We start from the raw sequence: 72089 nt of genomic DNA, 5'->3' as shown, positions 1-72089 counted from the left end.
CAAATTAGTGCATTCCAAAAGGTATCAGGACATACTTAGGGCTCTATTCACCATGTGTACTCATTTGTATAAAAAGGAAGAGAAAATATGCATGATGATGCATCAATAACATCAGTACATAAATTATAAATCATTAAAAACAATGAAAATCAAATTCCAGCAATCTCTTTTCTCCTTGTAAAACTTTCTTTGCCAAATGCACTTTTTCTTCTTATGTCTTTACTACTTTAACCACCTTAGTCCAAAGCATTTCCAAGTTAAGTAAACTGTTCTACCTGCTTTACAAGAGGGTATCGTAAATTTTTTATCATTAGTGAAAAATATTGCAAGATAGAAATTTTATTTTTATTTTTCATTCCTAAGACTTCTCTACAAAATCACCATCCATAGTTATGCATTTCTTCCAGAATTGGTGACCTCTTGAAGGCCATTATAATAGAACTCAGCGGATTGTGTCTAAAACAATTGTTTCACCTTTTAAATGACATCATTTGTGTTAAACTTATTATGGCTATAGAAGTTTTAATTTTATTTTGTTAATCATTTGTGTGGTCAAACCTCCAACCTCGCAATGGTATTTTGAATTCTGAGAATTAGAAAAAGTCATTAGGAGTGACATCAAGAGAATAGGGCAGATGTGGAATAATTTCAAAGCCATATTGCAGGAGGGAGTTGATGGCAGGGACGTTTAGTAAGGATGTTAAGAAAAGACTCGTAAAAACTTTGATATGGAGCGTAGCTATGTACAGCGTGGAAACGTGGTCATTGAAGCAGGAGGATAGACGTAGACTGGAGGCTTTTGAAATGTGGGTTTGGAGAAGAATGGAGAAGGTGAAATGGACAGAGAAGAAAACAAATGAGGAAGTACTTGGTATGGTGGGCAAAGAAAGGGGTTTGTTGGGAGAAATCCTATGCAAGCAGGAAAAGTTGATGAAGGGGGTTTTGACTGGCAGCGGGATGTTGAAGACTGTAATTGAGGGGAGAATGTTAGGCAAACAAGGAAAGGGAAGGAACAGGATAGGGATGTTGGACGGGATGAAGGAAGGAAGAAAGTACTCGGAGATGAAGAGGGACCTGATGTAAAATAGGATGCTGGATTTTGTATTTTGTGTTTTGTTAGGAGTCACAAAATGTTTTATTAAGTAGTTGTTTGTCCATCCAAAAACCTACCTTAACCGGTAGATTACCTAATAATAATAATAATAATTGCTTTCATTCCTCAACTGCACTTCAAGATGAGTGAGCAGGTACATTGTCTTCAAGAAGACAGATGCCTTTGGTGATCATTTCATGTTGTTCATTTTTAAGAGCATCAAACAATTTATTCAACAGTGTGCACAAATAGGCACCGGTGATGATCTGGTCCTTCTCCAGATAGTATGTTAAGATGATTCCGTGACAGTCCCAAAAAACAGTCAGAATGACATTCTGTGCAGACTTCTGCACTTTTGCCTTCTTATGGAGAGGTGAATTGCTGTGCCTCCACTCTTTCCTCATCTCATAGGTCTCTGCATTATGCTGATAGATCCAAAATTTATCCATTGTTATCAAGCAACCAAACTAATCTAATTTGTCGTACTCCAAAAGGTTTAATATCTCCTTGATAGGTCGTGTCGTGCTTGCTTCTGAAAAGGAGTCTGTAGTCGTGGAACCAAGTGTGTTGAAAACTTTGCCACATGCAGTTCTTTATGAATTATTTTCCACACACTGTCATGGGTAAGATCAGCATTCATGACCATTTAGATGGTGTCTCTTCAGTCTAATAGGATTAAGTCCTCCACTTTCTTCATTGTGGCTGTATTGTCTGCGATTGATAGTCTCCCACTTCTTGCATCATCTGTGATGGGTATGTGGCTGGCTTGAGTATTCCTTTTTCAGTTCACAACTATGTTCTATTACATGCTAGTACCATTTCCATAAGCATTCATCATTTCATTGTTAATTTTCCAGGCAATATAATCCTTCATATGAAGGAACTTAATCATACATGGCTCTATCTTCTTCGTATTGTAAATTACTTCAATATCTGGCTTCCTGAAACGATAAAATCAATAGCTGTAATTTACAGCATTATTTACATAAGGATCAATCAATCTGCAGTCTAAAATTTATCCATTCATCTCAGCTATTTTTCAGTAAAAATGAAACATCTATTATAACCCCTCATAGTTTTTGCTTTCCAATTTTCATTGTTCATATCAGATAGATCTGTTGACTCTAACCTCATTGTATAGCATTATTTAAAAGCTAACACATTTGAAAATGATGTCCAGGTTGATGCTATGTGTACTGATTTGGATACACACATGATTTACTTCCAATTAATATCAAAATATTCTGCCATTGGTTTTCATGAAAATTTGAAATCCAAGATTACTGACTGCATGAGTATTCCTGTGCTGTTAGTATGTTTTCATAATTTTTATCAAAACTATTTACTTCTGTCAGTGGTGTAACCCAGGGCTCCTATCTGGGGCTACTCTTTAGACTTGTACATGAATGATATTATCTTAATATTTAAAGAATATCCAGGGCAAGTATAAATATTTGCTAATGATCTCAAAATGATTCATAAGATAAGCAATTTAACTGATTGCAAAATGCCTCAAAACCTCTTCAAAAGTTAAATCAATAGTACCAAATGAATGCCTCAATTTTTTCCATTCTTTCTTTCCCTAATGCAGTAATGAGGTAGTTTAACCTTACTCTTGAAATAATGTTGTATTATCTTAAGCCAAATTAGTTGTTAGTCATCAAACCCTCTATCCTCAAATCATAAAAATTAATGATAAAGACATTAAGTAACCTAAAGAAGAGAACACTGGTATCAGAATTAAAATGTATGGACATCATGGGCTATTCTCTTGGAAGGTACTCGTGTCACAGTGAATTTAAAAATGGAGGCACTCCCATCTATGTTAAACATGGTATTAATTTCAAATCTTTTAATTTTTGAAACATTGATATAATGGAAAAAGATTTTGAATTTTCAATCGCTTAAATACCAAAGCATAAATTGACTTGTCTATCTACAGTGATCTCCTGTTGGAAATTTTGATACTTTTACGGATAATTTAACGATTTTGATGGAGTATATTTATTTCATTACTTGTTGCATGATGTTATGTCAAGAGTACAAAGTAAATTTCTTAAATTTATGCAGTGAAAAAGTCAGAAAAATTCAGTCCATTATGGACTCTGTTAATTTTCATGCAATATCAGCAGCAGAAACTAGGGTAACAATTACTAACAGAAAATTAATAGATCAGGCAATGACAAACTTAGATAATTATTATTTAATACCATGGACTCTGGCCTCTCAGACCACAGAGGGATTTTGCTTGAGGTTAGAGTTGACAAATATTAAAACTGTAACTCATATTATGTTTATTAGAGAACTTTTCTTGAGGATCAACTGCAGCTTCTAAGTTTTGATTCCAAAAATGAATCTTGGGATGAGGTTTAGGCTAAAAATAATTTTGATGACAATATGGATACATTTATTTATGAATTCTAATTATACTTTGAAACAAATTTTCCAGTTAAAAAATGCAATGTCACAAATATATGTATCAAAAAGGATATCTGGCTAACAAGTGAAATAATAAACCTTAGCAAGAAAAATAAGGATTTATATCAGCTTGCCAAAACAACTGAAAGCAAAATTCTTAAACAAGAATATAAACAATGCAGTAAATGCTTTAAGGAAATTGTGGAAAAAGCAAAATGGTCTTATAATGATTTGATCAATAATTGTTGTGATCTTCTTGCAGCGTGGTGACGAAACAGGATTTAGGATCTTTAGCAATTATTGAGACGACATGTTCAACTTAACGTGGGGCCGGAAGTGACGTTTAAAAAAAACGACTTCCTACTTTTATTCTACAAAAACAAAAGCAAACACATACAAACATCGCTCAAGCCAGCCCAAAAGAGACAATGTTACCAACCTTGTACAAAACAACAGCAACTTGATTACACATATACAACACCCTCACTTAATCTAGTTGCCCCAGACATTCACATCCTTCATGCAGTTAAAATGTTTTTTCTTAGATAAACTTTTAGTTAGCATATCTGCAGGCATCTCATGTGTTGACTTAAATTTCACAAACACTTTTCCATCTGTCACAGCTGTTTTTACAAAATGGAACCTTACATCTATATGCTTAGATCTTTCCTTTACATCAACACAATTGGCATTCTTAACTGCTGACTGATTGTCATTATACATGCACACAGATTCTGTGCCAAATATTTTTCTGCAATCCTGTTTCAAAATTTCCCTCAGGATTCGACACAATATAATAGCTTTCTTGGTACAAGCAGTTAGGCTGACATACTCTGCTTCCGTTGTGGATAAAGCCACACAGGATTGTTTTTTACTTTCCCATGCTACAGCCCCTTTAGCAAATTTAAAAACATACCCTGTACGAGATAGTCTATCAATCTTATCACTGGCAAAATCTGCATCAGCATAGCCCTCAAGGAACCCACCAGATTTTGAGTAGGCAAGGCGATACGTTGATGTGCCCTTTAAATATCTCAAAACCCTTTTTGCCAACTTCCAATGTTCCATATTAAAGCTATTATTAAACTTACTTAATTTTGAAACAGCAAAAGCAATGTCAGGCCTAGTACAGGTCATTGCGTACATTAAACAACCAATTAATCCTTGCTAAGGTACATCAGGACATTTATCTGGATCTCCAGGAGCTACATCCAACCCAACTTCCATGGGTGTAGAGGCTGCACAAGCATCAGACATGTTAAACTTAACCAGCATGCTTTTGATGTACTCTTCCTGATCCAGTTCAATTCCCTCACTGGTTCTAGTTAACCTCATCCCTAGAATACTTTTGGCCTCTCCAAGATTTTTCAGCTCAAAATGTTTTTTTAATGATGAAACTAACTTGTTCACAGTGTCACCATTCTTACAAAACACCAAAAAATCATCCACATATACAGCTATTACACAAATATCAAGTCCAATACCCTTTACATAAATACATGATTCTGTTGTCAAATTCTTGAAACCAAGACCTTTAAAAATACTCCGACATTTGTCATACCATGCCTTGGATGCTTGTTTTAAACCATATATTGCCTTATGCAGCAAATACACCTTACTCTCCGCCCCTTCAATTACAAAACCTTCAGGCTGCTCAATGTAAATTGACTCTTTAAGATCACCATTCAAGAAGGCTGCAGTCACATCTAGATGAGTGATATTTAAATCTAGCTCCACAGACAATGCAATCAACAATCTCAAGGCAGAATAACTTACTACAGGAGAGAATGTTTCATGGTAATCAATACCATACTCCTGGGAATAACCCTTTGCTACCAGCCTTGCCTTGAAACGCTCTATTTCCCCAGCTGCATTCACCTTTCGCTTGAAAACCCATTTACATTTTACAACTTTTTTGTTTTCAGGCAAATCAGCTAAAGAAAGGACGCCCTTCCTTGCTAAAGCTTCCCATTCTTCCTGCATGGCCTTCCTCCATTCATCCCCATTTGAAGACAAAGCTTCTTGAACAGTCTGAGGATCACAGTACAAAGACATTGGTTGATTACAGGCTGAATTAATTGATGCCAAAAATAAAACATGATCTGGAAATTCCTTTGGTATTCTATTCCTAACAGGATACCTACTTTCTCCCGGATCAATACTCTCCTCCCTCTGGCTATCATCACCTGAGCTTGAATTTTGCCCACAATAGACACGACCACTTCCTTCAGTCTCAATGTTTGAGGTATCATTATTACCCTCACTACTTGTGCTAGTGTTTTCATTAGTTTCAGCCTGATCATTTATGCTGACCTCTGTCTGGGGCTGGGAGGTGAAACACACGCCCCCCCTAAAAGTTCAGGCAGAATAATTGTATTCCTCAATGTTTTCCCAGTTAAATGCTCTTCCCTGAAACTGTCCTCAAAAAACACTACATCCCTCGCTTTTGTTACTCGTCCAATGTTTTCAGGATTCGCCAGGAGATAACCTTTGGATTCCTCACAATATCCGACAAAGTAATACCGTTTGGATGTGGCATCTAGCTTTTTTCTCATGGCCTTGGCCACATGAGCATAGGCAATACAACCAAACACCCTCAAATGACTAAGGTCAACCTTATGACCTGTCCATCTCTCCTCAGGTAATTCATTCCCAATTCCCTTAGCTGGTACTCTATTCTTTAAATACACAGCTGTTTTACATGCTTCAACCCAATAGCTCTTAGGTAACTTGCACTCGGATAACATGCATCTAGCCCTCTCTATAATGACGCGATTTGCCCTTTCAGCTAGCCCATTCTGCTCAGGATTATATGGTATCGTTGTCTCATGTTTTATTCCCTTTGCTCTAAGCTCTTCTTGCAGAGCCCGCCCCATGTACTCACTACCATTATCCGTCCGCAAACACTTAATCCTGTTCCCCGTTTCATTTTCTACCCTAGCCTTAAAGGTTACGAAACATTCTAGGATAACATGTGTTTCCTTGCCTTTAATGAAGAAGGCAAAAATTTTTCTAGTGCAATCATCAATAAATGTGAGCATGTACAGTTCTCCCCTATTGCCAGGAGGGTCCATTGGACCACACAGGTCTGAGTGCACCAAACTCAGCTTTTCACTCACCCTTTCCGTTCTCGGTCCCACAGTGAAAGGTTTTTTAACAAGCTTTCCTTCTACACATGCCACACACGGTTGAAGAGGCTTATTACATGGATAATCCAGACCACTGGCACGCCCCCTTAATGTCTGCATATTTTTATGCCCCAAGTGCGCTAACCTTCTGTGCCATAATAGCTGAGAATGATTCCCTTCAGTAGTTGCAGCTAATCCCACTGCACCCTCCCTGACAACATTGTCACCTGAGGTACACTGTTTTAAATCTAGACTGTACAACCCATTCTCCTCTGTTCCCGAGGCTTGAATGACTCCCTTTACATGTAAAGTTTCAGCATCAAATAGTTTGCACCCAGATGAATCAAATAAAACAGCAGTACCCTTTTGCACTAACCTATTTACAGACAACAAATTAGTTGAAAGATCTGGCACATAATTAACATTTGATATGGTGGCAGTTCTTCCCTGAATCAAATCCATTGATGCACTACCAATACCTGACACTTTGATTTTGTCATGGTTAGCAACTGTTACTTCGTCACTTGCATCTGGTCGAAAATCTGAAAAGTACTCCGTAGTTCTTGCCATATGGGAATTCGCCCCAGAATCAATGTACCATTTATGACTCCCCACTTCACAACGAAGGGCTGTCAACCAGGCAACTGGATTCCCTTTCTTGGCACCCCCACTTGATTTGCTGTTCCCGCACGACACCTTTGCCCCTTCCTCGGGACAATCGCTCTTGATGTGCCCGATCACTCCGCACTTAAAGCACCTGGCCTTTCTCGGATCGAAGGTGGACTTCTTGTTCTGCTTACCTCTGGCCCCGGACGTACTCGAACTCTGCTCCGAGGACGATGAGCACTCTCCCTGATGCCTCTGGTTCCGCTTGGCATAGAATACAACCTGCTGCTCCTTGGAATCTGTGGCCCGTTTGTACCCTTCCTGCAGTAGCCTCTGCTTCACTAGGTCAGACTTGATGACCCCTGTGACTGTATTCTCTAGAGCCATTCGAAACGGTCTGTACTCAACCGTCAGGCCCCGCAGCATCAAAACCGCGAGCAGCTCGTCGTCAATCTTCTTGCCAATGCTTTTTAGTTTCGCATCGACTGTTGTGAAACGTTGAACATAGTCCTCCATATTTGTGCACGTTCCCAAATTGATGTCGAACAGCTGGTCTATAAGGGCGACATGCCTGTTCACACCCTTATCTTCATAGGTGTGCTGCAGCTTGTCCCACATACCTTTGGCCGTCTTGCACTCCATGACTTCCATTTTCGGTCCTTGTTCTAGTAGCAAATATATTTTCGCCCTTGCTCGCTGTGACTGCTTTCGTTCATGAGCTGACGCGTCCATTGCTACTTCACTCTCCACGTAGTCCCAAAGGTCTTCGTGAAGCAAGTACATTTCCACGTCCATTTTCCACTGCTCGTAATTCACCGATCCTCGCAATTTATCAATTTGAGGCAATGAACCTCCGTACGTGATGTTGTTGATGACATTTGATTCCATTGTACTTGTCATCCAAACACGAGGCAACAATTTACGAGTACAGCTCGGTTGACTACAAGGCCGGAATCAGTTTAATTGAACCTAATTATCTCATGCAAACTGATCTCACACTCCTATTTCCACATTCTGGGCCCATAACCTGTTGTGATCTTCTTGCAGCGTGGTGACGAAACAGGATTTAGGATCTTTAGCAATTATTGAGACGACATGTTCAACTTAACGTGGGGCCGGAAGTGACGTTTAAAAAAAACGACTTCCTACTTTTATTCTACAAAAACAAAAGCAAACACATACAAACATCGCTCAAGCCAGCCCAAAAGAGACAATGTTACCAACCTTGTACAAAACAACAGCAACTTGATTACACATATACAACAATAATTCCAAAAAATAAACCAAAACTTCTTGGCAAATCATGCATGTGGAAACAAATGAAATCAGTCCTCTCAGAAACTTTGAACTCATGACAGCTGGTGATATGAAATCAGATCTTACTTTCATTATAAATACTTTCAATGATTTTGTACTGAGATTTCAGGAAACAATTGCTACCAATTTCATGAATCAAACTTCTATTTCTAAATCTGACACCCATCTGCTAACAGATCCACACTCCATATTTTAAATCCTCTGACCAGAGATGAAATTGTTAGCATAGGGAAAACTCTTAGCGAAAAGCTTTGTTCAGGGAGAGATGATATACCTGACAAAGTAATTAAGTTTTCTATCCCTCAAAATGTTAAGCCTCTTGTGCATCTCTGCAACCTGTCTCTGTCAGAAGGCATTTTCCCATCATACCTGAAGTTGAACAAAATTATACCAATTCACAAAAAGACTGGTGTGAACAATATAAGAAACTTCAGATCAATAAGTTTGATCTCTGTTTTTCTAAATTTTTTATAAGGTTATACTAAAGCACATTGTAAACTTTCTAGAAAAACAATCTGTTTTTTTTAATCCAACAACATGGTTTTAGGAAAGATAAATCAACATCTATAGCACTCCATGAATTCATTACAAATGTACTATATGCTATGGACAATAAGTATCTATCTACAGAATTATGCCTTGATCTTACTAATGCTATTGACTCTGTAAATCATGAGGTTTCTTTAAGGAAATATAAAAATATTTTTTTTGGGAATATCAAATAAATGGTTAAGATCATATTTCCGGGGAAGACATCAAGTAATTGAAATATCCCATCTTAATGAATCTTCTAATCACAAAGTAAGCTACCAATCAGTTGGAAAAGAGGTTAAAACAGGTGTTCCTTAAGTCTCTATTCTGGATCCTTTGCTATTTATACTCTGAATAAATGGTTTGCCAAATTGTATCTTTAATCCTAAATCCATTCTTTTTGTGATGATACTATCAATTTAATAAATCCCAAAAGCACTCCTGAGCTACAACAAAAAGTACCCTCCAGAGCAATAAGCTTTCAAAATTGGTTTCAAAACAGCTTTTTGTTCATTAATTTACAAAAACCAGCATGCCTACGTTTTAGCAAAAATCCAGCAATGGCGGTTAAACTATGTGATAAGGACCTAAATTTTGCTGACAGTGTGAATTTCTTGGGTGTTCAGATTGAATCACCCCTAAAATGGTCCTTATATATTGACAACTTAAAATCTAAATCTTATAAAATATAATATATATATATATATATATATATATATATATATATATATATATCAGATATTGACATCTTAAAATCTAATAAAACTCTCTTTAGCTGAGATTTTGTTTTTTTATCAGTAGAGTAAATATCATAAGATATCATTCTAATTTTGGACCTTGATTATCATATAGCAATATATTCTGGGGTGGCACTATCTTGCACTATAAGAACTTTCTTAAACTTACCTTTCAGACACCCCTGCAGGCCTTATTTTCATGAGCTGCAAATTAAGCCACCGGCTGCTGCTGTATACAATCTAATTTCATTTCTTAAGAAAAACATGTATATATAAGAAAAAACCTAAATACCCATTATCAAGACACAGGGGCTAAACTTGATGTACAAATTGAGGCAATATTTTCAAATTTGAATGGCGAGGGTCCTTAACAGCTAAGGGTCAATTTTTTACAAGCTTTCTCCATATTTGAAAGCATCTCCTTTAAATAGTTTTAAGCCTAATCTTAAAGCATACTTGTTTATTAAATCTTTGTACTCTGTGGATGAATTTTATGCATTATTTAAAGAAAAGCCTAAAATATTGTTTGTTAAATATCCCTATGCAATATAAATAACCTTTTTTCATGTGATGTATGATCAATTTTGTATTAATTGATGTACATTTTTTTGCTTTATGTTGAAACCATACTGAACCAGTCTATGGTGAATAAAGCAATAATTAAATAAAAACCTAAATTTGTCACTCATTTTTCTCATCAATTAGCTCATGGCATGGGTGCTTTTTATTATTTGTATCTCTCTGCCAATCATTGGCTCTGTTTTTTTCTCCAGTTTGGTCTTCATATAAAATACCGTATTTTTCCATTAATAATGTGCACCTTATGTATAACGCGCACTCAGAACTTTGCAGTTATCATGAATTGTATGGATACCGCACGCCCAGGGCTTCATAGTTATCTTGAACGTGCATAGATGCCGTGCATCTGTACATATATACATACATATATATACATATACATACAAAAAAAACCATATATACAGTAATCAACCTAAAGGTCAGTTTGGTAGGTGATGCCCGAGTTCACCCAGTATTAAGCCCTATACGGCGTGTGAGAATTCACACATCAGGGTAGGGGGGCCAGTTCCTTTCCCTGTGCCGGTTATGGTTTCCCAGGAAGATATGGTACGTGAAAAATCACGTAACTTGGGTGGAGCTGCAAGTGCCCAGACTTGCCTGGGAACCAAACCCGGGACCCTTTTTAATCATCTTATCCGTTATCCATGGTTTCCTAGTCCTTTTTGTGTTAACGGTACCAATAGTGTTTTTTATGGCTTTCGATAACCCTTTCTTGATACATTCCTATTTTTCTTCGATAGTACTCAGCTCTTTACCATCCTCCATGATTTTCTCTACAGCCTGCTGGTACTCCTTTCTTGTCAATCCATAAAATGCTTCTACATTCCATTTTCTAACCCCTACCCCTATGGCTCTCTTATCTTTTTGAAACGGAGGCCACATTTTATAACAACTAAATTGTGGTCAGATTCCACATCGGCTCCAGGAAAGCTGTGCAAATATATCACACTGTTCCCAAATCTCTGCCTAACCAGAATATAGTCTAGCTGATACCTTTCTAAGTTACCAGGCGTTTTCCATGAACAAAGGTTTCATTGTAGGAATTTAGGGTTCTCCATCTAAAATAATGGCTGAGTAGCAGCAGCAAAAGTAATGGGAACCCTTGGAGGTTATTCCCTAACAGAGGTTCCCGGAGCTATTTGCTCGAGGTTACTAATATGGCATCAAGATAAACAACAAACGATTAATAATGATGAAGCTATGTTTATGAAAGGAATTTATTTCATAAACAGGCAACTTCTACTTTCAACAAAGTCATATGAATAACTTATTGTACATTAAATTGATAAAGTTTAGTAAATTTCCAGCTCACACACATAAATTTTTGTTTGTCTGCAAAATGGTTCCATTGGAATGTCTATTATATGAAAATAATGACTGGTTAGTTATATATTTGGATGGCTTAGTTATAAGATTCTAAAGGTATTCTACCTTATAACACTAACCTTTTCATTCTTTCTGGACTATTTTTTTTTGTGTACGGATATAGTCTTCATCTAAATTGGTTAGACGTTTGTATATACTTCCCTCCTCATCTCCTGAGGATTAGTGTCTCAGATTTCTTCCATCACTAATTACTTTTTAAAGGCTAACCATGCTTTATTTCAAGAAGTACTATCCACAATCTTAACATCCCTAATTTATATGCTTTCAAATTAATATTCTTCTGTAATTCAAACAATCAAGATTTTGGATAAGAATTTGAATAGTCCCAAGTGAGCCAGAACCTGGTAGTCCGGTGGGTAGCACACTGGGCCGGAGTTCGATTCCTAAGGACTCCTCTGAGTATCCTGAGCTTCATCCAAGCTGTATGATTTTTTGAGTACTAGTTATTTCGAAGAAACTATGGGTGGTACAGGGAAAGGTGATGATACCCGTACCCTCATGTGTGAATTTTACTTGCTATTAATCTTAGTATTGGGTGAGCCCTTCCATACCAAAATGACCTTTGGGCTTGTAACTGTGGTATTTTTGGAAGTGAGGCAGCTGAGGAATCTGAAATAACTATCTTGTGCTTTCATCAAAGGTTTCCTTACATGTAACCCAGAGTAGATTTTCGTCAAATCAAAACAACTTTTGTCCATTACTTTTAGCAATTTCAATCATAATCAGCATGAGATAAAAGATGAAAATATGCAAACTACTTTTATGGACACACCTGATGCTGATTACACCATCAGTGGAGTATTGGCATGGTTTTGACCACAAATACTGAATTTTCCTGTTGCAATCATATGGTGAAAACTCTTTCTCTGAATAAATGTTTATTTAAACTTTTGACTAAGTAAGATTTTCTCATTTCCTCTGTATATTTAATTTTCAAGAAATAATAAATGCACAGGAGGTTACTATGGTAATCTTTCTCAGAGAGCTGATTTTTAGGCACCATCTTTAACATATATAAATAGGTAAATTACTTAAAAGTAATGTTAACTGCTAATGTATAAGGGATGAATATTAACACAACTATTTAGACTATAGTCTAAATATACATGTTGATCATTAACTAGAATCTCTCTGATTGTACATTATATCACCTAATGTATGCTAGAAGTTAATGCAAAATTAAAATGGTAAGATTGATGGCTATCAAAGACAAAACATATTGACTGTTTGAATTTAAAAATGAAGAGGGAGCCAGTCTTTCATTTTAATGGAAGTTAATCTCATTTTTTCAAAACTTTTCTTAGGGTTACTCTCAATAAAAGACAATGGAATAGTTTTTTATAGGAAGAAGATAAAGAGCTGACTTCAACAACAATGTTGTAGAATTACCTTACTCCATAAAGTCTTTTGAGTGTGATGGGTGGAGTGGGTAATAAAGGAATAATCACTAACTTGTGCATAGCCAATTCTTCCTCTTGTTGGTTTAGTATGAAGGGGTGACACTGTTCCTTAAGGAATATGATGTGTAAATGTTGCTCTATACTACAGTATACTGCTGAATAATTAGTTTAATTATTGGTCTCCATTTTATATATTGAAAAAAATACCATCACTAAATTTAAGTTTTTCTGATGGACAGTAATATAATTGTATTCTTTCATTTTGCCGAATTTTCCAACTTTTATCAAAATTCTCTGTGTAAAAAAATTAAAAAAGTATCATTCCAGAACCCTTGATTATCATGAATTAAATAAGGCTAAATATTGAAAACGTATGAACACTGATTTAGTGTGAGCTTACAACTCTGGTGGCAATATGTGGTAAGCTGTAAAATTATGGAGTCGTCCGCTAATATGCATTTCAATGCAACAATTCCAGAGTTTAAAAATCATTCGCCTTGACCGGGATTCGAACCTGAATCCCTCAATGTCCAGTGGAGTTCTTTACCCAGTTAAGCTATCGAGGAATCTTCTTAAACTCTTTTAAAAAAAATTGTTAAAAAATTCAAAATTTTCAAAAAAGAATTTCAGAGTTTAAGAGGACGCCTGAATAGCTTAACTGGCTAAAGCACTTGACCAGACATCGAGGGATCCTGGTTGAATCCCGGTCGAGGCAAATGATTTTTACTATCTGAAATTGTTGCATCCCAGATTTAGTTGAGTCTTGAGCGTTGAAAGACATCACTTGTATTTGTGTTTGGGATTCACATATATTACCATTATCTGAATCTATATATTTAAACCAGCTAGGTTTTAATGCATAACTATACCATATAGTATGTAACTATATAAAATATACTATATAACTATGATATACATTTAAAATAGCTGAGTCTCAAACATGCTAATTATCCACTTAATTTTATATTCATCGTGCTATTTCTGTTCAGATTAAAAGTCAAGGTAGCTTGTACTGAATTGTAAAAAAGTATTAGTTAATTAGAAACTTTCAAGGAAGGACTTTTTAAGACAAATATAAGCCTATAAATGCTTCAGTTCTTTTTCGAATGAACCCCATATCTAATTTATCAATAGAGCACTGCATCTGTAAGGCACAAAAAACATAAATGCTTGAAATTCATTTCCTCTATGAGTGGCTATGGTCACCACCTGCTGACAATGACAAGAACAACTGAATGGTGATTGTGAGTGAACTTTTGTAACATGCTTAATTGACCCTTTTTTTGGAACAATGCCATTTGTGGGAGTGAACCGCTACATCAACAAATGAACCGCCACACCATTACTGGTGACGAAACATGGGTATTTCAGTGCAACCATGAGATGAAAGCTCCAAATGGTACACTTTGAATGCCTCTTAACCCAAGAAGGCAAGAATGAGCATGTCAAAAGTGATAACTATGGTAACTGTTTTTTGTGATGCCAGGATATATGCATGCAGCATACATTCCTCCTGAATATTAGAGAATATAAAGTGAGAGATGGAAAGATATAAAGAAATATAGACATTTTAGGTCTTTGCGAAGTGTGATGGAAGGATTGATTTTGTCCCCTTCAAAGTACTCTCCATTCATTGCTATGTACTGATTCCATCTTCTTTTCCACTGTTTATAGCACCTTTAGAAGTCCTCAGCAGTTCAGCTTTTTAGTTTTCTCGTTGTTTCTTGCTTTACTGTGTCCAGATCTTCACAGTGTTATCCCCTCATCACATTTTTGCATTTTGGGAATAGAAAAAAGATGCAGGGGGCAAGATCTGGTGAATAAGGAGGATGATCAAGAATGGTGACTGAATTTTTTGCTAGAAACAGGCGAACAATCAATGCTGAATGTGCAGGTGCATTGTAATGATGACGGATCCATCCATAATGTTCGGTTAAAATAATGTGACTGTTTACTTTCAGTTCATCAGCTATCATTCGGACAGTTTTCGGACGAGCGGTAAGGACAAGGGACCGCACAGGTGATTGAAGGTCATCCCATCCTTGCATCACCTATGGCATCTTGTCGGCCATCTCTAAAATGCTTGATCTACTTAAAAACAGATGCTTTCCTCAGAGCATTATCACCGTAAATAGCTGTCAACATTCCAGTGATTTCTTGATAACTTTTATGGCACTTCACCAAAAACTTGATGTTGATTCATTGCTTCATAATTTTGTAAATTTCCTTTTTCAACTGGTAGTAAAAATATGGGCAATAAAAACTAACATAATTGGCATCATATGCAGAGCTCATCAATTCGCCAAGCACAGATAGCTTATTGGGTCTCAAGCAACTAGCGCCACTAGTGGACAAGGCTATAGTCCACATCATGGCTACCAGATTTCCAGTTTGTTCATTTATTGCACAGACCAAATAGAGCATGCAATCAATAGAATATTACTAGTAGATATAAAAGCAGAACCATTAAATTTGGTCATTGTACCTCTGTACACACCACCAAGCAATTATGAGGAGACAGAAGTAAATAGGGTATAGAATCAGTTAGATGACATAATTTGCATGTGTTACTAGATAGTTATAGGAGATTTATTTGCAACAGTAGGCAAAAGAAAAGATGGTGATGAGGTGGGGGGTTATGGTTTAGGTACAAAGAAGAACAGGAAGAAAGCAATTGAGTTTTGTAGGGGATATGGCTAATCATCACCAACAATTGGTTTGGATGCAATAAAGGGCATAGGTATGAATGTAAAATATCAGGTGACTCAAGTAGGTATCAGTCAGATTGTAATATGGTGAGGCACAGATTTAAGAACAGTGTGAACAATTTGCACAGTCTCCCAGGAGTGAGATACTGACTTAGATCACAAATTAGTAACTATGATGTGCAGCATTAGATTCAAAAGGATAAAGCAGGGAAGGCAGTGAGTGAGGAAAGGGAGCTTGGCACTGTATCGGAAGAAAGGAAATAAATCAAAAAATGGATATTGAAAGCCAAAAAAGAAACTATAGGAGCTGCTAAAAAGAAATGGACAAGGAAACCATGGATAAAGGACAAGATGATCACAAAGACATACGAGAGATAGAATTTGCAGAATATAAATATAGAAATAGGTGGAAGGGAGTACTAAGAGTTGAATAATAAATTGTGACACGTCAAAAATAAAGAATAATGAGCATTGTGGAGGATTTAGTGCAAGGAGCAAGGGTGAAATTGGTGCGCTATACAGGAAGGTTAAAACACTGTCGGGAAGCAAGAGGGGAAGATCTGAGTTAGAAATTAGAGGTAAGAGAGCAAAAATATTATTTGAAGCAAATAAGATCAAAGAGAGATGGAAGGAACATATATTAGAACTGTAGGGTAAAAATATTTGGCCTGTAAGGTTAGACATAGAGAAAGAATATGAAATAGATGAAGATAGCTTAGGTCCATGCTTATTTAAAAGCAAGATAGAATATGTGTAAAGACTGTTGAAATTTCAGAAGCCCATGGGGGTAGAAAACATTCCTACAGGACTATTTAAAGGTGTGGGAAAAGGTGGTAATTTGTGGCATCATTTATGAGAAAGGAATCTGGCCAGAATGCTATGTCAAATCAGTGTTACTGCTAGTTCCTATTTCAAAAAAGATAAAGGCTACATCATGTGAGAACTACAGAACAACAAGTTTGATTTTGCGTGCAGAAAATGTTTCTTAGGATCATCAAAAAGAGGATGGAGTGCACAACAAATGTTTGCTTGGGGTGATAATTTTGGGTTCAGGAAGGGGAAAGGCATGCCTGATGCCATTGCAGTATTAGAAAAGAACAAACCATACAATTAGGATGTATTATCCAGTTTTGGAGATTTTGAAAGGGCATTAGATAGATTGGAAATTGGAAAGAACCAAGGACTGTAGTGCAAAAATAGGAATAGATTGGAGGGATAGGAGACTTATCCCAACCTGTGTCTCAGACTGCTCTGGTGAGAGTTATGATGGAAAGTCTGGATATACAAGGTCAGGAAGTAAAGTACATAAGACAGGATTGTCTTCTAACACTCATGCTGTTTAACATATATGTTGGGAAATTCGTCAAAGAGGCATGGAAAGAACTGAAGGTAGGAATGAAAATTTATGGATAATTCTAAAAAACAGGAATAAAAGGCAGCTATATTATCCCTTTAACACTTGATCTCTTTAAACAACATTCGTTGCTCAACAGTGAGCCTAGGTGTAGGCATACTCAGATGAACCAGAAAATGCGATGGACTCATTAACCATAAGGCTACAGGGTCCCCTGAAAATACCTTAATCCAGTAGTAACATTTGAAATTAGTAATTTTTATTTCAACTTTGAAAATAAAATAACCAAACAGGTATTTCCATCTCTCACTATCCTGCCAACCTTGGATCACTGCCAAACAAATTGGTTATGCAATGCCCAGGGATTTACTCACATAGATCATTTTCACACATTTGTCATAGATCTTATAAGTGATAATTGCAAAGATGGTCAAACAGAATTTATTTTCTCAAAATGGAAATTATAGTGCAATTGTTAAGCAGCTTAACTTGATTACTATAATTTACGATTTATCATGAATAAATAAGTTACACTTCAATGATGAATCTTCATTAAATTCTACAATGATTTGAAAACCATTGTAGCTGTACCCATTGAACTGTAAGGGAGTAACAATCCTTATGGTTCTTTTATCTTTCCTATTCCTCCAAGGCAATAATTACAGAAGTAATAAGTGTGGAGACAATTGTGCCTATCACTCCAGGGAAGCCAACTATTGGATGGAAGCTACTGAAACACAGTTGAAATGTCAAAACCTTTTGTGTGTCACAATTTGTAATTATGGGAAGAATCAACCCCGGCTCTACTATGAGTACTATGATTATTCCAATAACATTCATTACTGTTCGTTTTATTCAATATGTGATATTATTTTACAATGAAATACTTTCGTTGAGAATGGTTCCACTGTTGATTGATCATTGGGGGCTTGTAGAGTGCAGCACAAATAGCTCTGGTGACATTCTTTACCTAATGGCCCAGATGATTAACAAGAAATAGGCTTACCCTGTTCCTCCTTGTTGGCCATTCAAAGCCAAAAATCGAAGCGACAAGAATCTTCCAGTAAATGAGATGGAATTATACATTTCATAAAATGATTGTTATTACTCCACATTCCAAAAACCTCAAATACGAGGGTTGCGTTTTATATTTTGAGACTAATAATGAAAAGACTAATTTATTGTTGAAAATGACGTTATTGTTTTTCGAAGTATTCTTCATGATAATAAATATACTTTTGCATATGTTCGAACCAATATCCATAACACTTTTTCCACTCCGAATGAGGTACTTCCAAAATATGATTTTTGAATGTATCAACGGCTTCATCAGGCGCCGCAAAACGTTGGCAACGCAATATTTTCTGGATGAACGGGAATAAAAGGCAGTCATTTGGTACTAAATTAGGGCCGTACGGAGGATGACCCATCGATTCAACGTTTTGGCCAGTCTAACAGGTAGTTGTTTCAGCCGATCTGTGAGAGCTTGCATTTTCATGATGAAGAGTGATCCTTCGTTGCCGCTTTTTCCCCGTATTTTTAGCAAAGTACTTTTTCCGTTAAGTAGCAAACAAATGCTCGTTCAGAATTCACGGTTCCACGTTGCTCTAACGGTATGGTTGCCACAGTTGTAGTTATTCTGAAGAAACAGGAGATCATTTACTTCGATGTGCTTCGTGCACGAATCAATTTAGTCAGATTTGGCTCGTCTTAGAAGACCCATACAGTGGACTCCTGTTTTGTTTCAGGCTCATACGCATAGATCCAAGATTCGTCACTTGTTTAATAATAATAATAATACTTTATTCATTTTAAAAATGGTACAACCATATTAAATGTCGTCAATATAAGTATTATTTAACATATAAACATACTTTCTTATATGTGATGAAAATTGTCACAAAAGAATTCATCCAATGAGTATAGTGGGTGAGCAAGTAACCAGGTATATACCCTATTCTTGAAACTCTGGATACCATCTGATTTCAACTGAGTAGGCAGATAGTTATACAGTCGTATGTTCATATTGTGAAATGTGTTGTAAGTTGATGACAATCTACAATAAGTAGTATTTAGATTCGATTTACCTCTCGTGGAATAGTTATGGAGGTTGGATCTTAATTGGTAAGTTTCTAGATTAACTTTCACATGAATCAGAGCCTTAAAGATATACAAACAAAATACAGTCATGATTCTATACCTAATAAAAAAAGGTTTGCAGGAATCACGTGGTGGTATATTAGCAAGAGAGCGAATAGCTCTCTTTTGCAGTAGCAAAATTTGTTTAACATGAGGGGAATGACCCCATAACTCAACTCCATAATTCAAATGACATTGAAAGAAGGCATGATAAAATGTTAAACGATACTCATTTGAAATGATAAAGTTGAGCTTTCTTAACATATAAACAGCTGTTTAGATGTTATACGCAGCTTTGGATGCACTGATCTGTAAAAAGTAATTGTAAAGAACAAAATAATATTTTAATACTCCGCAAATATGAATGTTTCAATATAAAGACACTAATGAACTATCATTACTACCCTTTCATTAATAGTTGACGTACCTACTTTCGGATAAGGTTTGCAATATTAATTTCGTTGAATTCTTAGTCGCAAGGCTCAATTGGTATTATTGAAAATGAACTCAAAATGATTCTACGAAAATAAATTGTTTGCCTGTTCCAGTTGCCAGTCCTTGTGGTTGTTCCTTCTTCAGACTTAATGAAGGTATGAAGAGGTGGCTTTAGTCGCCTAAATACACGTGTATATAAAAACATCCTCATGCACTTGAAAAAGATTTTCTCACTACTTTTCGCTCCAAAGTGACTCTCCGTCCATAATTGGTATGGAGAAAACTGGCTCTTTGAATTCTCCTAGGCGCTCGTGCCGTGATTGTCTTTCCCGAGGACTCCTTTTGATAGCACTCCTCTCAGGTCATACGTTTCATGAACTCCGGAGCCAAACGTGTGGCTCAATGAGTGATGAGTTGTGCCACCAAATCAGAATCGCTAGAGACCATATTATCGTCCCGAGGACGAAGCACGGCTTTACGATTTCCGAAATAGCCTTGTTGCAGGAACTAACAAACGTATTAATATGATGATCACATTTCGCCGTTTAGGCTATATAGATTTAAAAATGGTCGGCGGTGAAAAGATAACAACGGGCTTAAGTTTGTGAGGACTAGAATAGGGGTCGTATTCATTACACAGGATTAAATTCTCCCACATTAACTGTCAAAATATTCCTCCGAGGAAGTGAGTAGAAATTAGTTTGTAGAAGTGTTTTACTAATTTTATCGATGGCTAAATAAAAAAACAAGTTCAGCTTATACTCCTAATGTGTGTGTGGTTTGCGCAGCAAAACAACGACTTTGAAGCATTTAACATGCCGATCAAAATTTTCATGTATCTTACTGAAAATTGGCTTCAGAATTCTATCTATGGCAATGAATGGTTTTGTTGTACTTAAGTGTCAGTTTGGTGCACTGTGTCCTCCATAGGCATTATTGGGCCACACATTTTTGAATCTCGAGGTTCAACTGCTACTGTGAACTCGGTGCACTATTGTGAGATGCTGGAGAACTTTTCACTCCCCAAAATGGAAGAGTACGGTGAGGAATATGGCACAAAAGCCTTATCGTTTCAATAGGATGGTGCTACTCTGTGGAGAAAGAAAAAGAAACAATCTCACTTTGCCAAGGATCTATGGGAAGAAAATCATGGGAGTGATTTCAATCTGGAACTTGTAGACCAAATGAACAAAGGAATGAGGATGGACAAGTGGGAAGAGCCGTAAATCAGAAAGAATTTAAAAACAGGTCTTTTGGTTAAGGATTTATTGTTGGAATACCTCTCCTCAATCCTTGAAGTATCCCTTTCCTTGACAGAAATACTCAACAATGCCCTCCCACTCTGAACCCACCAATCACCTTTCTTGATGCTTAACACCCCTCTCCCCCTTTTCCATCGACGCTGATCGCAACCCCACTTTTTCTTCTCCTTCCCCCCTCCCTCATGAATGGTATATGAATGGACCGTGACTTGACTAATTTGTACCTGATGATGACGTCTAAGCATTGAAACTAGTTGTACAGGGTTCGTCCGGAAAAAAAGTGTACTGATTTTTTCCCTTTTTTCCTGTATGTGCATAAAGAACAGTGGAAATATACATTGTGTTCTTCATTTTATATAGAAAGAGTTGATTGTGCAAAGTAAGTATGAGCAGAATTTTTTATGATGGCTTAGTAACAGTCGCTTCAACTTGATATATTCACAGTGCCGATATCGTCTTGTTTTTTGAATGTATTATTTTAATAAATGTGGAGTAGAAACCTATCCAATTTCTATGGTGAATTGAGGGGACATAAAAAATCATAGCTTTAATATTTGGATAAGTTCTACATTTTTATAATTTGGTATCATCTATCTAGCCACTTCTCTTAATATGTGCATAACTTTGAAAGATTTTTGATAAAGAATTTTGTGAGTAATGTACAAAAAATATTTGAAAAGGCGAGTAATGAGAAAAAATATTTTTCTCAGACTAAAATATGTATAAGAAATTAATTAACCTCTCCGATTTTGCCCTTCATAAAAAGCAGAAGAGCATATTTTTTGGCAAATAATTTACTCATATGTTTTACTTAGATTATTTTCTAAGCACGAAAAATGTCATGATTGCTCTAATAGCTGTTTTGTTGTTGAAATTTCTGACTTGTATAATTGGATGTATGTTAGGATTGCCAATTCACTTATGCTGAGGTAATATTCATTATTGCCAATGTTTGAATTTGATTCACAATTAAGGTAGATAGATAACTCATATTAATTGGAATTCTACCATATTGTTGATAAATCTTTATCTTTATTCATCAAAGTGCAGTACTTGCCATCATAGATGTCTTCAAAAGAAAAACATATGAATACATTAATTACCCTGGTGAAGGGATACACTTTTATTTTAATTTCATTGCACTCTTAAGAAGTCCAGTTCAAAATATTCGCTTAAAGCATACAAAGGATTTGAAATCAACCAGTCCTCTATTACATTTTTGAACCTATTATAGCTAGGCTATCTTGCAACACGGGGAAGTTTGCCATAAAATTTTAAGGCAAGGTTGCCTGACTGGTTGAAGGCTTTAGACAATCTGCATTGGGTAATGTCTAACATAATTCTTGATATTGCATTATGGCTGTATATATTGCCTCTTAATGCATAGTTATTTACGTTATCTTTTACATGAATTAAGAACTGGTAAATCTATACGTCACTCTCTCTATATTGCCACTCTTAGCCTGAAAAATAGTGGATGACAGCGATCATGATGGCCAGAGCTGGTTATAATCGTAACTGCTTTCTTCTGTAACATAAGCAGAGCTTTTGTGTCATTTGCATGCTCCCAGAGCCTTAGACAATAAATTAGGTGACTTTGGAAAAAGGAAAAATAGGCAAGTCAAAAATATTCCTCAGTAACAAAGCTTTTTAGTCTCCTGATTAGGAAGAGATCTGATAGAGATTGCTGTTACATAACTTTTCCCAGAAACATTAGAGACAATAAAAAACCCTAGGAGCTGAACAGAGCTTTGAGCTTAACCAGCCCTTCTAAGGTCACATAAAAGATATTGTGCTTTTTTATTTAAAAATAGTTTATTAGCTGAGAACCATTCAGTAGCTTGTTGTAGCACGTCTTTCAGTTCTTTCTGTGGCTGTTTGGGATTTTTCCATTTACTTATAAAAGTAGTGTCATCAGCATACAGGATACAATAAGTAGTTATGTAACTTGGTAAGAAGTAACAAAGGACCAAATAAAGATCCCTGAGGGACAACATTTTTAACTCACAAGAATTTTGACTTACAGCCATTTATTTCTATCATTTTTTTATGGTTTTTTAAATATGAGGTCATAAATATTAGTTCAGAGCCCTGGATGCCATAGTACTCTAGTTTTTTAACGAGAATTTGGTGAATTACACAATATAATCCTGAGGAGAGGTCAAACAATGAGAGATAGCAGAGCCTATCTTCAAAAGCACAGAGTTTGTTTTAGAACATATTCAACAGCTTGCTTGGCAGACTTTCCAAGTCGAAAGCTAAATTGTGAGGAGCTGAGTAAGTTCTATCTTTCTAGAAAAGCAAGTATTTGGGCACTGCCAATAGCCTCAATGACTTTGCCAATCATGGGAATGATGGAGATGGGGGTGGTAATATTTTGGATCATTTTTATTACCCTGCTAATAAATTGATATTACTTTAGATTATTTTAGAACATTGGGCGATAAAGGCCTGTACTTGAAAAGTTGATGACGTTATTTTATAATCATTATCATATGCAATATTCACCTTTCTATATCATAGCACATTGTAAGATAATTGCTTCTGGTCCAAAAAGGAAGATGATCACTTCATAATCTGGTTGGGACATTTGTCCGAATGTTCTTTACACTGCTATAGGAAAAATTATTGTCACCATCCTACCTTCTGTTTTCATTAGAAATATCACCTGCACGACTATTATGAGTGACCATGCAACTATTTACTAACTTTAAGTATTGATCAGCACAAATTCAGGGGCCCATTTACCAAATGTACCCCTGAACTGTAGAATAACAGTCCTTGTAATTCACATGCAAAGAATCAGCTGATGAGAATAAATTGGTGCCACCGCAAATAGGTTACATTCAGTAGTATATGAAAATTTTAATATCATTAAGACTACCTTCAGAGAACTTGTACCTCTTGAAAAATGATCTTTCAGATATTTTCAGGGCAAGATACATACATAATCGATTTCCCCACCATGGCTAATACTGGAATAGGCCTCTGTGCCTGAGGCAATCATCCCCGGTAGAAACATTTTCGACTCTGAACACCAGTCCATTGATGCCCATTTCTTCTTCCGTGGCTCCTAGAAATCCCACAGGGATCATTTCACTCCATCTAAGCCCTTTCTTGCCTGGTCAGAGGTACACTAGGAGGACGTCAATTGCTCCCTCAACCTTATTCCCTGGAGAGTCCTTTCCTCATTATCCCCTGAAGGAGTGGACTTCTTTCACGCTATCCTCGAGGCCGTCAAAAACTACTTTGTTCCTCTTGTTAAGCCCAAGACAAAAAAATTCCCCTTGTGGTTTAAACAGGATACCATACATGTCCTGGGTAACAAAAATTGCACTTGGTACCTCCATAAGGCCATCCCAAATGTGGAAATGCACTGATCATTTGTTGTGCTCCACCGATATTCCAAATTCCTCATTCGCCATGACTATGAAAACTGCGCACACACTGTCTCCTCCAATATTTCCTCTAGCCCCAAAAAATTCTGGTCCTTTATCAATCAGCTCTGTAATTGTCCTCAAATTCTGGAAGTACCCTCCTATAGCACCAAAAATGCTGTGGGATCAGAGACACCCAGCCTCTTTCTAAAATTTTTTTCCTGTTGCCTGCAGCCTGCTTCTAACCTCAGGATTACCTCTGTCCATTCCCTCCTTCTTAAAATCAACCATTCCCTATCCCACTTACAGACAGACTCCTGGGAAGTTTTCCAATACCTATGCAAAATATGCCCCCACCACTCACCTGGCTCAGATGCTCTCAGCCCTAAATTTATTTGCAATTGCACTTCAGCCTTCTCACAACCTTTAGCCATCTTGTTTAATCACTGTTTTTCCCTAAGAACCTTCCCTCCTCAAAGGAAATGCACTATTATCATTCCGATACATAAAACAGGTCCCAAGAATGAGTTTCAAATATCGCCCTATCTCATTGCTTCCAATCCTTTCTTCCGTTTGTGAACTAATTATTCTCGAGAGGATTTATTATTTCAACTCTCCCTTTTTATCTTCCCAGCAGCATGGTTTCCTCCCAGGCAGATCATGCCTGACAAATCTCGCTGCCTTTCAGCACCATGCCATCATGGCAATAGACAAATCAAGTCAACTTGATGCCATCTACCTTGACTTCTCCAAGGTTTTCGGCGTCCTGCATCATCAACTCTTCCTTCATAAACTCAGCCAACAGTTTGGCATTCATGGTATGTTCCTTAGCTTTCTCACCCACAGAACCCAGAGTGTGATACTCTTGGATGCTTCTTCCTCTTGGTTTCCTGTCATATCTGGGGTTCCCCAGGGCAGTGTCCTTGGGCCATATATCTTTTCAACTTATTCGTTAATGATCTTCCCTCCGGACTCCTTTCCTCCCAGGTCCATACCCTTCTCTATGCTGATGATTGCAAGATTTACAAGCAAATTAATAACACTTCTGGCTATATTCACCTTCAACTTGCCTTACATCAAAATTCCCTATGGTGTGATACCTGGAGGCTTAACTTAAACCCTAGAAAATGCAACATCATGACTCTTGCTCTGAAAAACACCCCCTGATGTTCAACTACTCAATTAATTCAACTCCCTTAAATAGAGTAAAAACCATGAAAGATCTTGGCATTTTAATTGACCAGAAACTAAATTACTCTGACCACATACAGACTTGAAAAAATAAAGCAATGTCCCTACTAGGCCTTCTTTACAGCTTCACAGAAAATAAAGATCCAATTACACTCCATTTGTAATTCTCAACAATTGTCCTCCCCATAGTATCACATTAGTCCCCTATTTGGTCCACTTCATCCCCAACTAATCTTAAATCCCTTGATTGCATCTTTCATTGCTTTGCCAAAATAGTCAAACATCGAGTCCCACATTTCCGCAATATGTCCTCATTTTCTGTTCTGTCTTCTTTATCCATTTCTAGTCCCCAAAGCCGCAGACTTAAACCTGATTTAAAACTCCTCCACAACACCCTGAACTCGACTATTGATCCCCCTGAACTGCTCTCTCTTTTCAACCTCAGGGTACCAACTCGATCCACCCGCACCTACTCCCTACTCCATCTATCTATTCCTAGAATATCTCTCACCATGCGCTCACCTTTATTTCGCCTCTCTTTGTTCTAAATTCACTCCCTCGCACTGTCGATCCTTTCAATTTATCATGCAACAATTTCATCACCCAAGCTTTATCCCACCTTTCAATAAATTAAATTTTTTCCATGTCCATGCTTGCTTCTCGTTGTTATTGTTATGCTGTTATTGTCTTTTGTCCTCTTTCTTGTTTGTTATATTTTTTCATAGTAAATTGGTGCTCCTGCTGTATGTGAATAATATTTCAAAATAAATAAAATAAAAATTAGTTTTTGAATTACTGTATTTTCCCATCGATAACGCACGCATTATCTAAACAAAAACGTCCAGATGATTGAAAAAAAATGACAATGGGCATCATGTAATGAAACTTTAAAAAATCCAAACATTTACATACTTATGCACAAAATAATTTAAAGAAGAGTCTCAGAAAAATAAATTAGTCTGAGAGCATGTCTTTCTAATTGCATTCCATTTTATACAGATCTGCCACTGTTACAGTTGTTTCATCTCATAAATCCATGAGAAAAAGAATAAACATATAATTTCTTAACTTCATTTATTCTAATATGTAGTACTTCGCGTATACGTAGAGTACATAATATTGTATACATGTACTCATAAATGAAAAATAAATGATATGATAGGTGGATCACTTGAATTCAAGAAATTTGTCATTTGAATCACAATTAAATGAATTAAGTGCATTAATTATCTCTTCAGGCACATCACCCCTCTGAAGTTAAATCTTCCTCATCTTCTAGCACTGGCATTGAAATATTGCCCAATGCTTTTTCAAATCCATTTTTTACACAAGTCACTCTGACAACTTTCAAATGGGCTTATTTCTTCATAAGACACTCTTTTGAACCTTCCCGATTCTGTCTAGTCTTTCATAATGGACATTATCCACTTTTCGCAACTATTACTTAACTTTGAATTAGTAAAAGATTTATAAATGGATAAATCCTGGCAGCCTTGCAATTTCCTTTCGCAAAATTAATGACTTCTAGCTGAAACATTGCTGCACACGATTTTCTTTGCCATTGGTAATTGTATTGAGAAAATTATAAATTATGAAAACTTGACTCAAGTCTGTTTGAAACAATCACCATGTGTAGGCAGCACTTTCATAGAACTTGGAGGGTGTCTAGAACAGCTGATTGCTGATACTTACGAAGCAAAGTAAAGCAAAAAAAATCCATTTCATTCATTCTCTAATTTTTTTATATTTGGTTTAATGAAAGTTAATTTATATAGCAAATAAAAGGGTGCAAAAAACTATGCCTCGTTTTGACGTACGAATCATAGCAAAAAAGCAATAAGGCGGCATATTGTGTCAGCTTGTAAGTATTGTTTTTTAATCCTTCTGTTGTTCGGAATAAATTTCAATCACTTGGCTCTAATCTTCTGGATACTTATGGTAGATATAGCCGCAGGCAATTATGATTACATGTTAATTAATTTTGACATATGTGTTCTTTAAATGAGTTTTCGTTTCCTGTGCACTTTTAAAGGGAGGAAGTGATTTGCTTCAAAATTATACATCCCACTTGTGAAAACTAATTGAATAAATGTTCGCTGGTACACACCGAAGTCTTTGAGCTGCTGCCGTACATTTTCCTATTCCATGGAAAGCATTGAAATCATTACTTCCCGCATTTGTGTTTATCTTACTTTGATTATTTTGTGCTATTTAATTGGACGGCAAAATTCAAAATTTAACTACAATATTACTTCAAAAGAGTTTTTACTGGCCCTATTTCATTCTGTAATACGATCATGAACACTTTGCATTTACATGAAACTATTGAACTATTTCAAGGTTTTTAATGCCCAAATAGCCAAATGATAATGTGCAATATTTCTGTGACTATGAAGGTGCAGACATTTCGAATTATTCCTTGGGTTCAAAATCTTTTGACTTTGATCATTATGATGACTACCGATCAAATGAAATATCAATGATCAAATCATCTGAAATCTGGGAGTTTCAATGTTAGCATAATTGGCTCTGCCACCAGATAAAGCTAATGGTATTAAAAGAACTGCCCCGGCACATTTTAAAGATGATATACTATATTCCATTTTTCTGCAGTAGACGGTAATGAGGTACACTCGCATGCAATGTTGAAACCGCACATATTTGAGTCATCAGTCATTTCGAAAGCTGGTAACACCCATAAGACTAATTATAATTAACTCCAGCTGAGACAATATGTATTCAATGGATATATTTTTTAAACTTTGGGATACTTTTTAATGCATCACCATTAATCCTTGAATTACCCACAAGTATCTGAATACTACTAGTACTTAGCATTGGCAGATCACAGTAGAGTAGGGGTAGATTTAAAGGAGGCGATGACAGCTGAGGTCATATGACTTTAGAAATTGATGGGAAAGAATGAAGGGAGGAGAGAAACCTGGTGTTGGCATTAGACTACTCTTAATGAAAAGCACCAAGGTGTTCGCAGTTTGACGTCCCATCCGATGGAGGGCATACCCACTTAAAGTGCTCTCCATTAAGCATCTCTAGTAGGGATCAGGGTACCACTGAAAAAAATTTGCCATCTCCATCAGTCCAAACCTTTTGGTAGAAGTAAGCGAGCCACTGTGCCATCTTTATCCCAGATGAACAAAAACACCTCTGGTAGAGAAAATAACATTTATTGATATTATATATAAACATTGTCATTATAAAATGATTCATTATTCACATAAGTACAAATGCAATGACGTGCAAAATCATCTCCATCATTGTAATTTAATACAAGGCAATGCACACTCCCAAAAATGGAGAAAACTAATAAGGTGATTACTGATTCAGTGATCACCAGATTTTTCTTGAAATCTATCATTGTCAACAAAAATATACAAATAAGGCATTGGCAAATGTTAATAATTGCTAATAACCTTAGCTTTTTCTTAATTTTCACTTTAACTCACTCCTCTGTAATTTATTGCTTCTCACTATCACAGAGGTGAGTTGTAGAAACCTGTACATGTCAAAGACACAACCAGAAGTTCATACCATAACAAAATTCCCTGAATGGGTATGAAAAAATCACATAAAAATGTTTCTGTGATATACAAATATTAAATATCCCTATAAGCGTTTAGTGATCCCCTTCAATGCACTCAACACTGTTGGTACACTTTCCTGGGAAATCATTCCTGTTTTTTTTTTGGTAACTTATTCATCTTCAAGCATGACTGACAATCCAACAACTACACTTACTGCACTAACTTCTTCTTTTTTTAGAGGGTGTATTTGAAGTCTGGGGATGCTCGATTGAATCTGAAGCATCCAAACATTTGGGATTAGCTTTTTGTTTTTGGTTAATTTTATTTCTTAGCAACTGCTTTTTAAATGCTGGCATTTCAGCAGAAGAACCTATATTACCACTTTTCAGGGAAACTTGATCTGTTTTCACCTGAGAGAAAGACTTCTTCCAAAGAAGTACATCAACAGAACTGTTTTTCACTAGCTCATTGTTTCCTGTACTGTCTTCACTGCTTTTCCCTTCTGGACACAAATTAATCTCACTATTCATCACCTCAGAGATACTATTATCACCCTCATTGTCAGGACCAGAGCCAACAATAGAAGAAAGAAGCTTTCTAACAGTGTCTGGGCTAGCACTAGTTATTTTCTGTGGAATTGTATCCTTAATGGGGGTAGTTTTACCAGCACCACTGGATGAAGTGCTGCTTAATAAGCTCCCTTCAGGCACTGGCTTGTCAATTATTTCTGAGAACTCAATTGAGGGCTTGGAATTTCTGGTTGATCTGAGGACACGTCCACTGCAAAAAGACCCTGCATCACCAGAGATTTTCTTCACACTGCCATCATTGGAATTACTGAGCCTGGTTCCATTTGTCTGGCAAATGTTTTCCTCTGATTCTGAAATAATGAGAAAAAATTATAATTACAACCTTGCAGATACCAATAAGGCTATACTTGCAGATACCAATAAGGCTATACTATATAAGGAATAACTTATGATTGAATACTAATTGAGTTTTATCCTCAATATTATCATCCTGTTAGAAATTATAAATTAGAAGTAGGGTTGCCACCCTGGGTTAATCAGTGACAGCTCACATCATTTCTCAAAAGTATAATAGCAAGTTGCAGAAAGGAATATATAGTTCTCGACTCTGCTAACCTTGAGCTAAGCTAAATTCATAGGCAAATGTCTCAATATCAATCTGGCATGCCCAAATCCAACAGATCAACAAATATTTTGAACAAAGGTTCCAAAAGCTTTGTGAAATTGCATTGTTTATAATTTTCCAATAAAATAATTTACACTTGACAAGTGATAAATTAAGTATCTTTAATTAGAAAATGGTAGAAAATAGGGAATGAAAAACCAGCATGGTATTTTCTAATGTCTTGCATTATTTCAAGTGAGAAATTTAATTAGAACCAATAAAAATATTAATGTAAAATAAAATGGCTCAGCTAAGCTTATGGAAAGGGGCACCAATGCCACTTTTGGGACCCACTATAAATGTCTCAATCAGTTAGTTTAATATAAGATATTACAGTATTTAGACCTTTAGTAATTTTTTGCATACACGTTTCCATTAGTTACTGTCAAAGTACACTGCAACATGTTAGATACCTGCCATTTTAAAATGCCTCTTGCTTCTCTGGAGACCCAGGTATAAGGTACTTGCCAGTCTATGAATTGAGAGTATGCTATATTGATATTGCTATATGCTACCTGGCACCAGGAGATAAATTTAGCATGTCCAAATATCACATTAAAATATTTGGTTTCATTACTCAAACTTCCTAGATAAGTATAATTTTGCAAAGGAACTTCCTTGAATATGCCTGAAAATGATATTGAATTCCTTACTTGGTAAGAGCTTTAAAACTTGTTATTTTGTTTATACTTATAATGATGTTCCTTAATATGCTTCTTTGAACAACAGGCTTCTCAATTACTTTGGTCCATAGTTGCTCCCTCAAAAGAAAGGATTCCATCTTTCTCTGATCCAGTTTTCATAAAACCATTCTGTTTTAATAAAACCATAAAGAATCTGTAAGGTTATAATTACAATTAGCTCTCACTCTAAGGATGGGATATCAGCCCCATTTCTTCCTGTCAGACAGCCTCTCCCCTTCTCACCTCTTCTCTTACTCTATCTCCAACTCGTAAATCCTTTTTCTTGCATATTAACAGCATATGAAATCTACCTATCTATGAATGTATCTTAGTTAATGGTTGATCTAATTAGTGGAGCAACTGAGGATCATACTTTCACTTTCCCATTTTCCTGTACAAAAAATTAAAACAGTGATTTTGTTTATAAAAAACATTCATTTTAACATATTTCATGAAATGCAGACATAAGTGTTACAAAAGATTGATAGTCATGATATGGCCATAGGAGTGGACTATGGAGACATGTAGCTTTGTGCAACTGATCCTTAGTAGCACCACCAAAACCATCTGGATATGCAAATGCTCCAGCCAGATTCAGGAGGCAATTTGCCTTTCATAATATTTTGCCAACACTCAAAATTCTCTTTCACCCATTTTTTGGAAATTACTCTAAAATAAAAAAAGCAAAAAATCTACTGTAGCTAAATCTTCATGCTTTATGGTTGAATTTCCATCCACAACTCCAAAAGATATTTTCTTTGGCTAAAATAAGCTTTTATTCAGGATTCCAGATGCCTCTGGTGACCTATTAGTGGGGTGGAATTCCAAAAGTTACTCATCACTCAGTTGCTCACTGAAATAAAACCGGTTTATTTCCCAATGGGTTACACTGGAGTATTCCCTACTCTAATGTCCATTAAGATGTACATGAAAATATCACATTGTATATGCAGAGATGAAAAAAGTCATAGATTCACATTCATAATTTGGTATCTGAGAAGGTGGGCAATGAAATACAATGCATAAAAGAAAGCCATCCCTATACAGATTAAACTAATCCATATTTGGGTTCTCCTATTCATTCATTATAACATATGTAGGTACAGATGTTACCTTGCATTGGAACTCACTTTTTTAGGATTGAGAACTGGTTTGTATATTGAAAAGTGCTTAAAACCAAATTCCAAAAGAGCAATGAAAATGTTTCTTGTAGGACTATCAACCTAAGGTCATACATTTTCATAATTTGTTGCAAGCACAATATTTGATAAATATGCATACATCCCATTTTTCACCATGTAGAATGCTCATAAGGCAGACAAGACCTACATATAATTAGTGAATAGTGATTGCCTTGAATAATAATGAAAATATAACATTTTACAGGAATTAAAAAGTCCATAATGGAATGCAAATGTAGAGAAAGTGGGTCAACCAGGATTTTCAATAGCTGGAATAATTATTAGCCTTTCATCTAGCATAATCTAAAGTATGCTCAACATCAGAACAGGAGACACAGATGAATATGGTGTAAGATATGATGGACATTAATGGTAAGGATATTGTTGTGTGAAGACTATTTGAAGGAAGTCACCGGCAGGACCTAACTGTATTAATAACCTGAATGTTTGTTTTATATAGGGATGAGAATTACTGATATTTTCATCAATTTTGATTTATTCCTAAAGCAACTGCAATCACTATCTTGAAGAACAAGAGAACTAAAATTTAAACTTATGCCCAGTGTATCCAAAATCACACATACCAATATCTCCCGTTTCCTCTATTTTTCCAGCTACCCTCCCTTGTTCCCTGAAATAAAGGAGTTCCGGAATTAATTTATACTTAAAAAGCAAGTAAAGAGGACCAAGTTAAGTTAGGGTATGAAATAAATTGAAAATTTATGGAGAAATTTGATGAATGGTAAAGCAAATGTCTTTTAAAGTGAGATGCATACAGAATAAAGGAAATAAAAAAAACTTTTAAGGTCATAGCTGGTTAATAGCAAAACAAGGATGAGAGATGGCCAACTAGTATTCATGTTGAAGTCATAACTCTTTACACATAATTCTTAAATGGCATGATGGCCAAATAACATTCCTCCATGGAACCATCATGCATTAAGACAAGCGACTTTTTACTACAATTATGCAAACACTTACTTTTTCTCCCCTTCATCAGTTGTTTTTTACTCAATAACCTCATAATTGAAAATAAAAGCTCGAGCCTGCTATTTCGTTAATTACTCCAGAGAATGGTTGCCGATGCCTCTATATGCAATCATGTAAATGCAGTATATTATTGATTAATAATTATTAATAATAAGGAAACAAAATGAGATTACCAATGAATTAAACTACACAAAGCAATTTTAGTCATTAAGCCTATCAAAATGTTTTATAGCACTATGACTCAATAATAGCTAAAATGCATTTTACAGTGACAAATAGCATAAAAATCTGAGGAATCTTACAAATTGCATCAGCCCTATCTCTAAGAAAGTTGCTGTTGAAATTATTACATATTATGAGGTACCAACCTTTTACTGCATCTTCCTCTTTTGCTTCGGTCTTTGAGATTCCCACCAGCATCACTTATTTCATCTAGGTCTTCTTTGAGTGAATTTTTTAACTGTGCCTCTTTCCCATTACATTCTGACACTGTCTTCGTTCCATGTGCTGCAAATTTACAAAAGGATTTATTTAATCTATTGATATAAAAGCATTAAACTGGGCACAACTTGCCTCCCAATATTAATTCCCTACATGTTTTGGGGTTTCATTAACTCTAGCTAAAAATAAATACATACAAACATGTACTTGCCCATGTTTTTACTGGAAAAACATTAAAAATGACTCTGTCTAATCTAAAGTGAAAACATCTTTCGGGCTATAGCCTTCAAGATGTTTATTCAATCCTGACACCTTGCACTGAGTTGCAGTTACTATGTTAACACTTCTACTTTCACTATACACAACCTTAATTACAAGATTGTGCAATTTTTAAATCCATCCAATCAATCAGTTCCGCTATAAAATCTTCGATTCCAAATCTTGCGCAAACAGGAAATAGTTTTTTTATTAAGATGATGCCATGCGCAGGGATATTTAACGAACTAGCACTCATAAATCTTTCACTATTCCTTCTAATTCTTCATACTAATAGTTCTGGACACATGAGAATCTTTTTCAATTCCTGTCTCATAAATCATCTTTTTTAAAAATCTCTGTACTGGTTTACATGTTTCAGAATCTAATCGTGACTTTTCACTATTCTACTTAAGCGTAGAGTCTGTAAATCTTAGATATTTCACAACATCAATACAGATTCCATCATGAGAATCAACCTGCTCAAAAATTTAATTTTGTCCTCAATTGAAAAATGTTCTGTTCTCATCTCACCTTTCCATTGTCAAGCAGGATAAAATTTATGCTCCTGAGTAAAAGAGGAAAACTTAACACTTAAAAATCTGAGATTTAAGAGCCTTGGTATTTTCGTTTCCCAACAATACCAAGGTCATGACGTCAAGAACTTGATACATCTTCAATTCTTTCGCGCGGAATTGGGGCAATGACGTCGGCATTTCGTCATTGTCGAACTTGGCATTGTCGAACCTTACTTTAAGCGACCCCGACTGATATGTGCTGCTCGCACAAAATAATTACTTACAACATTTATCATTAAAAATTGACAATAAGCTTCAACTTCACTCAATTCTCATATCGGTTATTTACTTGTCTTCATATTTATTTACTTTGACATATTTATCACACTTCGACAAACTGTTTCATGTACCTCCTTAAGATTCTTTCCTTCTAGTTCTTCCTATTAATTTTCCCATTCTACGAGTGCGTAATTGTGTCACGTGTCCCAAAGTATCATCCCATCTTGTTTTTTTTTCATAAATTTCACCCAATTCCCTTCTTCTCCCACTTTTCATAGAATATATTTGTCAGGTATTGGAGCTGTTTTTATCTTTCGTAATTTAAATATTCATATTCTCGTACACTGAAAGGTTTAACTGACACATTTACATCCTTGATTGCTCTAAGAATCATTGGTCATCAATCAACTACTCATTCATCAGGATGCAAAGGTGAGCAATATGGTGTTATGTGGTTTTATTACGGATGGTTCCTCTCGTTAATTATTCATAAAATAAGTTAAAAAAGTAGGTCATGAAAATGTGATAAATAAGTTAAATAGTAAAATGTCCTTGTTAAGCGAGCTCTCAATGTAGCCAAACGAACTTTGACTCCAGCAAAAAGTTGTCTGACTTCAAAATTTTTAAAGAAAATAAATTATTTTTGATTCAGTGTTGTTTTGAAGCAATAAAGCAAGTTCCCATAATTTCCATTATCCAGGAGCCAATTACTGTCATGCCTGTTGGATCGAGGATGTGAATATGAACCTAGGAAATTGAGTGGGATAATAAAAATGCTGTCAATTGCAGGCAAACGTAAATTCTAAGAACACAAACATGGCATTTGACCATAGATGCTACAAAAATACTGAAATAATAATGTAACATAACTAACAGCCTGAATACTTGGACAATTCTCAGGCGAATTATTGATCACTAGAATAATATGTTGCCATGCAAGAGAAAAATCAAGTATCTTAAAACAACAATAAATTTCCTGATTGATTCAGAATAATCAAATAAAAAATACATTTTTTCAAACCATGAGAATAAAGATTTGAAGCCACATTAATAAATATTATAGAAATAAAATCTATTTATGATAAAAAACCATACCTTCTTGAGACATTTGATTAGCTCAATAAAAGTACATACAAATTGCTTCCTTTGTCCAGAAAGTGAATACATTGTTTTATTTTACATGATAAGGAGAAGACTTAAACAAGAATAAAGAGTAAAATCAATTATTAACCTTTGAGCAATGGTCTTAATTTTTCAACCAGTTTCAGCTTTTTCCTTTTCTCAACAACATAAGTTTGACATAGGTGTTCATCATGGTTTTGAAGAGATGATATTTCTTCTAATGCCTGAGGGGAAAATAAAATTTATAATGATGGCAAGGTATTATAATATAATGAAAATAAAAAGCATTCCCAAGCACAAAAACAATTTAAGTAATTATTCTAATAAATTTCAGACATTAAACTGTATTAAGATTTAAATGAAAAGTAAAAGGACTCCTACATGATATCCCACACAATATGGAATCCAATTTAAGCATTATGAAACTATATAACTACTAAACAAATTGGGCTTATACATAACTCCATGAAATAAAATGGTGTAGTTAATGGCCTTCATGATATACGCAAGTCAAGTCTTAAGAGTATGATGGATTAAAACATGTTTCCATTGACACAAATTTTAGGATATCTAAATAAAACATTTCTAAACCATAATTTAATATGAGTCATGTCTTTTTAAATCAATATAATTAGAAAACTATTTGCATCAAACCATACAATCCAGCAAAATTTAGTACAAGCTGCATAAAGATCTGCTTTCTTAGTCAAAAACAGTTTTCTTAACATCAGATAAAATTATTTTTTACCAGGGGATTCTAACATCCATTCCCTTCTCATCTTTCTGCACATAATTTTCATGTCACAGGGAAAAAATGGCCTGTTAACCATAGTCAGTCTGGTTGCATTTCATACCTAACTTCACAAAAAACTGTCCAATTTAGATGGCGTTGCAGTCCGTACGATTGAGTTTATAAACTCTGCTTTTTTGCATTAGGTTAATTTTGTCTTTGGGTGAACCCATTATGTTTTCTAAAGATTGTGTGTGTGTGTTATAAAACACTGTCTTGATTTTGTCCTGGGAGAGTATTTGTAGTAATCTGAGTGAAAATTCTTTAGATGTATGTATGCAATTCACTAGTGAGTTGGAATCAGACGGTGCCTTGAATTTCCTGGATTTGACTGTGGAAATGATTAATTGAAGGTTTAAACTTTCCATAAACAGAAAAAAGTGTTACTATGACCAAATTATCCACTCCACATCCAAGAATTACTATTCACAAAAATATGCAGCCTTTCATGCCAAGTTACACAGGGTTATGCAATATCCTAAAGTCACCACACAACAAACAAGGGGAACTCCATATTATAAAACAAATTGCAGTCAACAATGGGCACAGGAAAATAATGATTGACAACATTTACAACAAAAAACAAACACAGATAGCCCAGGAAGCTATATACCACACATACATCCTTGATGAGCACCGATGGCAAAGAATTCCATTTCTTAGCCACATTTCACTCAGAATAAAACAAATACTCTCCTAGAACATAATCAAGACATCATTTTACAGCACCTATCCCACCCCCACCAAGGCAGTGATGACCATCGACCATCCCTTAATGAAGGGCAAACCATTACGGACGAACATCCCCCCATATTAAATGGAGAACTCAATGTGTCTTTCATTTAATGAACATGAACTTCCACTAAGTTGAGCTAGAAACCATTGAATACTTACTCCCCTCCCCCTTCCCCAGCCCACTAACAGGTTGCTTCACCAGTAATTAACTTATCGCCTCTCCCTTACTCCCCCTACCTTCTTCCCCTCTTGGAGCCAGGCTATATGAGTTGAAAAATTTTTCATGAATGTCACCCGATGATGATGTGCAGCATTGAAACAATGGTCAAGTGAAGTATTAAATCTTTTTGTCAAAGTGCAAAGTTTCTTTTTCTACCCTCGTCAGCAGCTTTGAAGATTTATATCAGTAAAAACCTAGTCACTGAACAAACTTCACCTTTAATGGGAATTTCAATCATATTCTTCTTTTTGACTTGCTATTATAAACAAATAACAAGCGGCACAATATTCCAATCACCGCAGCTTAAGACGTACGGACCTACTGTGAGCGTCAATACAGCAACCTCCACTCTCACGCTACACGAAAACAGAGGTTAATTTCTGGACAGCCCTCATATTAAACAACATATGACATCGGAAAATTGCGTCAATAGGATTCCTTAAAACATTGGTTTAATATTGTGGAGGGTAGTATTGAAATTTTAAAAAAACTACCAACCATATCACTGATTACATTCACAATGGGGTCATTCATTTTAAAGACTTTTCCCAGATGAACATACCATTTTATTCCCAATTTATCCAGCAAATGTATGAAAACTGATTGGATACATTTTGCCATATGAACCTTATTTGACAATATTTGTCTGAAACAATTGACACGATGCCTTCACAAGCTCAATTGAACTACAAAGTTATTCTGTTGCACAAACCTGTGTTATGGCCTCATCTAATTCAACATCACCGCTTTTGGCCAGTGGCAGAATGAGAGACAGTAGCTGGACCTTGGCATTTTCAATGTCTTCCATCATCCTATTACTTCTTGGCTTGGCACCAACATTATTTGCAAGCCGTGTAACTTCCTTTGAAATACATTTTAAATCAAAAATATTAATTATAATAACACCATTACTATGAATAAAATGAAATTCATCAGTATTAACTAATTTGAAAGTTATGACCCATAAGTACATAAACGGTATTCACCCTATGAATGACTCAAACATACTTAATTAAGAATAAGCTTCTGCATTTTGTTAATTTGCAAATTAATTAAGACAACTCTGCCTTGAAACAAAAAAAATCAAAACAACTATGGATATTTATGTTAAGAATGAATCCAATGGAATAGCATTTAGTGATAACACAAATGATCATTTCTTCAAAATTTTAACTTCATAATTTTTATGCACCAAATTAAGGTTAACCAAGGAATCAATTTCCAATATTAAATTAAATACAGAATTAAGAAAATCACAAAAAAAAACCACTAGCAAATTTGAAATATATTTAATGCTGAAGCTTTCAAATTTTCCAAAAATTTTAAAGATGAAAAACTCACTGTATCCTTGAGTGAATTTGCCAGCTCAGTCTCTGATGATGGTATATTCTTTGAATAGGTCCACTCAATTTTTGACCCACATGGAAAACTTCTGACGCACTTTTGGAGATTGTGCTCAATATAATTACTGATATCTCCAATATCTTCAAACTTAACAAAAACTCCCGGTCTGCCTGGATCTTGAAAGATAATTGCTGATGATTCAGATGGAATTAAGCATTTTTTGGCAGGGATAGGATCAACCTTGGGATTATTAGGAATCAAATAACCACATTCATACATTTCTTCTGACTGGATGTCACTTTCTTTTAGAGTTATCAATGGGGGAATCACCACTTTCCGTTGCCAAGATGCTTTTCCTGAGGAAATTTGGCCAATCTCTTTTGCTTTCATACCCATTCCCATTCTTTTCTGTGATGCATTGTTTTTCATCATAGCATTTTCCATACAGGCATGCTTGATTGTAATGGATTTCCTAGCAACATTTACTTTTTTCTTCCCATTGTTTAAGCATTTATCTGGAGTAGATGGTTTTGTTGATTCAGTAGCAGCTGGCACCTTAGCTCTTTCAATAACATTAGACGACTTAGTTCCATCGACACTTCCCTCATTTTGTTCACAGCCTTTATTGAGTTGACAACCACCAGACACATTTGTAATATTTACTGTTCGGTCATCACCTTCTTTTGCCTGGAGGGAAGATGTTGGGCCTGAACTTACGCCTTTGCCACAAATCAAGCTATCCCCTTCATTTGGACCACATTTCATCTCGAGGTCTAAAGCATTACAGAGCTCACCAGTATCTTCAATGAGAGAATACTCCTCGACCTTTGAAGCTTGGGCTGACGATATATCACCATGAGCTACTCCCATTAAACTACTTTCACTATCTTCTTCAACACATTTTGAAACATTTAGCTTAAGATTCACATCAGGATTAGCTACCTTGACTCGCTTGGGTAGTGGTTCATCATCAGTGCATTTTTTCCGCTCAACCATTGTACTTTGCTTTTTGTCAGCATTTAGAGAGAGTCTTGTGAGAGAAACCATTGGTATTTTCAAGGGCATGCCGAGATGATTTTTTTCAACAGACCCTGTTCCAGAAGAAAATGAATCTGCATTTTTGTGTTCCTCAACAGGAGCTTTAGGCCCATCATTGGCCTCAATCCTGGGTGACTTGCATTTAGTTTGTGAGTCCTCCTTGATAATTTTCTGGTTTCTTTCAACACCATTTCCTGGCGATGCAAAATTATTTTCCTTGTCTTCTTGCTGCTTCATTTCACTCGGAGTATCCTCAGGTTTGCTACTTCCACCCTTCTGGTTCTCTGCGTTCATATCTCCAGTCATACTGTCAGCTTCATAAGTATCTACTTCAATTCCTAATAGGTCTGGAACATCTTCATATCTATTGTTTTTAATTTTTTTACTGGTTTTTACACCAGTAGGCTCATTAGGTTTATATGGTCCAATTTTCACATAATTCCCATTTACAGTAGGTACGGCATATATCCCTCTCTTAAACTGCTGCATCTCTTCATTATTTTGACTTTTATCAAATACTAGTCGGACAGTACGGTTGGAGGTCTTTGCAATCATAACTGCTGATATAAGTCTTGATGCGGATGTACTAAAGCCAGTTTCCTCGTATGTTAGCTTGTCAAATTCACCATTCAAATCCAAGCGATACCAAATGACATCATTGTCCACAGATTTTTCAGGTATTGCACAAGAAGATGAAGAATCTGATGATGATAATGCAGCCACAGTTGAACTTTCACTTTCTAGAGGATTGGAGCTGGAAGATTTTTCTTTAAGTGTTGAAGTACTTAGTGGTGATGCACAGACAGATGTAACCTTCTTTAGCCGTAAACTTTTAGATGTGGAAGTTTCACGAGGGGAAGAATGTTTTGGTGAACTTTTGGATTCATTCTTCTTAGCTGCTGATGACTGACTTTGAGGCACTGCTTTCTTGACCCTGGATGGGGAATTTGAAGTCTCTGGTACATCTTGATTGACAGTTGGTATTACAATACCGTCTGATGCAACCACCTTCGGGGAATGATTCTCAGAAGTGTCAGAGGAAGAAAAAGGTGAGTGGTGAGCATGTTGGGCAAATAAATAACCTTTCTTCATTGATGGATTTCGGGCCATATACTTCTTACAGGGGGATGATGACATCTTTGAATCCTTCACAGACTTAGACTTAAAAGTAACTGTGTCATCTGAAAACAACACTGAATCATGCTGGGCAACAGAAACTTTTTCCTTAATTTTAGCTGAAGAATTTGGCTCAGTTTCTTCAATCAAGATTGGTGAATTGGAAACCTCAACTACACTCAAATTTGAATTCAGCAATGCCGCACAGTCTGAAGCCCTAGTTGACAATTGGGTATAAGCCTTCTCTGAAGCCCTAGCCAATGATTGAGCAGATGCCTTACCCATATCTTGAGATGAACCTTTGTTTGAAAATTGAGTAGATGTCCTCTCAGAAGGCCTAGCTAAGTATTGCGTAGATGCCTTACCCAGAGCTTTGGTTGAAATTTTGTTTGAAAATTGAGTTGAAGCCTTCCCTGAAGCACTGGTCAAAAAATGAGAAGAATCCTTACTTAGAGTTTGAGTTGAAAACTTGCCTGGATACTGGGTTGGGGCCTTCTTTGGAGACTGAGCCTTAGTCGTGAAAACATCAGATGAAGATGATAATGAGTCTTGAAGATGTTGGGCAATAGTCTCTTTTTCTTTAGCACCACCTAAGGAACCAGTAACTGACTTCTTACTTGTGTAGAATGATTTTAAAGCTCTAGGTGAAGTTTTCAGCAACATTTCTAATTCAGAAGCCTTATATTCATTTCCACTTTGGGAAACTGGAGTTGATGAATCTGACCTAAAATTCAATTCATTCTTAACTCCCTCATCACATTTTAACTGTTTTTCTGTGCTTTCAAGTGGTTCCATTTGAGCTTTTCCATTGAATGAGGGCAAAGTTTCAGGTTTCTTATATCTAGCAGTAGGCTGTCCTACGGAATTTTTCCACACTCTTGATACAACTTTGAGAGCACTTTGAGGAGCATTCCGACCTGTTCCTGAAATTTCTTCATGACTCATGTATAGAGAATATGGCCCAACTAATTCTCCAACTTCTGGATTGATTGGAGGTTTAATAGAATCACCTACTGTTCTTAAAATTGCATTTTCAGTTTGATCAATGCGAGCAATCTTGGCTGATGAATTATCATCGTCAATACAAGAAAATCGACTTTCAAGCAAAGCTTCTTTTGTCTTAACACGTATTTTAGGCTTAGCTCCTTCAGGAACAGATGTTGGTAGGACATCTGTGGTTTTATTTAGCTCCACTGAAATGGTATTTTTCTCAGCATTCACTATGGCTACTGGACTTGTAGGTAAATCTTGAGGGATTAGTAATTGCTGATTATTTCCTATTGAACTGAATTCTGACTTCAGTTTAGATAGCTTTTGCTCTTTCCTTATTTCAGTGGAACCTTTTAATGTATCTTCTGAAATAATGACTTGATTTATACTTGAAGGAGCTACTTTTGAACACTCTTGTATTTTATCAGAGTCCAATGAGCTTTCTTCACTAACACTTACTTGTGAATTTTTGGCTGAGATAGGCCTGGATGATACAGAATTCAGATCAATGTTTAACTTATCCAATGAAGCCTCATTATTCAATGCATGGCTATTTTCTGAAATCAATACGACAGGCACACCATTTGGGTTACTAACACGAAATATTTTTTCTTTAGCTACTTTTGACTTTTTCTGTCTAACTAACTTTGGTATTGCCACCTTTTTCCCAAGAAAACCTCTTTGGGTTTCTGATTCTATGCTAACTCTTTCACTACCTTCATTGACTTTAAATACATTTCCTGTATCATCCATTGGAATTTTCTTTCTACTCTGACTGACTGGATTCACATCTTTTATTATATTCACATGAATGGCTTTAGAAGGTAACATAATTTCTTCACATGGGACATTGATGGAAGGGCAGGTGACTACCACTGAGTCCTTACAAAGATGCAGAGGCAATGATTTGGATATTATGATTTTCTCTTTATTTACTGGAATTTGTTGACTGTTATGTAACACAGCAGGCAACATTGGACCAGCGACTTGAGGAACAGAATTTACTCTAGTTACTACAGGTGAGTTTTTCTCTGAAGTGTCTGTCCTAGTTTTGGAACCAAATCCTTGAGCTAAACTTTTAATCTCAGTTACCCTAAGTGCAAGAGGTTCACTTTTTTTTGAGGGTACTGTATGACCTGGGCGTAGCTTGTTCAAGTCAATAATTAATACAGAAGGTTTAGCACCTGAAAATGAATTCCCAGAGCTTGGGTCCAACATTGGGTTAAAACTTTTAGCTTCTTGATTAATATTAGTATCTTCTGTGGTCCCTGATGAATGGATATTAGTCTTCTTTGAATGCAAATTAGTACTGCTATTGCTCTGAAGATCAGTATTCATTTCAGACTGGCTAAGTTTCAAATTACTCTCTTCTCTTTTCTGATGTGAACCACGTGAATCTGGACATATTAGTTGTTGGCATTCTCCTACAGGTTCTCCTTCCTCAAATTGGAAAATTTGGGAAGGAGGTTCAAGACTTTGAGAGAATGACCCCGAATTAAAGAAATTCGAAGTGCCAGTAATATTTTCGCCTGCAACATATTTTGCCTGTCCAGATCCAGTATTCGTTACATGACTTTGTAACTCTCGTTCCAACTTTGAAACACTGATTAATGGCTTTTGTTTGACGAAAGAAGCAGACTCTAAGTTACCAGGTATCCTTTCTAGATTTAATACAGAATCAGACAATGCAGGGTTACTTCTCTCAGCTGTCCCACTTTTAGGTTTTGTGGGAAGAAAGTTGCTATGTCTTTGAGATAAATTCTCATTTTTAGTAGCTGCTAAGTCATATGTTCCATCCTTGATGGGATGTCTTTCAAAATCAAAGGGAAAGTTGTCAGTTTCCAAGTTACAATTAGGTATCATGATTTTACTAATGTTTTGCTGATTATCCAAAACACTAAGAAATGATGTCTCCAAGTCAAGCTCAACTCTAACAGTGGATTCTGACAAATCTGAGCTTTCTGCAAAGGGGTCAGTTGTTCTACCAATAACTTTACCAGTGACAGAGAGGGCATTCCTATCCAGCGAGGGTGACATAATGGAATTGCTTTTATTCCGACTGTTTTCAGCAACTGGTTGCAAAATAGTGGTTGATTGGTGAAACCTTTTGCTGACTGGATTATTTACTCCACGGACAATAGTTTCTGGTACATCTTCACTAGCCTTAAACTTATAATTTGATACTGAAGAATTAGAATTTTTTTTCCTTAAGGTGATATCCTGCAAATTATTTCGATTTGCTATTCCTAACTTTATATGACCAGATATCTCCCAGAAACAACCTCTGCTGATTAGTATGCCACAGCTCTTAGTATTCATGTCCCCAGACTTGGAATTTCTTAACAGGATGGCAACTTGGGTACACAATGACCCTTTCTTTTCAAGATCAAGGAAATTAACACAAGCTGCATCAGGTGGCCTATCTTTCTGAGTAACAAATACTTGTGAATTTGAGCTAGAATTTGTGCCAAAGCGCTGCCGCATCCACAGATGAGCTGAATGACATTGAACCAATTTATTTAAATGTGACCACTTCATGATTATTACTGAATTCAATGGCAGAGGCTTGAGAGATTTACTGCACATTTTTTCTAAATCTCCACACATCGTGCTATTTGATTTCAACCAAAAATCAAAGTTTTCTAGGCTGGAGAAGTATGTTGCAATTTTAGAAACCCTCTTTCTCTTGCCTTCCCTTGAAACTTTTGTATCCAATGGAATTGTATAAAAACTTTCCAAGTTTGAGAAGGAATTATTCATTTCATCACTCACATCCCTCTCATCACTTTCTGGTGTAATCAGATCTGATTCAAAGGAACTAGGAGGAAGAGATTTAACTTCTACTATTTTAAACAAAGGCATTGAGTCATCTTGTTTAACTAAATCACTTAAGTCTGTGCCACTACCAGAATTTTGCATGGAAACTTCAGAGACAACTGCAGGAGCTACTTCTTTTATTTTCAAGACAGCTTCGACATTATCCTCCTCTTTTGGAGCTGCTTCAACTATAACATCCTCCACAGTTAAGATATCTTTTGACTCTTCTCTGGCAGAGCACGATATGGTCTTGGGTGCTTCTTCAGTCAAATATGGTTCACCTGAGTCAATTTGTGTGTCCACCAAATGGGGAAGTGCCCTGGATGCATTGTTCACTCTTGTGATGCCTTTGGGTAACTGTTTATCAAAAGGAAGTTGAGAAACCCAGAAATCAATGCCAGCAGTTCTTGAACATTGCAAATACTTGTTATCTACAGTGCAATGATCACTTGTACTGTTATCACCATGGTGAACTTTCCGGGGAGGGGTACTCGAAGCATTTTTTTCTTCATGGAGCTCCTTCCTAATTATCTCCTTCACTGAATTTCCTGAATTTTCATCTAAACCTTTATCATTTTCACCATCAATGGCACAACCCTTCAATTCCTCATCATTTTCCACCTTACTATCAGGTCTTAAGCTCTGAACCTCTGAAATTATTCCTATGGCTGATATTTCATTGGAACTCTCACCAAAACTGCTATGATTAGGTTCCGCTGGTACCATCTCATACATTGGTGGAATAACCAAATTTTCTGTGGTAGCAGCCCCAGTATGGTCGATATCTGTGAAGCTAACATATTTTCTTCTTAGTTGTGTCGTACTTTTCATAGCCACATTCCTAGGTACCTTCCCAGGAGTACTGAATGTAAGACAAGGGCAATCAACTCTGGAATGAAAAATGCACCGAACATTTGTCTGTAAGCTAGGGATTTGACCAAGGTTAACAGAGCATTTTTTATATTGTGGTTTCCTCTGCGGCTGGAGTAATTTTTTCGTTAAAGGTGACTGATTTACTGTAATTTTACCACTTGAGTCTGAAGTTCTCGATTTCTTAGGATTTAACAGCACCTCAGGAAGGATAGATTCATCAAGAAAACGTTTGGGGAGTCGTCTCTCTCTCTGCTGACGACCTGGCAACACCAATTCACCAGCAGCTTCCACCACTGTATGGTGAAAGTACTTCTCAACTTTGGCCATATGACGGCTTGATTCTTCTTGCAAACGGCTCACAGTATCACTTCCAATAACAAGGTGCTTTGCAGGAGTAGGTGCACTTTCACTAGAGGGACATATGCAGGAGAACATGCACTCAATTTTCCCACAGTGATCTACAAGTCGCTTATCAGTTTTTATGCTGTCACAGACACATCCCAATCTACAGAATTCCTTGGGACAATTGTGCTCAACTCTGTCTTTTTTATCTGGATCAACAGAAACAAAATTGGCATTCAGCTTCTGCAGTTCACGGATTAGTTTTTTGCGAGATAAGGAAGGAGAACTGGGAGACTTTGACTTTATAATTTCCACTTCTGTTTTCTTTGGTGGTGACAGCTCAAAAGGATGATTTGTCTCAATTTTGGAATGTGAACTGGAGGAGAAAATTGAAGAGTCCTTAGAGGTCTTCACAGGGGACAAGGTCTCAGCTTGAGGCCTAGGCTTTGGTTTCAGGAACACAGTTAATTCTTCATTTTCCAGTTCAGGTCTATTTTCATTTCCTTTAAAGCCTTGCTTACGTTTTTTTCCCCAACTTAATGGTGATGAAGAGTTTTTATATGCTACAGCTACATTTCCCACACTTTCATTTTCTATGTTACAGTTCTCCTTTTCAAGTTTGTCCCCCACAGTATCTTCCCCACTTTTGTCAAAATTCAATCCAATCTCACTATTTTCATTCCCATCATCACATTTCAACTCAGAGGTGTGTACATTATTATTTTTCACCGTTTTGCTTTTTAAATGGTAATATTTCCTCAGTTCATCACTAACCAGATCAGAAACTCTAGGGAATTCTCCTTTGAAGTTACTGTCCAACATTCCAAGCTCTCCGATCTTCCTCATCCTCCTTAGATTCCAAATTTGTCTGGCAATCAGTCTTCTTTTTTCTTTACGTCTAATGACAAATGGAGGATTAGATTGAAGACTATCAGTCAGCTGCAATTCCTGACTAGTACATTTATTTGGTGGCAGGCATTCAACAGATCCAAACTTAAGCCCGTGATGTAATTCAGAAGAAGAGAGCGAATTGGATGTTTTTGAGATTGATGAATCTTGAGGAGTACCACCTGAAAAAGTTTTAACATGATGCACTTCATCGTCAGATTCATCCAAATGAAAGTTTGAGGATGTGGCTTCATCATCATTAACTGAGCCTACTACAGTAGGATTTTTAGATCGAGATACCAGAGATTTGAGTGATGAATTTGATTTCCTGTGATTTGAAGACTTTGAAATGCAGGAAAGGGTTGGGGTATTAGGAATCTCAAGCTTTGATGCACTGACAGATGATCTTGTCAAGCGAACAGGTGCACTTTTTATCTTAGTTGAAGAGCGTAATAATCTCCGTTGCGAAAAAGGCTCCTGAACAGCTTCGGGTGAAACATCATTTTGCTTCGAAAGTATCTTAGTTTCACTGAAGTCAGGTAATTTATGGGAGGTGGAATGTTTCTCCATGAGGTAGTCATATGCTGTAACTGCAGATGCAGCAAACAAAGCTCGGCTCTCATCTATGTGCCAAATATCTTCATATGACTGGGACCACTCAAACAGTTCTTCTTCTGCTATTCTCTGTTTCTTTCTCCTCTTTTTATGATTATTATCCTTTTCAAGTGAAAGGTCCACCTGGACTGACTTGTGAACTTTCACAATTTTGGCTTTTACTCTTACAGCCTGCATTTTCATTTTGTTCATTATTATGCTAGTAGGACTAAGTGTAGCCATTGATCTAAAACTATCATGGTCCATTAATGACTGCTGTTCTGATTGGATGCAGGTACTCAATTTCGAGTGGTCTTTCAACTGATTTATTACTGCACCTTCACTTCTTGTATTGGACACAGTTACAACATCTTTGTTTGAGATATCAAATGTATCTGCATTGGAGGCTGAGAAAGAAACAAATGCAGATTTCTCTGATGGCTTCCAAACTGAAATTTTATCTTCCTTATCTCTCTCAGCTAAACAGTCTTCTAATTTCTTCATATTATCACTTTCACTCACTAAAACACTACTGCAATCCAGTGATAAACCTGGTAGTTCATCCTCACAATCTGTACAATCTTCTTCTTCTTCCAATATATTTTCTAATTTACGCCGCATATAGTTATGCTCATATTCTATAATTTCAGGACAAAGATTATTAATCATTGCAAGTTCTGACGTTGGGGCGTTTAGATCAAGCATTGGATTTTGAGTTATTGCAAACTTCTTTTTCTGCCAGCCCTTGATCTTTTTAATGTCTTTGGTTTTTTTTGGAATTATTGTTTCAGGAAACTCAGATGAGAATGACAGATCAACTAAATCACCTTTACAAAATTCATCACTTGCTAATCTAGTAAACTGCACCATGTCATGTTCATTTTCAAATGTGACAAATTCTATACCATCAATCACATCAATAACTTCATTGACACCATTTTTGTCCTTTCCAATGTTGGACTCGGCCACATCTTCATCATCATCCTTCTCAGAATCTGAATTTTGATTCATCACACTACTTCTTAAAATCATAGGTAGTGTGCTCATATCACCAGAAGTGATAACTTTATTTCCTGTTGATGTTCCAGGGCAAGACTCCACATCCATCTCCTTAACAAATGTACTAATGCCACTGTAAGAATTTAGATATTTTCTAGGAGAATTTGTTTGAAAAAGTCTCCTATTACTTCCACAATTATCATCTGTTACAGCTTTTGGAGTATCCATCAAATCTCTACTCAGAGATTTTGCCACCTTGGTAACTATAGGATTCCGATCAGAAGCCAATTTAAAAAAATTGAGGCGGTTTTTCTTTGACAGTTTATTGAAATATTTGTAACCTTTCTGCTGACCCATGGTCGCCATTCTGTGCTGGTTCAGTCCTTGAGTTTTTCTTCCATAAAATTTTTCACTTCCCATGAGTGTCAAAGGGCTACATGGCGACGCACCCACATGAACATTTTCTTCACCTTCTTTTGAAGAGAAGACTCTTGTTTTGATAGAGTTAGGGTTATCATTTCCAAATGACTTGGCATTATTACATGTGTCTGTGCCCCTATCATCATCAGGATAAGAATAAGTATTTTGGATCTCTGAAGTAGTTTTGTTAAGGACTTCACTTGAATGATGCTTCTCTGAATTAACATTCAAGGAGGATCTTCTGTCAGTTCCTTCAACATTCTTTGACAACCTACCATTCTCTTCCCCCAAAACTCCACAGACAGCTGTCTCCAAACCAGTTTCTTCTATCTTGTTCAAAATTTTGGTTTTACTTCCTTTATCATCAGAGTGTGAGGACTTACTTGGATTTAATTCAACATTAAAAACATTCATAGTTTTTTCAAGTTCCAAATCAAGCTTTCTTGAAAATTTCTCTTCTTCTACCAGAGATTTATGCTGATCAAAAGTTCTCAATAGACTTCCATTTAACTCTTCATTTCTCTTCCTCCTTTCTACTACATCAGAATTAGACAAAATATTAAATAGCGCTTTTTCTGAAGAGCATGTGGCTCCATTAGGGTTCAGTGGTCTATTTCCTGTTGCTATGCGTCTTCCTCGGGCACTGATGTGCTGACTGAGGGATGATTTGAAGTTTCCTCTTCTTCCTCCTCTTATCCTCAAGCCCATAATTCAGAAAACCCTGCAATTCAAAATGATTAACATGAAATAGAATGAAATACAAAATTTAATGCTCCATATGGCAGTGAGAACATCGGTCAAGATATTTTTAACCAAACTAATCAGTATTCAAAGTCTAAATTGAGCTAACCATGCATTTTTCACCACAGATGGGATGTTAAACCGTGGACTTCTTGGCTACCCTTTCATAAAGACTAGGCTAATGCTGATGTTTGATTTCTTTCCACCCTTTGCTCCCATTCCCAGACAATCTTATCTTTACCAAATTACTCACCAATTCCCAACAGCACAAATTACCTCAGATGTCACTTGCTTCACTGAATACAAGTGCTACTACATCCTCCAAATTGTTTAGAAATTAATACATGATTTTACATTCATAACTTTAATTTCAACAGCAAACAACATGACCGAGCAAGCACCTACCAACTCTTGCCAGAAAATAATGCTTTAGAAGAAATCAGTCAAAAAGCACAATGAATAAATAAAATATACCAGGAAATTTCAATGATGAAGAGTGAAATTATAGAAGAATAATAGAGCACAAGAATAAGAAAATATTGTTAGTGACTTAAGACAAATATATAATAAAATCCCCACTGAGTGCCACCTTAGCATGGTGAGTAGACATGGGTTTCCCAATGGCCATGCGAGTCCATGGCAGGAAGAAGAGCAACCAAGAATAATGTCCACAAATAAAGTTCCAATTTTGTTGACAATTTGCTCCAATTTGCATGACAATGGACAGTGTAAGACAGTGATATAGGGTATAATGTTGGGTAGACAAAGCAGAAAAAGAATATGCAAATCTGATGGAATGAATAGACGCAGGTAGTATGTAGTTTTGAAGAACAGGTTATTGCAATGCAGACCGATAGTTAAGTATTTATTTAATATTTTTTTTGGTAACACTTGTAAATATGGCGGTGACTAGTCTGTTTCCAGCAAAAAGCTATCCAGATCCATTAAATACATTTAAAAATTACATGAATTTAATTCAGGTAAAATTATTTATTACTAGTAAAGTGATGAAGACATATATACATAATATAAATCAGTTAAATTATATTTGCATTACTAATATGTTGACAAATTATCCCACAGCATAAGAAATAACATGCTGGTTTTTTCAGTCAGGAACCTCGTCTAAATTAAATCAAAAATTTTAACTCTGTTGTCATCCAACTTAATTTATTTCATTTGCATATTTTTATAACAGTCCTACCTCATTGCTTTCAAAAGGTGAATTGGGTTTTATTTGAAATAACGAAATCCAACCAATGTGGTAAAAAAAGAAGTAGATGCAAATTTAGGGAACTTAATAATAAGATGAAAATGCACAATTCAAATCTGAAAACAATAAAAAATATCAGCATTCTCTAAGCAATAATAAAGATCTTCATTCTCTCTTTGGGGCTCCCTAGAATTTGAAAATATTAATATACAGTGTGAATTGCCAGTGGTGAAGATTCTTAATGATAAAATAATAGTTTTATCTTCAATCTAAATTAAATATAGGTTCTCATTTGTTTCTGACATGTTTTATTTCTTGAACACTCTGTTTGAGGTCTTGTTATTTACATTAATTAATCAGATTTTACATAAGACATTTCTGATGTGTTTTTTGTCAGAGTCTTTCCTAATCTAAAATAAATCATGATCGAAGTAGTTGGATTTTGAGATGTCGGTGTGAGAAGAATGGAAAAGATAAAAATGGACAGAAAGGAAAACATGAGAGAAAATGCTAGGCAAACTAAGGAAATAGAGATGACCGTAGAGAGAAATTAAATGAAGGCATTACAAAGGAAATAAAAGGAATAAATTTTAAAAAATTATAGAATAACATTAAGAGCGATGAAAGATCTTGTGCTTTCCTTGTGTAAACATTTATTTAAATCCTCTTAGATCTTCCACCGGGATAGTCTCCATAGCTGCTGTGCTTCAATAAACTAATATCAGATGCCCAGAGGACAATGACAGAGTCAGTTATCGAAATGTTGGCAGTTATTGAGACACTAACATGGTGGAAGGCCTGAGAGGATTTCACTCAGAATTGAACGCACTAACAAAAAATTGGAAAATCCCATTGGTTGCCAACAATACTGAAAAAAGACATATTATACATGAGTCATGCATAGTTTATGCTCACTCTGGGTTCTGAAAACTCCACCAATAATTTATATTTATATACCAAAAATCAATAGTAAGTGTTTTCTTTATTATCCCAATAGTCCAGCCTAGCCACAGAAGACTATTCCAGTTCCATAAGGTGAAAATACACACTTTTTTGAATATATATATATATATATATATATATATATATATATATATATATATATATATATATATATATATATATATATATATATATATATCTCACACATTGAGCTAATAGCATAATATAAAATTTAGAACAACAAATTATTATCGTAGGTAATCTGGTCAAGTAGGTTTTGGATAGACACAAACTACCAAATAATTCTCTTATCTCTCCAAGCAAATCACACCACAATATCCTATTCTACAACAAGCCCATCTTAGTCTACGTACACTTTCTTCCAACATTCCATCCAACATACCAATCCTATCTCTGCCCCTTCCTTGTTTACCTAACATTCTCCCCTCAATCAAAGTCTTCAACATCCTATTGCCAATCAAAACACTCTGCATCCATCTTTCCCGCCTCCTTTGAATTTTTCCCAATAATCCCCTCTCCTACACCACCATACCTAGCACTTCCTCATTTGCTTTCTTCTCTGTCCACTTCACATTCTCCACAACCATAATTTAAAAGCCTCCAATCCACCCCTATCATCCTGCCTCAATGACCATATTTCCATGCCATACCTACCAATGCTCCATATCAAAGTTTTAGCGTGCCTTTTCTCAACATCCTTACCCATTGTCCTGGTCATCAATTCTCTCCTCCTTATGAAAACTTCAATGCCCGAAGCAATTCTTCTCCAAATGCCCCTATTGCTTTGACCATTTTGGTCCAAAACACTTCCGAGATACACACACTGTTCCACCTGCTCGAGTTTTTACCCCCCTATTTAACATTTGACTTGGCCTTTCTCTTTCAGGAAAACTGCATCAGCTTTTTTTTATAACAATAAATTATGCAAAGAAAAAATCTTGATTTAACAGCCATATAATTGTTTGGCCCCTATTTTTAATAAACGGTGCGGGAACATACGAGGGGGGACCCAAAAGTAACAGGAATTGGGCTGTGATGGGGAGCAAGGGTGGTGGAAGCCTTTGTTCGGCCAGTCGTATGTCAGGCTCATGCTACCTGCATCAGTATGCACAGTGCCATCGCTATGGCTGGAGCAGTCCACCTGTGAAAGCTGTTTCAGTGAAACAACTTTATTTCATTTCAGCGAAAAACAAGATGGCGGATTATCAAGAGCAACGCGCTGCAGTGAAATTTTGTTTCCTATTGGGGAAGTTGGCCGCAGAAACTATTGTAATGCTCAAGACTGCTTATTGGGAAGCTGTTCTAAGCAAAACCAGAGTCTACAAGTCATTGACATGTTTTAAAAATGGTAAAATGTCAATCAAAGACCAACCCCATTCAGGCCGCCCTTCAACATCAAGAACTGACAAAAACATCGACAAAATCAATGCTCTCATTCGAAAAGACCATTGCAGAACCATTGATCAACTCTGTGAGATGTCTGGAGTGTCATGGAGTTTAATTCAGAGGATTCTAGAGCATATCTTTGGCCCACGGGCGACTGGTTCTTCCATCATGACATTGGGCTAGCTAATACTGCCCACTCCGTGATGCAGTTTTTGACAAAAAACGGTATGACATCGATTGCCTACCCCCCTAATCATCAGATTTAGCTCCCTGTGACTTCTTTTTGTCCCCGTCCTTTGATCCCCTTGTAACTTCCCTTTTTATGAAGCGAAACCCCTTAATAAAGGAAGTTATGTTGCTGCATCCTGTATTGTGTACAGAACATTCTGTGGAAGGCATACACCTCAGATGGCTAATCCAATACAAAGCTCTAAAAATATACCAAATAATAGAAGCTTGGGCAGAAATGATGTAAATAAGCAGTAGAGGAATTGTAACAGGTATACAAGGTTTGCATTAAAAGTATCAGGAATAATTTTATCCGGAAAAGAGTGTACTTCGCAGTGAGCTCTCCCTGCGCAGGCTTGGTGGTGGGGGCTTCAACCTGTAACACATGCCAGGAGTCACTTGCCAGCAAGTGTTCATTCATGCTAGATCATGTTTTCATTGGACCGCTGTCGACTGACTTGATGCATATGCAAAGTGCAGCAAATGATTGAAAAGCAGTATGCCATTAAAATTTTGTGTTGAACAAGGGAAATCAGGTACGGAGAGGTTGGACATGATCTGACAATCGTTCCAGGATGAAAGCATGTCGCAAACTGCAGTTTTTAAGAGGCACAAGCTCTTTAAAGATGGCTGAAGGTGTGAGGGATGAGCCCAGAGCTGGACAGCTGTTGACATCAAAAACAGATGAAAACATGCATGTGTGCATGAAGTGCTGAATTCAGACTGTTGGTTAAGTGCACACATGATCATAGCTCGTATTGGCATTGATAAGATGACAGTGAACACCATTATAACTGATAATTTGGAAATGGGAAAGACCTGCACTAAACTTGTCCCGATGGTCTTGACGGATGACTAAAAGCAGTCAAGTCTGTTTTTAAAGACCTTCTGCAACACATTGAAGAAGAACCCCAGCTTTTTGGACAGTCTAAACTTAGTACCAGCAGACAATTTCCAATTCCCAAAAAGTGAAATCCTCCCTCAAAAGACAACACCATGGGATCCTAAGTGCCATCAAAGAAGCTTGCCTGGGTACCCTTAAGGACTTTCCGGAATTATGTCATCATTCAAGTCATGGCAAAGCCGCTGGCCAAAGTGTGTCAACAATCCAGGGAGGTACTTTGAAGAATTTTGACACAATGTATGAAATAAATATATTTGTCAACTTCCATTCCTTAGATTCAGTATCCTTCATCATATCTCCCTTCCTCCTTTCTTGTATAATATAGCTAACGTGGCTCATATTTATTCATATCTCACAATCTAATACCCCCTCTTTGGAAAACATTAAATTCGAACTCATTATTATTATTAGGTAATCTACCGGTTAAGGTAGGTTTTTGGATGGACACAGCTACCGACTAAATATTTTGTGGCTAACGAAACACAAAATCCATCATCCTACTTCATATCAGGTCTCTCTTCATCTCTGAGTACTTTCTTCCTCCCTTCATCCCATCCAACATCCTTTATCATGTTCCTTCCCTTTCCTCGTTTTCCCAACATTCTCTCCTCAATTATAGACTTCAACATCCCACTGCCGGTCAATACCCCCTTAATCCACTTTTCCTACCTCCATAGGATTGCTCCCAACAAACCCCTCTCTTCGCCCACCTTACCAAGTACTTCCTCATTTGTTTTCTTCTCTGTCCATTCCACCTTCTCCATTCTTCTCCACACCCACATTTCAAAAGCCTCCAATCTACGTCTATCCTCCTGCTTCAATGACCACGTTTCCGCACTGTACATAGCTACACTCCATATCAAAGTTTTTACGACTCTTTTCTTAACATCCTTACTCAAAGTCCCTGTCATCAACTCCCTCCTCCTTGTGAAAGCCTCTTTGCCTAGTGCAATTCTTCTTTTCGCGTCCCTACTACTTTGACCCTGTTGGTCCAAAACACTACCGAGATATGTAAACTGTTCTACCTGTTCTAGTTTTTGCCCTCCTATTTTAATGTTTAGCTTAGCCTTTTTCTTTCTAGAAAATCGCATATCCTTTGTTTTATTAACATTGATTCTCAACCCATACCTGTCGCACTGAATTTCCAATTCACTCAGCAATGCTTGCAACCCCTTGGCTGACTGACAAACTAAAGCTTGGGCATCAGCAAACCTAACTGATTTTACAAATTCCCCGCCCACTGTCATTCCTACCTCCAGTTTTTCCCATGCCTCTTTGATCATTTCCTCTACATTCAGGTTGAAAAGCAATGGCGATAATGGGCAACCCTGCCTTACACCTCTTCCTAAAACTGCCCATCCTGACTCCCCGTTTCCCACTCGCACCTGAGCAGTCTGAGACATGTACAGGTTGCGGATTAGCCTCCTTTCCCTCCAATCTATTCCAATTTTCTTCAATATACTCATTAGTTTTTCCAAATTCACTCTATGAAATGCTTTTTCGAAATCTACGAAACAGTCAAATACCTCCTGGTTGTATTCTATATTCCTCTCGATTGATAATCTCATTACTACATTATTATGGCATTTTAACTGCTTTCTATTATTCCTAAATTAAGATTTCTCTCCACATACCTACAATGAACTTAGACCCAACATTGCCAGGGCAACTACATGCGCAACATTAACCATTTATTTTGACAAGTCTTCAAACTGCACACGGACAGGTCTACTTGAAAAGATGGGAGATTAAAAAACATAGCCAATTTTATTAAGATTGGATAGGCTCTAACTGTCATTAATGTAGCAAAAAGTTTAGTGAAATAATAATATAATATAATTTAATAACCTTTGCTTGCCAAAGCTCAAGTTTCATTGGAAACCAAGATGGCTTTTATTGGACCACTAGTATGCATGACCTCAATTTATTCCCTCCTATGGACTTGCTAAAGACTTCATTTGAAACAGGAGGTATATTAACTTCATGCATGGTTCCACTATATAATATTCAAGAATTCCATACAGAAGTGGTGGCATGAATTATTCAACAAATAACTTTCAATGAATCATGCAGAACGTTGAAATTTGACAACTTACCCCAGGCAATTTCTATGATTGGGAGATGAACATGTGGTAGGCGCAAACTGGGAGAGATGGTCCACAAATATTTGGATATTCCTGCTGGATTTAAATAATTAAAATTAGGTTATATAACACTAGGAATTATGAGTAAAAATATAGTAAACACAAACAATAAGGAATGGATGGATATCTTAATTGCAATTTTTCATACTGAAGCAGGCAAATTCAAATGGGTTTGAAAATATATTATTTTTGGAGGGCCGCAGTGGTCCAGGGGTAGAGTGTTGGACTATTGTCCAACTATCAGAGGGCCCGGGTGTGATTCCCAGGCAAGCCTCTCCGGGCATCTCCAGCTCCACCCAAGTTAAGTGATTTTTTGGGTACCAGATATTCCTGGGAAACCCTACCCTGATGTGTGCATTTCACATGCCATTTAGGGCTTCGTACTGGGTGAACACTACCATAACCTACCAAACCAACCTCTGAGTTGATTACTGTTTATGGTTTATATTATTTTTGATTTAGTAGGAAATATGATGGAATAAAAACTAGAACACTGCTGGATTATAATTAATTAAATATTGTAAACAGTAGCATTAACACTTGCTTACTCATATGCAGGAAATATTTTAAAATTATGAGTAGATGCAAACCAGTAAAGCAATTATTTTGCAGCTATTTTATCAGTTTTTATACTTTATCCAACTCTTATTTGTTCCGTTACTAGTGGCTCGACTCTCATTATTAGAGAATATCAAAGGCTTGAACACCTTTGTTCATGTTAACTGTTGTAAAAATATATTTCCACTATTCCAATTTAATTGACCTGAATTTGAATCTAACACACAACTAAGCAGTGGATTGCAGATGCAGATGTTATTCTAATATCCCTAGTGCAAAATGATGAGGTAAATTAGATTATGAAATCAATTAACAATGAGTAAGAATTTAGCATCTAGTGCTCACCCTGCCTAAGACAAAGGTATCAAACAAATTTATGCCTATTTAACATATATATTTTCAAGTTAAAATATCTCTTTTGAAACCAAGCTGATTCTGGAGTAAAAATATACCGAAGAGGAAAAAATCAACTCGAATTGAGTCAAATCTGCCTTTGCAACATCCTATTTTTTTAAGTTTTACAACATGAAAATATTGCTAACATATATAGAATTACTGGTGACTATTGCATCGGCTTATATTTCCCATTATTATGTTCCCAATTAAAATGCATGGGCACTAGCAATGATCAGCTAATTTCTGTTTAAAAGGGATGCAACATATTAAAATAATATGCTAGGTAAATATGCTAAAATATCTAAGGCTGTGGGACTCATTGAAATTTAAAATGCCGAGCTGCTACAGTGTTATATTATGAAGTATTAGCTCAAATAAAGCATTTACATCATTTTAAAGGCAAATAGACGATCCCCATTCACGATCTGTAAGCAAAAGCTTTTCAATAAAACTGGGTGTCATAAATGACCACAGGGTTAAATATTAATCATAAAATTTCTTCACCAATTAAAGGGAGAATTCAAATTTGTCATTACTGCCTGTAGGCATTTAAGCACAAGGTTCGTGTAGTCGGACCTTCCACTTTTCTTATTTATTGTCAGTCCCTTTTATACATATATATATACCGGGTGGTCTCTACCATCACCTACTACACCGACCTTCGGGTTGATTACTGTGTTTATGGTTACATATATATATATATATATATATATATATATATATATATATATATATATATATATATATATATATATATATATATATATATATATATATTTATTTATATTTAGCTTCAAAGGATTTTTATCGTTCACATTTGGCCAGGTACAATATCTCTTACGCATTAGAATATGAAGCCTCTTGATCAGATTTATGACTGAAAAAATTGAACTCAACTATCACTGCCGATAAATTACCATATTAGCTTCTACGAAATGTAGGGTAGGCATTTAAATTATTTTCAATGGCCAAAGAAAAAAACAAAAAATAAATGGACGCGAGAACGGGAGAGAATATGTGACGCCAAATCAACCAACGATAATTACGATTCACAATCAAAATCGCAATTACCATTACCGGATATACAGTATTTCTACAGCACATTATGTATGTAAAAATATTATTCAATAATACCGATTGTATCGCGATAGTATGTAAACCCAGGGTGTTCAATTATCTTCTATGTCGCGTTTATAATATTTAATACTCTATGAGATACTTTTTAATACAACCGTTCTAAAAATTTACATATCCATACTCCAACGTGTTTAGCATCCGAGCATCTGACCAACCTAACACAAATCATTAACATTAGACTAAACAAAAACACGGTATCGTTCATAAAACATGGCGTTTCCCAATTGCTTAGCTCATCAACTGGGTAGGTGGCAAAAATAATTACGCAAACGCTACGAAAAATTAAATGCTTCGATTGTAGGTATATAATGTGCAAATTCTGAATTACAGCATTCAATATCACATGCCGCCGTCAAAATGAAAATTACCGACTTTGTAAACATTACTACAGACTAGCATTCGAAGTGCTCTATTATCGCAAGTTTATATTTTCGATACTAATAATCACGCTAACTATGTTGGCTGAAATGAGCGGCATTCCATGATAACCATTGCGTTAAATATTACAATTTTCTCCTATAAAGAAATAATATGCAATAAAATGACCAAATCGAGTATTCTAAAACATGATTATTCGAATAAAATAATATTATAGAATAATATAACCCAAGAATCTTCCTGCAATCAATTGAAATATTTTTACGCCACATACAATTTTTTTAAAGACCCGTAGAATCCACACAATAAGTGTTCATTACGGCGGTTAGGTTCTTCACATATATTAAATAAACATTTAAAATTGAATAACTACAATACGTGATCACGATTAGCTGTTGTACACATTTGGGAAAGGGAACTCAAAATTACATTTCCTTACTATTCGATGGTTCAGCCTTGGAGGGAAACCAGATTTCCATGTCATATTCCAATGACTGTGAATAAAAACACTTCTCCAGGCCCCAATCAGCTTCTTTACATCTTTGGTACAATATCTGACGACACTGATAAATGCGGCACTTGACAATGTTCAGAACAACAGGAGCTCGGATTTCCACGGGTACCTCAACGCAGCCATTACGCTACGCGAATATCGATTATGTTTTGTTTGCGACCGTCGATCGACCTCTCTCATCGCAATACATTTTCAACGAAATTGTGGCCACAAAATGTTTGGTTACATTGAATATCATTCTCGAAAGGGAAAAATCCATATAATTATTATTTCTAAATTAGATTGTAACATACCTGCATGTAGTGATAGATAAGTATGAAATGCGTAATACTCGGGAGAATATCACAACAGCAGCTGCGATGTTTCGAACTAAAAATTTCGGAATAAATGACGCATAAGAGCTAATAATGATGAAATTTATACAATTCATGTGGACTAATATGTACACAATTTAAAAATTTTATTGAGAGATTATACAGATTTAAGGCATTGCATTAAATATTCGTTGGTTAAATTTCAAATACCACTCCATAAAATGTCGGCCCACGCCTTTCAAGTGTATATGCTGGTACATATTTGTATGAGGCAGATGCCTCGTAATTTATGGTCCGCAAAACAGAAAATGTGTGACAAAAATAATAATATTTCACGATAAGGAACTTCAGATTTTCAAGAAGGCATACACACTTAAATGAATGGCAACGCAAGAAACATGCGGATATATTGCAAAACCACTTGCCACAAAATGTGACAACTTAAAGTAAATATGCCTCATGTTGCCTCAATAAATTAGTAGAATGGAACTATTGTATTATCATGCGAAGAGTAGTCTCATAGCACTGACTTCAAAATAATTTTAATAGGCACATGATTACGGCGTTTGATAGACACAGGTTTTCGTGAATGCTCTCAGTCGCATGCACTATACCTATACGTTACAGTACCAAAAGATTACCACGTCATTTTCTTTACTTAAAATTTCTATAACCACCGTTGGTAATTAGCGCTATGTATATATGTACAAGCATGACCGGTAGGTACTTGGGGTATGGATTATATGCGTGTATATACGTTCTGTTTAGGCATTTCTCTGGCTATCATTGAGGCAGTTTAATGTAGGATATAGTACTATATGTAGGAATATTTAAATAATTTATTTCGTAAAGTAAAAAATTCTTAAATAACTAAATGTATATAAGCAGCCTTTATATTTTTCTAATTTTTATAGTTTTCTCAGTATTTTTAACAGTGAATGGCGCTTGGAAAAACCAGCTCATGGAATATGAAATATTCTATGGCTATCGATAAAATGTTGTGCAATTTCTTGCAAGCATTTTATTTTTTATTTACGTATCTAATCCGACATCTTTTCACGTCAACGGCACAGGGAAAGGAACTGGCCCCCTGCCCTGATGTGTGAATTTCACACGCTTTAGGGCTTAGTAGTGGGTGAACTCTATCATCACCTACCATACCGACCTTCGGGTTGATAATTGTGTTTATATATATATATATATATATATATATATATATATATATATATATATATATATATATAATATATACACACACACAAACATATAGAGTCTATGCCAAAAATAAGTAGTTTTTCGACTAAAAAGTTGCTGTCGACAAATAGTTTGTGCCTCCGAGACGTACAGAGAACAGTAGCCTTTACGTGGAAGTCTACCAAAGGCTGTGGTAAAGAGTGCAACGAGTCAGGGGAGAGATATTTGCCAAATTGAGACTGCACGACAATTCCCACACCGCCTTCGAGACCGAGCACCTGGATTAACAGGGTGGCAACGCTGACCCAGCCGCCATACAGCCCGGATGTGGCACCGCTGGACTTCTTTTTTTAGCAAATAATAAAAAATAGCCTGAAAGGTCACCATTTTGGAACGCTGAAAATTTCGAAGAGTCTGTGACAAGGTGTCGCAACGAAGTTCCCTTACTGGAAGAGTAACGCGACCGGCAGAGGCGCTGACATCCATGTGTCGGTGCACTAAGGTGCTATTTGTTGAAGATTTGTAGTATTCTGTACTCTTATCTGTGGTAAATCGTTATCCCGCGGAGGTTCTACTTATTTTTTGGAAAGGCTATGAATGTAGATATGAAGTTACAAATAATATTTCCAATGAAATGCCACTAAGTGTGAAAACGAGCATTAGAAGTATGGAGCTGTGTACATAATAAATTACGCTATACTTTAGGCATTGGAACAAATATAAATAATTTCTGGTAAATATTATTACGTTTAAGGATTATCCGTATTTCCAACTGAGCACACACTGGTAAATAAACGCCTGTCATAGGGTCATTTTGTTCATAATTTTATTTATAGATATTCGAACAGGGTTTATTGAAGTGGATGCTGTATTATTGTTTTCATGTGATTGACCAACAGAACAATAAAAGTTATTACTACAGTAATATGCCTAGTCATAAATTAGGCTGGCTCGGGAGAACGGGGGATTAAAAAATAATGAAGCTTTGGGAGGACGAGCCGGCGACTGATGCCATGTCCCATAGTTAAAACATCCATTTTTGGAGAACGCTTCGAGCGATAGTGTCCCTGCAGTAATCTGGGAGAATGCAAGAAATTATTCAAGAAAAGGAACCGAAGCAGGTGGAACTTCTCATTTTATATTCCTGAGAATTTCTGCAAATTCATCTATGTATGGCAAGGAGATGGTAGAAATTAACCTGGAGTTAAGGATATTTAAAAAACATTGCTGTGTCTGTCAATGTGGTGCTGTACTTTATTGACCTGCTGATCAATTATTAGCTTAAACTTCATGATTTTTACCATATGAAACTACAATGGAAGAATTATTTTAACGAATTTGGTTACTTCCAGTGCCGTTTTCAATGAGAATTCGAGATACAAGACTCCGAGAACGTACTTGAAGAGGAACATCGATACTGTACGACCTCTACTCTTTCCTTTATTATCCTGCACTTACTCACGTATGTTACGGATTAGACCAGTAAGATTTTATCACCGATTCTCCTTAATAACGTCGCATCCCCTCAAATAACCTAGTAATAGTTAGCAGGATATTTTCGCGAGCATTAAAAGAAATAGAATGCAAAACTATCGACTTTAAAATAAAGGCATTATTTGAGCCAAATGCCTTGCAGAAATTTCGCAATAGTATTGCACAAAATCTTTAAGAAATAATTAAACCAGTGCTGACATAAGATGGTATGCTAAAATTCCACACTTGAAAAAAAACTATGGAACTGAACGAAAAAATCCTTGGTGACTTCCGGGTTTCCCATGTCAAATTTTCATTTTTCCTATCGCGTTCACCATTATTGATAGAAATGATGGTCTACTTCTTCCAGCCACAACAGAGGATTAAAGTATCACGCCTTATCGTCACGCTAACGAACGAGAACACCCTCTGCAGCCTATCCACGGTATTTTGGAAGAATTAAGTTCCTACAAAATTAGATAGTAGCAAATGAGAAATGGGCTAACCAGATACGCACTCGTACCCGTGATTTACATTGCTCATCACGAGAGGAGTTCAGATCAATGAAGGATACCTACCTCTTTTAAATCTAGAAATAGCAAACAACAGTTCACATCCTTATCAATGGACACATTTCCTGGTTCGTGTAGTTAATGATTCAATTCATAGTCCACCCAATGGACAGAAGAGGGCACTTCAATTACATTATTTAAACTTAGTAGCTCATTCTAAAACGGTCAGAAGCGAAAGGTTATAGGGAATATGTGATGCTGTATACCTTAGATTATCACTGAAAACCAGGACTATTTGTTCAAGCGACTTTCTTAATAATAAATAAAAATCTTGTCGACAAAGGTGTGGACTAAACATATAAATACTCTCAACCATTGTAAATAAATGTGGGTCGCGGTAGTCCAGTAGAGCGTTGGACTATTGACCGGAGGACCAGAGTTCGATTCCCTGGCAACACTCTCTGGGCACCTTCAACTCCACCCAAGCTATTTGATATTGCGGGTTCCAAATCTTCCTGGGAAACCATAACCGACACATGGGCCCCTTCCCCTGATGTGTGAACTCCGTCGGGCTCAGTGCTGGGTGGATACTACCATCCAAACCGATCTTAGGATTAAGAACTGAGTTTGTTTTTTTATGCAAATAAATAACCCTATTCACGCTTCACTTCCTATATCATCATATTTGATACAGGATGATAAAAAACCTTATACCCTTCAGCGGTATAAATATACCTCGCTTTCCAATCTAAAACCGTAGTTTCATACTTGACTTAGTTTTTATGCTTTGCAGACCTACGCTTTAGTATCGTATTCATAGAGCGATATAAATCAATAAGTACACAAACCGCCTACACATATTCTCGTCTTATCCTCAGACAGCGAGATTCAGGGAAGCTCACCCGTTCGCCGTTAACCTATGAAAATAGCTATGTCAATAAGGCATCATATAATTTCCGAGCCTGTTTTGACCAAAGAATAGCGCGAGTTAGTTAAGCCACCGCCTACCGCCCCTGCATGCCAGCTGCCGAGAGCGGGTCGATGGCCGTGGGACTGGCTCCTTCCGCCCCTTCCTACTGCTCCCTCTTTGAGAAGAACAAGAACTCCCGGCCAATTGCCACTACGAATAAAGCCAATGCACTTCGTTGAATGACAAGAGAAATATCAAGGTAGCGTCAGAGTAATTCTTTCTACGTCGGGCAACTAATAACATGCTATCACCCGAGATTAGAGCCTTCTCTTCACCATGAATTTAGCGTTTTCGAAGAGGAGAAACATTTAAGTACGTACCATCTACTCCGTACATGATCTGCGTGACGCCATGATGCTTCCGTTGCTTGGCAACGACGCTCCCACGTACACATTTCTAAGTTCGCGTATCTACACTGACACGCAGAAACAAAACCTCTTAGGCATGATTTTGGGTAATATTAGGCACACGGTTTGGATTCGCCAAGTAAAAATGCTTCTTTTTTCTATCAGATGATAGAAATAGCAACACTCAGCCCTGATATCCTATTCACACGCGAGTACATATTAGCGTAGCTCTTTTGTCGAACTTGTTGGAAATAACTGTAAATAATTCTTTCCGTCCTCGTAACAAATTTAATGAAGATGGTGCTGTAAAACCTCTTAAACATCTGAAGTTAATTGATGTCTATAAGCATATATTTGTTATTCAATCTAAAAACTAAATAATTATTAGATCTATAGACCTTATATACTATCGCGCAGGTTATAGGAGATTCATAGTTTATTTTAATAATTTAAAAGGAAAAATGGTGAAGCAGTTAAAGTTTTTCGATGGTACACATTCAATATTTTTAGCAGTAGTCTAACAGTTGAGGTAGGTTTGTCACGGAAACAAGGACTAAGCACCGCAACACACATATGCCCCCTCAAACATGAATACTGTAAACCCTTACTGGGGACTCAACACTGAATGCTGCGCTGTCAGTATTGACGTCATCCCTCAAGATGGCCGACGAAGCGAGGGTAAAAGGAGACATGGCATGGCGTAGCCGATTAAGCACAGTATACTAATTGTGATTAAAATATTTGGTATAATTCGAGGCACACCATTCGACTTCATATCAGAGAAAGCTTGGGCAAATCTTAGGAAAGAGGCGGGGAACCCAAATTTTAGAGGGAGAAATTACCACAAATTTAAGGTAAAATGCCGGGCACAAAGAACGAATAAAAAAAATTTCTTTTCAAAATAAAACAATTTTAGATTGGACCACCTCACCTGCAAAAATATTCCAGCCCTTTCCTAACAGAGTGTTTACTGTCAAGAAAATATGTTAGGAATATATGTAATGATTTGATTGATGTGTGGTGTATTGTATTATATGTAACAGCTTAATTTTTTTAATTTATCTTTTTTTCTTGCTGATCGATGGATGTAAATGAGATGGGGATTCTCTTGTTTTGTTAAAGAGATTTGTGTTTGGAAGTTTCCTTTAAGTGTACTTTTGTTTTACTGACTGATTTTATCTATTATCTTTTTTGATTACTTGGGACTTGTGTGCCACCTGACACTGTCTATCAGCACATGTGTATTTTTAATAATAATAATATGCAAAAATGAGCGAAAATTTATATTATTTGAGGGCGTACTAAGGTATTTGGGATGAACAGCAAATACCCGAAATATTGTAGAAGGTGTGCCGTATTGAATACGGGACCCTTCATACTTGATGGGTGCTGAAGTCGGTCTGGCGATTAGCTGACCGTAAAGACATTTGTTAAGTTATAGAAACGAGTGGCCTTGGAATACTTTACTTAAAATTAAAATACCTTATTTCGCTAAAGGGTATCAGTAGCTGTAGTGGTGAAATTCAATAGATTGTTTCATCAGTTACAGAAGTGGACAAACGATATTGTTTCGACATAGTATATCAGAATGCAATTAAAATACAAAAAAAGTAAATACACAAAGGAAAGATGAAAACAATGACGGCAAAATAGGCTATTAAGATGAAACAAAGAAAATAATTTTCCCCATTTTATGCACACACATATGATGTGATGAGCTCTCTTAAAGTAGTGAAATGGAGCTAATAATATATTTTCAACATCATCGCTAAAGAGACATAATTCCGATTCACATCTATGCCAGAGATTCAATTTATACCCTCCCCAAACTAATTCATCTAATAATCTTGATACGCTACTCAGTTTATCATGGCAACGTTTTAGAAATCTAGCTCCCTTACGGTATATGCGATCTTATTCGGCAATCAACCCAACTTAATGAAAATACCATATGTTGGAAGCATATTTGAAATAAGGTCTAACTAGCAGAAGAGAAAATTGATTTTAAATTCTAGTCACATTTCCCAAATGCTTTCCTAATTAATCATAATTTTTTGCTTGCTTGTTTCCATGCTCCCCGTATATGTTTCACTCAATGAGGTCGTAAGTAAGGGTCATGTCTGAGTATTTCATTGAGTCTGCACTTTCTATTTCGGCATCCCCGATGCAGTAGGCGTTCAGGAGAGGAAACTGCTCTTATTGCAAAAACTCACCACCACGGACTTTTTTAAGTTTAATTCTAATTGACATGTCGTTTATTTAAGTCAACCGCTTTTACTAATTTATCTACTCAGGACAACGGATATTTCTGTAAACCGCCGCGCCTTCGGCATACAAGCGCATTTTACCATTTAACACGGAGTTAATGACGGCAAAATAAAAAAAGGGGCTCAATGGAATCTCCTGGGAGGAAAACCTGAAAAAACTTGGACTGTGTTGGAGCTAATACCATTTATAACCACCCTTTGTACTCGGCCATTCAAAAAGTCTTTCTTCCAGCGTACATTTTATCTATGCAATTAGCTGTTAGCTATGTAAGCAATTAGCTATGAGGCACTGTCAACAGGTTTTTTTAATCCCACATAAATCGCGTCAACTGCTATATTACTGCTGTATTTCCTCCCGATGGTGCAATTTTCACATATCTTTCTCGCCTATTTCGAGGCGATAAAATTACTGGAAATTGCTCCGATGTCGATGACGAGATTTCAAACAAAATTTAGATTCGCAATCTATCGTAATAATACCACGGATACGCAAATAAAATAAATAAACAAAATCCGTCACTAACAATTCAATAGATAGCATTTCCGTTATCTGTTTCGCAATAGATGAAAACGTTCGCAAGTTACGAGGTTCAATGATCGTGCCCCAGGGTCCGAAGGCAATTAATGATGAAATTTGTGAAAAATTCAAAAAAAGGAATTCGTTAACTCACCTAATTCAAGTCACTGCCGCGAGCTGTCATTTCCGCCTGTGCTCACGAAGAGGTGAAGTAGGGGATTCGCGCTCTTGCAGTTATCCAAATTCGCTTATTATAAGCTCACCATCTTATCACAAGAAAAAAGATTATTTTCAGATTTTGGCTCCTGACTTAATAAAATTAAAAATATTGAATCCAAACAAAACACAAATTTCAAATTGTACCCAATTTAAAAAAAAGTACATCATCTGGTACCTGAAAAACAGACTTACGAGTACACTACATATTTATTTCAGTGATTAAAATTATTATTCATTCAAATAAATTCTATCTATGATGATTGTTTTCAGATGTATCTAATCTAAACACGTATTATGTACTATGCATCCTCGGGCTTCACGTAGTTCACTTGCTCTTCATTAATGCCTTCCTCAGTTCTTATGCCTTATATCAATGCTCACGCCGTTAAAATACTTTCTCTTATTTGCTGTACCTCAATTACTTCACGTACACACTTCAAAGCAAGTCATATTAGAGAAATAAAGCAAAATTTTAAAAGCATGATGGAACAATCTTTGTTTGTGACTATTGTGAGGAAATTGAACATGATTGAGCCAGAAGCTATGCAAGGGAAAGGAGATACAGCATCACTTTTATACTGATAATTCAACATTCTACACTATCATCTTTGGGCGACGAAGACAATGCGTCATTTTAAAACCCTGATTTGAATAAATGGGATTTTTTTATCATAAGAGTCTGTTCCCTTTTCCCATTGTCTTTTTCGTATCTAAAAGGGTTATCCACCAAGTTTATGCCTCAGGGACAGACTTATTTTTGGGAGGGCAAATTCCAGTTACGAGAGAGTGCTCGCTTCTACTTGATTGCATAGCTTTCTTTCGTGCTAGCCAGTCATGAACCTTGAAAATACTGATGGTGCGTGGGTCCTACGTTAACATTACTAGTAGATTTAGGGGAGGAGATCGACAGCTAATGTCATTTGCGCCATTTAGGATGGATAAGAAAGGAGGAAGGGTGAAGAGAAACCCAGCTTCGGCATTAGCCTACTCTTAACGGCCAAGGGGTCCGCAGTTTAACGCCCCATCCGATGCACGGCGTACTCACTGAAAGAGCCTCAAGTAGAGATCGGGAAAGACACCACTGAAAAATATCTGTCTTCGCCAGGATTCGAATCCTCTCGGTTAGAGACCAGTACGTCATCCACCACACCAATCCGATCCCCCTGTATTAGATACTTACCAATCATGGCTAAATAAAAGCAAAGGGGGAATCAGCTGGAAATAATTTTGATTTTTCAAGATTTATTTCAAGCATAATTACTCTCTAAATGTGCCCGTTACTATATACAGGGTTCGTCCGGAAAATAAGTGTACTGACTCCTGGGCTGGGCGCACCGCTCCAGGCGCGCCCAGCACCGCTCTGATGGGCTGCGATTGTAGGGGGGTATGTTGGCAAGCGACGCTGAAAAAGGCAGTCGGCTCTGAGCTGTGGTGTAGTGAGAAGCTCTGTTAACGCGAACCTCCACGCTTCGACCCACGTCACGGAACGCGATGCCGAAGTTTTTGGAGCAGCGTTATTCCATCAAATTTGCGGTAAAGCTTGGAAAATCGTCTACCGAAACTGTCGGTATGATTAACCAGGCTTACGGGGAGTCAGCCATGTCCAGAAACATGATCTTTCGGTGGCACAAGATGTTCGTGGAGGGCAGAGAAGAGGTCGACGACGAGTCTTCGAGAGGTTCCCGATGATGCCTTCGCGGGAGCGTTCCAGGAATGGGAACGCCGCTGGAACAAGTGTATCGACTCACAAGGGTCCTATTTTGAGGAATATTAGCTTAAGATATGTAAAAGTGTAATACATTTTTTTTCCTGAGCTCAGTACACTTATTTTCCGGACGAACCCTGTATTTCTATTTAGGTAAAGGCATTTAAGAAAGAGAAAACACTATAATTTTCACATTGTTAAATATAGTATAGCCCATCCCTTTCAATCTCGACTATGTCCATAAAGAGAAATAAGAACAAATCTCCTTTAATTATTTAAATAATATACGAATGAAAATGAATGATTAACAAAATAGTCAGAAAAGAAAGAAAGCACATAAAGTAAATGGTGGAAGCAGGTAAAATATATAATTATTCCAACGGAAATTAGAAATTGTTTTGGATTTGGGAATGGTATGGAGAGAGTAATAGAATGAATGCAATTTAGGATTACATACTCGTATAGCGGTTATACGTTCTGCCTGAAATGAACACGGAGCCATTTAAAAGTATTTGCAAGTGTTTTGTTGAGTTTTAAAGCGAGCAAAATGCATCGAATGATGGAATGGATGCAAGGAGGTCGGCATGAGTAAAAATGAGTACAGGTATAACAGGTTGAGAATTCTGAAAAATCGAAAACCGTCAAATAACTCAACTTCTTTCTATTTATACCAAATTCACTCTTCAAGTCTCCAATCTAACGCTCGTATTTTGGGGAAACATAAAAAAGACATGGCCGTTAATCGTCACCCGGGTCCAAAATTTAGACGCTCTTGTTTTTAGATTATTTGGCAACTGCATAGGGGTGCGACTTACCCATTCCGCGCGTTTTTTAGGATCACACTATTATATAGTCTGCTCAAATCTACCGAAAGGGAATCCAAATGAACATTCAGAGTTTTAATATAAATTACAGATTCAGGTGTGATCCGGTGGAACTGTTCCATAAGTGTGAATGTGGTAGAAGTGTGCCATATTTGCTAGTTTTCGTCTCTGCTATTCAGAGTTTCATTAACCTGAGAATTTTAATCCTAATAATAAATAAATCCGAAAATTAAGTTGTTTTTTAGGGGACAAAACACGCCAAGACGGCACGGAGTAAGGGTTTCTAATTTTTTGGCATACATACTTTAAAAATACACAAAGTAACATAGACTAGGTCCGATTTGGATCCACTTTTCTAGGATTTTTTTAATTAGAAAAAAACAGATTTGAAAGAAATTCCCATAAATGGCATTCCATGTTTCACTCAGAATTAAGATTTCAATTCTAGTTTGGGGATGGTTAAATTATAGATTGGATCTTTTGTATTGAGGTGAATTGGAAGGATGTCTCGTACGTGCGCGTAAAATAAAAGTTTGTATAAAAATAAAAATAGGTTCATACATGATTTCAGCGTTTTACCATCATCGAAAAGAAACTGGAAGATGGTGATCAATGTGATATTTATAATTTCTCTTTCACAATCAAAATTTAATCAGGTTGATGTAAACAGTAGACGGAAATCATTTATGTTTATACCAGAGTTCTGTTTCGCACACATCAGTTAAATTTACAAGCCCTCTGAATACTTTCAAATGAATGAATACTTTACAATGCACTGGAAAAATGTGCAAATTGGCATGTGTAATTTAGACAACGAGCATGCTTTGCACCGTCTCTTACATTTCTTTTCGTCATCTTTTTTTACTTAATTAAAAATAGCAATTTTCCACAAAAATAAAGTTTAATGCGACCGGTTTCAATGTTACTACATCATCATCTAAATTACACGAAATTGCGCGTCGAAAATTGCTATTTTTAATTAATCATGATATTCCACCGTATCACTCCTGAAACGTCTCTTTTTAATCTTTCTTTACATTTTTTTGTCTCTTACATTAAATTTCTTTTTCTTTGCATCATTTTACCTGACTTCATAGGTGTAAATCAAAAGGATTTTTAAATTTACTTGCCGCTTTGAGAAACGGAATTCGAATAACGTATTTTTTTACAGGAGCCTGTTGAAATTACATGTAGAGCTTAGGTAGTAGCAAGTTTTATAAGCGTTTAAAACTTCATTTCCTAGTGTTGCGACCTTGCAAGGAAAGCGGATAATCATTTTAAGAAAGTCATAAATCATGTATTTCAAGCTTTGGAAGGTGGTTGAATGTTCTTAAAATCAAAAGTAAATTACGATAAAAACACTCCCACCACACGCCCTTGCGGCGGCTTGTGTTGATGTTCCTAGCACGCTCTGCGAGGCTGAAACGACTAGCTCCCAGCAGAATAGAAGGTCTACTGTTTTCTCATGCGATATCTTAGCTAAATAAATTCGAAACGATTGGGCATACAGCGAGCGAGGAGAAGACAGAACACGGGCTGGTGGAGTTGTGAGCGGGAGACCTGCCAGACGGAACGCGGCGCACGGCAACGCATGCATCGCCGGCAAGACGTGTCGGTTTTAAAACCCACTCCCCCCCTCTGAGCGAGGGGCAAGCCCAAAGCTCAAGGTCACGATTAACCGCTGGCGGGAACTGAGGAGCTACTACGATTTTTCGCTTGGCTCTTCTACGGTCAAACATGATGATATATCAGTGAGGCTGCCGAACGATGACCGCGATTAAGGAGAATCAACGTGTTGTCCCACTGCCACGGACACGCTTGCGAATTGGCAACCGACTTGAACGCAAAAGGAAATGATTACCAATGTCCATATCCATTATCGTCTCCCAGAGAACAGTGTCCGAAGTAAGAAGTTATAAAAATTTAAATTTGCGACAAATATGTAGGTGTGCACGCAAGTGTGTGTGTGCGTGTATGTACGTATGTGTATATTTGGGTAGCCCTTATTTTTCAACTTTCTAAAAGTTAAACTCCCACTCGCCTATCTTGTTTTAATCAATAAAAAAACGACACGTGCAAAAATTTAGCTCCATCGATTAACTCCGAGGCGACCCTCATCGACCATGAAGTTTTGAAATTTGTGCTCAGGTCAT

At 36.5% G+C, this 72089-nt stretch overlaps 1 protein-coding gene and 1 long non-coding RNA gene across 5 annotated transcripts; both read right to left on the bottom strand.

Annotated features, from left to right (window-relative positions):
• Positions 1-28861: 28861 nt before the first annotated feature.
• Positions 28862-44710, bottom strand: LOC139697762 (serine-rich adhesin for platelets-like). 4 transcript variants are annotated; one of them, XR_011702815.1, is made up of 7 exons: positions 38953-44710; positions 38324-38473; positions 35976-36090; positions 33620-33758; positions 33243-33350; positions 32846-32892; positions 30023-30083 (listed from the first exon to the last, which is right to left on the bottom strand). XR_011702815.1 is itself a non-coding variant. In XM_071596599.1 (6 exons), exons 1-6 carry the CDS (start codon positions 44704-44706, stop codon positions 29422-29424), a joined length of 6867 nt encoding a protein of 2288 aa, XP_071452700.1. In that variant the 5' UTR covers positions 44707-44710; the 3' UTR covers positions 28862-29421. The 4 variants fall into 4 exon arrangements, 2 of the variants coding, with proteins under 2 accessions (XP_071452700.1, XP_071452701.1); XM_071596599.1 differs by lacking the exon at positions 33243-33350 and having other exon boundaries at positions 28862-30083; XR_011702816.1 differs by lacking the exon at positions 32846-32892 and having other exon boundaries at positions 30010-30083.
• Positions 44711-49443: 4733 nt separating this feature from the next.
• LOC139698103 (uncharacterized) lies at positions 49444-59551 on the bottom strand. Its single transcript, XR_011702850.1, has 3 exons — positions 59510-59551; positions 56564-56647; positions 49444-49753 (listed from the first exon to the last, which is right to left on the bottom strand). It is a non-coding gene; the product is annotated as an uncharacterized lncRNA (long non-coding RNA).
• Between the last annotated feature and the right edge of the window lie 12538 nt (positions 59552-72089).

The sequence above is a fragment of the Hetaerina americana genome, unplaced genomic scaffold, assembly GCF_022747635.1.
Source record: "Hetaerina americana unplaced genomic scaffold, ioHetAmer1.1.p SCAF_8, whole genome shotgun sequence".
Taxonomy (NCBI): domain Eukaryota; kingdom Metazoa; phylum Arthropoda; class Insecta; order Odonata; family Calopterygidae; genus Hetaerina; species Hetaerina americana.
This window is presented reverse-complemented; position numbering and strand designations above follow the sequence as displayed.

Excerpts from the sequence above, each read along its gene's own strand:
- LOC139697762 (XM_071596599.1), bottom strand. The coding sequence starts at position 44,706 with ATGTGTGGAGATTTAGAAAAAATGTGCAGTAAATCTCTCAAGCCTCTG. Across the intron at positions 38,474-38,952 it reads CAAATTCACTCAAGGATACA|GAAGTTACACGGCTTGCAAA; the intron begins GTGAGTTTTTCA and ends TGTATTTCAAAG. Across the intron at positions 33,759-35,975 it reads ATTAAGACCATTGCTCAAAG|CACATGGAACGAAGACAGTG; the intron begins GTTAATAATTGA and ends GTAAATTTGCAG.